The sequence below is a fragment of the Piliocolobus tephrosceles genome, chromosome 6 (assembly GCF_002776525.5).
Source record: "Piliocolobus tephrosceles isolate RC106 chromosome 6, ASM277652v3, whole genome shotgun sequence".
Lineage (NCBI taxonomy): Eukaryota > Metazoa > Chordata > Mammalia > Primates > Cercopithecidae > Piliocolobus > Piliocolobus tephrosceles.
The window spans coordinates 33,565,347-33,635,761 of NC_045439.1; the positions used below are offsets into that span (position 1 = coordinate 33,565,347).

The window sequence follows — 70,415 nt, forward strand, 5'->3', positions numbered from 1 at the left end:
GAGGCAGGAGAATGGCGTAAACCCGGGAGGCGGAGCTTGCAGTGAGCTGAGATGGCTCCACTGCACTCCAGCCTGGACAACAGAGTAAGACTCCATCTCAAAAAAAAAAAAAAAGATAGCTCCCCAGCCCTGGATGTGAGAGGGGTATTTGTATTCAGGATGGCGAGGTGGAGAGGGAGGGAAATCAACCAGTGCATGGCGGGCTGAGGCAAGGCTGGCCAGGCCTGGGGCAGCGTGGCACACGGTAGGGGAGCAAGCAAACGTGGGTAGTGATGAAAATGGCCTGGAGCAGATTTCCTCATTGCGGCTCACAAAGTGAGTAGATGACGTAGGAATTGCTGGATTTGCCCAAGCTTAAATCTCAGGTTGCATCTGTCCTCAGGGGTACCTGGGAGAGGCAAGGACTGTCCTTGGCACAGAAGGCACAGCGTAGCCTGCTGGCTGTCCTTACCAAGTGCTACCATCCTCAGCGCCCACAGGGTGTTGAGTACCAAGCCAGTATGTCAGGCATGTTCGTTCTTCTCATCCTCATCACAGCTCTTGAAGGTGGCTTGTTAAAGATGAGTAAGCCCCTGAGAGGTTAGCTAACCTTTCTTTCTTTCTTTCTTTTTTTTTTTTTTTTGAGACTGACTCTTGTTCTTTTGTCCAGGTTGGAGTGCAGTGACATGATCTTGGCTCACTGCATCCTCTACCTCCCAGGTTTAAGCCATTCTCATGTCTCAGGCTCCCAAGTAGCGGGGGTTACACCACCATGCCTGGCTAAATTTGTAGAGACAGAGTTTCACCATGTTGGCCAGACTGGTCTCGAACTGCTGACCTCGAGTGGTCCGCCTACCTCTGCCTCCCAAAGTGCTGGGATTATAGTTGTGAGCCACCATGCCCAGCCTTAGCTAACCTTTCTTAATCCAGCAGCTGCTGATTAACCTGATCTCAATAGAACTGGAATTTGAGTGTCTGACTCCAGAGCCCAGACTTCCTTATAGTTCTTCCAGGGCTTCTGAGCATGGCTGCCCCTTCAGTTTACAAAGAGGGCTTCAAAGATATATAAATATCAAGGAGCTGGGTATGGGAGTGCATGCCTATTATCCCAGCTACTTGGGAGGCTCAGGCAGGAGGGTCCCTTGAGTCCCAGGAATTTGAGACCAGCCTGGGTAACAGAGTGAGACCCTGTCACAAAAGAGAAAAGAAAGGGCACGGTGGCTCATGCCTATCATCTTAGGCCTACAATCCCAGCACTTTGGGAAGCTGAGATGGTCAGATCACTTGAGGCCAGGAGTTCGAGACCAGCCTGGACAACATGGTGAAACCCTGTCTCTACAAAAATCAGCCAGGTATGGTGGTGCACGCCTACAGTCCCAGCTACCTGGGAGGCTGAGGTGCGAGGATTGTTTGAACCCAGGAGGCAGAGGTTGTGAGCTGAAATCGTGCTACTGCACTCTAACCTGGGCAACAGAATGAGACTCTGATTCCAAAAAACTTTTAAAAATGAGAAAAAAGAAAAAGGAAAAGGGAAAATCAATGCCTGTGCTACAGCCCCAAAGACTCTGATCTGGATATGAGTGGCAGAGCCTGGGCATCTGCATTTTAAAAAATCTCTGTCAGCGGTTCTGTGTGCAGTTGGGATTATAAGCCAGTAAGCATCTGAGGATGCCCTCTTCCTAGCTGGGCCTTGGGGTCTTGGGCTTTGGGTGTCCTGACCATTGTTCCCGCTATAGGTCTGGTCAAGGATGCGGCCAGGCCTGCGTACTGGGTGCCTGACCACGAAATCCTGCACTGCCACAACTGCCGGAAGGAGTTCAGCATCAAGCTCTCCAAGCACCACTGCCGGGCCTGCGGACAGGGCTTCTGTGACGAGTGTTCCCATGACCGCCGGGCTGTCCCTTCTCGTGGCTGGGACCATCCCGTCCGAGTCTGCTTCAACTGCAATAAAAAGCCCGGTGACCTTTAACCCCAGCCCCCTCTCCGAGTCCTTCACAATTCCTTAGGTTCTCAGGGTTAGAAACAGTCTCGCGAGGTAGGCCCTCCTCCCGGTCACCTGCTGTGGTGTGTGTCCTCTCCTGTCTGCATCCCAGGGCCACTTTCCCTTAGTGGAGGTGAGCCTGGCGGCAGGCCCGAAGGCATGGACCCCTCAGGGCAGGGGACTGAGCAACTCGACACAACGGGGAATGAACCTGAATCTGTTGCATTTATTTCAGTTAAAAATAATGAATATATATGTGTATATATCTCTCTCATATATACATATGAAAGGCACTCGGGGCATATCGAGGCTGCTGCTGGCTGCGAAGACTTCACACAGTGGCCCCCGCACAGGGTGAGGTGGCAGTGGCAGCGCGTCTTCCTCACGAGCCGAGCCAGGTCCACGGCCACCGCGTGGCTGGCCCCTTCCTCTGCTGCTGTCGGAGCCTTGGAAGCCTCTCCTGTCCTTGGCTCTTCCCTCCATGCCTGTCAGCTGCCTGGGGAGTGAGCCTCCCACGTCCTTCTTGCCTGAAACGGCCTGAAGGGAATTCTCCCTGGGTCTCCTGGGAGTCGAATCCCAATTCTTGGCTTAAGCCTGTTTTAGTCAGAGACCACCCAACTTAGTGTGCAGGTCACCAGAGTGGGTGGAGGGTCAGAGGTCGAGTCTTCAGCCCTGAGAGGTGGAAATGCAGGTGCTGTGCTGTCACTGGTCCCCCAGGGGATGGCAAGGAAGGAACTGAGCCTTTCCGGGCAGGGCTTCCTGCCCCGGCGCTTTCTCCACTCCGCTTTTCCCGAAAGGCGGCGCCCAGCTCCTCAGTCGAAGCACCCGCCTCCCACCCCTCCGTCCCCTGGAGCCCGCCGTCTGCTTCTGAGTGTCGCACTAGGATTTTCATTGCTTATTTTAAAGTGTCTTAATCCTTTGTTCCCCAACACATAACCCCTCTAGCTCTCGGAGGGGCGATCATGAGAAACCTTCCAGGGAAACAGAGCACAGGATGGACTGTTAGTTGTTTTTAAAAGTCTATATATAATTTCAACAGATCATAAAGAAAAAATTTATCTCTTTGGTCCTTGCAAGAGAAGTCAAAGGAACTTTTGTTTCTCCTCAAGAGCCTGGACATCTGTCTGTCGTGACTGGAAAGAGCCCGTTGTGCTGAAATCTGTCATCATGGTGGGTTTGATCTTCAGTGGCCAAACATGAAGAATTAAAGTGTAATTCTTGACTGAACTGGTGGGTGGGTTGAGCTTTAGGGAAGTATGTGGCGGTCATTCCTGGTGCGCGTATCGGTGTGACATGAGCCCTGGAGTGTGTCGTCCCTCTCAGCCCTGCTCCTCCTGCCTCCTGGGGCCCAGTGACTGGGGCCCTACTCTAGAACCGTGTACCATCCAATTCGCCATCATAAAGGAATCTTCCTGCATCTGGACTGTGCTGGCTCTTTCCTCTCGTTCCATCAGTGCCTCTGGCCACCGTCTCTCTCCAGCTGATGGTGGCTTTCAAAGCAGAGGCCAAGTAAGGGGCATGTTTCTAGGGTGGTAATATTTTACCTGCAAATACTGCAGTCTTTTACTCTGACAAATAAGAACTTTTCCAAAATCACAGCCAGCCAGGCGTGGTGGCTCATGCCTGTAATCTCAGCACTTTGGGAAGCCGAGGTGGGGGGGAATCACTTTAGGTCGGGAGTTCGAGACCAGCCTGACCAACATGTAGAAACCCCATCTCTATTAAAAATATGAAAAATTAGTTGAGTGTGGTGGCGCGTGCCTGTAATCCCAGCTACTCAGGAGGTTGAGGCAGGGGAATTGCTTGAACCCAGGAGGTGGAGGTTGTGCTGAGCTGAGATTGCACCAACTCTAGCCTGGGCAACAAGAGTGAAACTCTGTTAAAACAAAACAAACACCATAGCCAAGTACCCCCAAACCATGATCCTGTGGAGTGGATGTCAGTATCATGACCACAGCCTGTTGTCCCCAGCCCTTTGCTAGATAACATGCCCCACCCGGACCAGAGCTTTGAGCTTGTCATGAATATTCCTTTATGTAGGGAAGGCAACAGCTTACGGTCATGGAATTCTCTGTAGTGACTAGAGGGCCCCCACATTCTCACTCATTACTTATCCTGTACTTAGAGCTGTTCCTCAGACCTTTCTGCAACTGGGGTCACCGGCAGACGCCCTTTCTACAGCCGTGACATTGGCTGAGCAAGGCTCAGCGGTAGCGGTTTCACAGCTTGGGTTCTCCGGGTTACGCTCTGGCAGCTTGTCGTGTCAGGGTCTGTTGAGGAATCCTCTCGCACAGTAGAAGAGATGGGGTATTAGTCCTGATTTTCAGTCCCTCGTTTAAAATACGTAGTCCTGGCTAGGCGCGGTCACTCATGCCTGTAATCCCAGCACTTTGGGAGGCCAGGGTGGGCGGGTCACTTAAACCCAGGAGTTCGAGACCAGCCTGGGCGACGTGGTGAGCGAACCCTGTCCCTACCAAGAAAACCAACCCCTCCCCGCAAAAAAGCTGGGTGTGGCAGTGCAGGCCTGTAATTCCAGCTACTCGGGAGGCTGAGGTAGGAGGATTGCTTGAGCCTCAGAGATGCCCCTGTACTCCAGCCTGGGTGACAGAGTGAGACCCTGTCTCAACAAGATTGAACTATTATACATTTATACTTCAGCTTGATTTTCTCAAACAGAATGCTACATAACCAATCAGCACCCAGATTAAGAAACAGAACCTGGCTGTCCTCCAAGAACTCCTGGCCCCTCCCCCACCAGGAGTAACCACTATCCTGACATGTAGTAACAGAGTTTCGTCCCCTCTCCTTTTCAGGGGAGCCATGTAAAGGCTTTTAATCACTTTCTGGTTTAAAAGACTTGCTCATAGGTAGAGACAGTTGTTGAACATATCCCCGAGGGCCGTGACTGGAGATTGCAACTTGTGGCTGATAATGACGCAGTCTCCCGGTCAGTGAGACTGAGTGGGATCCTTACACATCCCTTGGGTTTAACTGCTGATTTATTTGGGAACCGGAAGAGCACAGGGAACCAGCATTTAGGTGCCTGTTACGTGCCTTGCACTATGCTAGGAGCTTTACCTGGTTAATTCTCACAACCATACTGGAAGGTCCACAGTAGGGTTCTTGTCTTACAGCCTAAGACACTGGCTCCTGAGGATCAGAACCCAGTGTTGCCGGGCACACTCCAAGCTGGCCCGAGACCCCTTCTATCACCATCGCACTGTAGAGCTTCTCCCCGTTTTCCTTCCCTTTCACAGCTTGTGAGTTCTTTTGCATTTCCAGGTAAGGTCAGTATCTTCTCCTTAGGAGGAAAGGTAAGAATCAAGGTACCTGCTAGTGTGGTCAGTAAGCTTAGCATTGATTATTTCCATTGGCCTTGGATATTCTCATGGCCGAGGGCGGTAACACTTTTTCACTCAGAGCAACTTTATCTTTCACTAAAAAGACTCACTGGCTGAGCGATTAAGCAAGTTGATCTAGCCTATAACACGAGCTAAGCTTCCAATTTTTTTTTTTTTTTTTTTTTTTTATAGGGATGGGGTTTTGCCGTGTTGCCCGGGCTGGTCTTCAACTCCTGGCTCAAGCAATCTGCTGCCGTGGCCTCCCAAAGTGCAGGGGATACAGGCATGAGCCACTGCTCCTGGCCAGCTTCCAATTGTTTTAAAAAAAAAAATCTGATTTAGTGTTAATTTTGCAGCTATATTTGCATTTTCCATTTCAGACCCACCACCATTAGGGAGAGACAATGGAACCCACAATCGTAGTCTGTAATTATTCTCATCATGAAAAAGATGTTTTAGTTACTGTACAAAATCTGAGCATATTCTAACTCCTAACTCTTAAATTGCACCTGGTATAATTACTTTTTTTAAATGTACTTTGGAAATCATCACATACTCATGAACACTAAAGCCTATAGGGTATGGGGTTTTCTGGGATTAGATAATCTGTAATTTAGTGATAGGCTCATCTGACCAGAGCCGTCTTTGACACTACCATTTGTAGACAGTGGGACCCGGAGTCCTCCAGTACATGATGCTGTACTGAGGGACTTATCCACTGCCACTTTTTTAATGGCCATCTTAAACTGACCATACCCTGAACTCTAGCCAGAATCTCTCTGACGCTCTGGCATTATCCTTAGATAACTCCGTTTCATGTCCAAAGATACTGGAACTCGGCTGGGCATGGTGGCTCGTGCCTATAATCCCAGCACTTTGGGAGGCTGAGGTGGGAGGTTCACTTGAGGCCAGGAGTTTGAGACCAGCCTGGGCAACATAGCAAGACCCTGTCTCTATGAAAACAAACACAAAAATATTGCAACACAAGCAGAGCCTGAATGGATTTCCCATCCACCACGGCAACTCAGTTCTGACTGCCCTGGACTACCAGGAGCATTTGTGTCTGCACGCCTTTGCTCAGATTATGGCATCTACAGAGAATACCCTTTTCGGTTTTGCAACAGCTGCTTTTATTCACGTGCAGCCAAGAGTGCAAGCAGGCAGGCAGGTCGTAGGAGCAAGCAGGGAGACGTGAGCAAAGATATGATAGCCAGGCCCAGGTCAGAAGGTACCGTGGGAGGCAGAGGCAGTGAGTCTTTAGGAAAGAGGGAGAAAAGGGGAAACTGTTGAACTTAACCCAAAAAGATCTGAAATGTCCAGAGGAACAGTAAGAAGCCCATTCTCCCCAACACAAGGGGCCTAATAGTGTCTTGAACTTCAGGAGGAGCCCCGCTGGCTCTGCTACATGTATCAGCAGAAGACCTTGGGCAAATCACTCTCTTGAGATCCACACTTTTCTTCTGTAAAGTGTGGAAATTTACTTCCTAGGGTTGTAGGAATGAAAACAAAATCATGCTGGCAAAACACAAAATGGTTCATCTATCTTAACAAGTGTCTACTGTGTCAAGTGCTGGGGAAACGAAACTTCCCTGAGGTGTCTTTTATGCTGAGCCTTAAAAGTTGGACTTTTCTGGACGAAAAGGAGTTGGGTGGCTTGAGTAGAGGCCCGGGCGTGTGGGGGACAGGCTTGAAACGTGGTGTCCCGAGAGCACCAGGTGTGAGGCAGAGATGGCGCAAGAGGATGGAGAGGCATATGAAGTCAGATCACAAAAGGCCACACGATCTGAGGCACAGGAAGCATCGAAAGCAAAGATCTAGAAAGATCATTCCTGTGGCAGCACAGTGGATGGACTGGAGAGGACAGACTTAGAGTGGGACCAGAGCCTTTTAGCAACATGTGCAAATGGAGAAATCAATAAGAAATGGAGTTTAGCCTGAAATTGTTTGTGGGGATGGTTAGGTGGAAGATTTAGACCAGGACAGATCTAGGGTTGACAGGTAATAGGGAGGGGCTGACTTGGTCTTAGATGAAGGATGCTGCTGTGTGAGGAACCTCGTTGGGGACACCTAGGAGGCTGGCAGTACCCTCCAAACCATGTTGGGCCAGTTGGAGTGTAGGGTGCCCACAGCAACATGGGACAGGAGGCAGTATTAATTTGTGGGCTTTTTTTTTTTTTTTTTTTTGGAGATGGAGTCTCACTCTGTTGCCCAGGCTGGAGTGCAGTGGTGCCATCTCGGCTCACTGCAACCTCCGCCTCCAGGGCTCAAGGGATTCTCCTGCCTCAGCCCCCTGAGTAGCTGGGATTACAGGCGTGGACCACCACGCCTGGTTAATTTTTATATTTTCAGGAGACACGGGGGTCTCACCATGTTGGTCAGGTTGGTCTTGAACTCCTGACCTCAAGTGATCTGCCCGCCTTGGCCTCCCAAAGTGTTGGGATTACAGGCGTGAGCCACTGCACCCAGCCAGTATTTGTGGGCATTTTTGATAACGAGTGTGAGCGATTCATTGTTGTCACTAGAAGGCTGTAAGTAAGCAAACACTGAGCTAGTTAGCAAGGGGTCTATCACAGCTCCGTGCTGCCGCCACAATCACCTGCTCATTTGCTACCTTTCATTGTCACCTGGGGAGTAGGGCAAAATGGAAAATCCTTCAAGGTCAGGCACGATGGCTCACCCTGTAATCCCAGTGCAAGGATGGCGTGAGGCCAGGAGTTCTAGACCAGCCTGAGCAACATGGCAAAATCCTGTCTCTACAAAAATACCCCAAAACCTCAAAAATCAGCTCGGTGTGGTGGCACACGCCTATAATCCCAGCTACTCAGGAGACTGAGGTGGGAGAACTGCTTGAGCCTGGGAGGTCAAGGCTGCAGTGAGCCACGATCACGCCGGCTGTACTCTAGCCTGGGCGACAGAGTGAGACCTTGTCTAAAAAAAAAAAAAAGAAAAATGCTCAGAGACTGTAGTATCAAGCAAACTGGCCAAAATGCTTATTCAACGTCTTGGCCAAGTTTAACCCCTTTTCATGCAACCTAGACCACATTTTAGGTGCAGTGAGTGTTAACCAAGAATCAACTGCTGTGCTTTACCCGCCGCCACTGAGTCGTGGAGGCAGAGGCTCAGGTGTGTTCAAGAATCAGCTTCCTCCCTAACCCACCGCCGTGGGCCAGGAAGGCATCACTGCTGGAGGTATCATGGACCTTACTACTGCTGTACAAGAGGCCCTGAAGGCCGCCCTCATCCACGATGGTCTAGCACGTGGAATTTGAGAAGCTGCCAAAGCCTTAGACAAGCACTGGGCCCATCCTTGTGTGCTGTCCCCAACTGTGATGAGCCTGCCTGTGTGGCTGGTGAAGGCCCTTGGTGCTGAACACCAGATCACCCAAATTAAGGTTGATGACAGGAAACTAGGGGAAGGGGTGGGCCACTGTAAAACTGACAGGGAAAACCCATAAAGTGGTTGGTTGCAGTTGTGTAGTGTTAAGGACCATGGCAAAGGATGTCATCAAAGAGTTGTTTGAGATGGAGTCTCTCTGTGTCACCCAGGCTGGAGTGCAGTGGCACGATCTCGGCTCACTGTAGCCTCTGCCTCCTGGTTGCAAGCAATTCTCCTGCCTCAGCCTCCCAAGTAGCTGGGATTATAGACACGCACCACCATGCCTGGCTAATTTGTATATTTTTAGTAGAGACGGGGGGTTGGGGGGGGCGGGTTTCGCCATGTGGTTCAGCTGGTCTTGAACTCTTGAACTCAAGTGATCCACCCAATTCGGCCTCCCAAAGTGCTGGGATTATAGGCGTGAGCCACCGTGCCCGGCCCTTCTTTCGTGTTTTAATTCAAGGGAACTTTGCATGTACTGAGTTTTCAAAAATATATGTTGAAGGAACATTTATATATATACTCCGACACACACCCGATGGCCAAATTGTGTTCACAGCTCTCAGACTTACTCATAGATTTAGAATCTCCTCAGGGACTTGGTCTTAATGGAATACAAAGGAGGTCCTAGAGAGGCTTTTTGTCCTAGTGGTCAGCCGGAATGTGGGAGGAACAATTTCAACACAAGAACAAGTTGAAAGTTCCTTTATCTTCTGGTAAGACTGTGGCTGACAGTATTTGCTTTTAAATGGAAGTGAGAAAACATCCGGGAAGGGGGCACCCGGATTTGAACCAGGGACCTCTTGATCTGCAGTCAAATGCTCTACCCCTGAGCTATACCCCCTTCACCTGTTGGGAGCTCTTTCCTTGTCCACTTATGGTGACTCAATACAATCAAGTTCCACCCACACTAGAGTTCTGGCAAGCTTTGTGTTCTAAAGCCCCACCTTCTTAATTATCCATCATCTGCTTTGGCTTTTCCCTTGGCCACCAATAAATTGAAAGGGAATACTTGAAAAATGACATCCTGGGCTGGGCATGGTGGCTCAGACCTATAATCCCAGCACTTTGGGAGGCTGAGGTGAGGTCAGGAGTTTGAGACCAGCCTGACCAACATGGCGAAACCCCATCGCCGCTAAAAATACAAGAAAATTAGGTGGGCGTGGTAGCAGGCACCTGTAATCCCAGCTACTAGGGAGGCTGAGGCAGGAGAATTGCTTGAACTCTGGGAGGCGGAGGTTACAGGGAGCTGAGATCACACCACTGCACTCCAGGCTGGACTAAGAGTGAGACTATATATAAAGTGTGTGCGCATGTGTGTGTGTGTGTTTTGTAAAGATAGGGTTTCTGCATGTTGCCCAGGCTGATTTCAAGTGATCCACCTGCCTGAGCTCAAGCAATCTTCCCGTCTCGGCCTCACTTCAGCCTCCCAAAGTACTGGGATTACAGGCATTAACCACAAAGCTTGGCTTTTGCTCTGTTCTTGATGGAACAATAGCCAGCTCTGACCTGGGGCTCCGCTGATAGCTGGGGGAGTGCTTTATTGAGGTTGAGTAGTGTGGCTCCTCCTTATCCCACTGGCAGGGGAGAACTGAAGCCTCTCCTTTCAAACCTGGCACTCGTTGGTATGGAGTGCAAGGGCGTAGGCCCGAGAAGCCCTTTCTCCCCTCATCGCCTTTCCAGGGGGAAGAGAAGCCAAGAACAGAGCTGGCTCCTTTCTCCAATCTCAGGGAAGAAACAGCACACTTGGAGACACAAAGTTTTTTCATGTAAAGTAACATTGAGAGTTCATCTAAACATCTGTCTTAGAAATTCAGGTTGAGGACTATGAAGGGAAGAGATGCTGTTAGAACAGAGGGAGGTGGGTGACGGCTCCAAAGACAGATGTGCTCCGGCAGAGAGCTGGGGTGTTCCCATGGTAGTCAAACCTTCCACTGAACCCACTGACCGGTTTCAGACCAGCACTGCAGTGGTCATGCCCAGTCACCTGCTGGAGAGGATGCCCTTGGGGGCGAGGAGAGAGGCCTGAGCCTGCATTCAGTCCACCTCTTGGCTTCCCCATTCCCCTGGGTGTGGTATGGGATGCCAACCAGGCGTAGTCACTGCATTCCCCATGCCCGCAGCCGAACATGCAATCCTCAAATGTCCCGAGCCTCTGGGTTGAAAAGCCAAGGGCTGGTAAGGTTGAGGGACAGGCTTCCTAGAAATAAAACCCCGGAACAGGAATAACTGCAGGAAGACTGTGAATGGTTTGTGCTGGGACAGGAGGGGTCAGAAATTCTGGGCTTGGCAGAGCTGGGCTTTCTCTCACGAGAAATGAGAATAATGTCACCCTTGTCTCTAACCCATGTGGAAAAAATGGATGAGCTCAAAATCAATTGGACCAAATGTACAAAGGATCCTGTGACTAGAGGAGTGGCCCAGGATGGTGGAGCGGGGCTGGGAGGAGGGTTTACCCTATTAGAAAAATCTCTCTCAACTCTTTCCCACTGTTGTTAATCTGGGCCCGGAAAATGAGCAGGACACAGCAGTGAGGGAAACGGGCTTCAGAGTTGGGAAGAGTGGAATCTTAATCCCAGCTCAGCCCTTCTTGCCAAACCACTTTAACTCAAGAAACTTGTTTCCCAAACTGTGCTGTGGGGTTAGTGTGAGGGTGAGAAGCGCCTTACAAATGGCTCATGTCTGTAATGCCAGCACTTTGGGAGGCTGAGGCCAGAGGATCACTTGAGCCTAGGAGTCAAGACCAGCCTGGGAAACATAGGGAGACTCCATCTCTACAAAAAATAAAAAATTAACTGAGTGCGGTGGTGCACACCTGTGGGCCTAACTGCTCAGAAGGCTGAGGTGGGAGGATTGCTCAAGCCCAGGAGGTCAAGACTGCAGTGAGTAGTAACTGTGCTACTGCAATTCATGCAGTCCAGCTTGGGCGACAGAGTGAGACCATGTCTCAAAAAATACAGGGCTGGGGGGCTGACATACAGTGGGTGCTTATCAGCTAATATCAGGGAGCATCTGCTTGTGTATGTGAAGAAAAGCTGGAAAGATGCAGTCCCTGGGCCTCTTCCCCTCAACCAGGCTTCGCTATGGCCTAGGAACCATGATGAGGCTGGAAATGGAGGCAGCACTTGCCTGTCCCTGCCCAACTTCTCCTGTTGAGGTATCTCTGTCCTTTCCTGAAGACGTGGATGTAATCTACTATCCAGCCATCCCTTCCTGTACCACCATGATCCTGAAAGTGGGGAAGAGAATACAGAAGACTGCCAGCCACCCACAATGCTAAGAGGGCACAGTACAAACTGCCCTGGGGTTTGCTGGTGGGAGAGGGAAGAGGTCACAGCCTTAGGTAACTCAGGCGGACAGATTCAATATATTTAAGAACCGAGCCAGCTGCGGTGGCTTAAGCCTGCAATCCCAGCACTTTGGGAGGCTGAGACAGGCGGATCACCTGAGGTCAGGAGTTTGAGACCAGTGTGACCAACATGGAGAAACCCCGTCTCTACTAAAAATACAAAAAAAGTAGCTGGGCATGGTGGTACATGCCTGTAATCCCAGCTACTCAGGAAGGCTGAGGCAGGAGAGTCACTTGAACCCGGGAGGCAGAGGATGCAGTGAGCTGAGATGGTGCCACTGCACTCCAGCCTGGGCAACGAGAGTAAAACTCCGTCTCAAAACAAAACAAAAAAACAAACAAACAAAGTAGGCAGGGCACAGTGGCTCACACCTATAATCCCAGCACTTTAGGAGGCTAAGGCAAGAGGGCCACTTGAACCCAGAAGTTTCAGACTAGCCTAGGTAACATGGCCAGACCCATCTCTACAAAAAAAATCAAAAAATTAACCGCCATGCGTGGTGACACACGCCTGTAGTCCCAGTTACTCAGGAGGCTGAGACTGCAGGATTGCTTTAGCCCAGCGGTTTCAGGCTGCAGTGAGCTGTGATCGTGCCACTGCACTTCCAGCCTGGGTGACACAGAGTGGGACTCTTGTCTCAAAAAAGAAAATTAAAAAGCTTTTTCAAAATGTGTACACCACATTATTTTCAAGCCTTTAAACACTCAGGTTCTTCCTTTTTCCCTCCCTAGACTATGGTTCCTTCTGTCGTAAAATTACATGAGTTGATGCCGGGTGTGATGGCTTATGCCTGTAGTCCCAGCACTTTGGGAGGCCGAGATGGGCAGATCACTTGAGCTCAAGAGTTCAAGACCAGCCTGGGCAACACTGTGAAACCCTGTCTCTGTAGTCCCAGCTACTCAAGAGGCTGAAGTGGGAGGATCCCTTGAATACAGAAGGTGGTGGTTGCAGTAAGCCAAAATCGTGCCACCGCATTCCAGCCAGGGTGACAGAATAAGACCCTGCCTCAAAAAAAAAAAAAAAGTTTGGTTCTCTATAGAATACGTTGTATTAGTCAGGGTACTGGCAGGAAATGGATGGAACATTCAAGTGGCTGAGAGTCTACCTAGTGAGGCATCCTGGGCCAGCAGCAGTGAGGTGTGATGACCAGCTGTAGGTCTGAAGGGACAAATGGTGAGTTGTTGGAACCCGGCTCTCTCTGAGCACTTTCCAATAGAAGTGGTGGGTTTTAGTTACAGCCACCCATAGCCCAGTCAGAAGGGAGCCGGGGAACCAGCGATCCCACCTCCCTCTTCTCCTGCCCTCTGTGTTCTGCTGTTGCTTCCCACGGGCTGAACTTACCTGGCTGCTGGGAGCCAGGGAACCCTGACCTATTCCAGAGGTGATTCTCTTGGGCATGCACAGAGCAGGGTGGAGATGGAGAGATGAGGAGGGCAGAGTGGGTCTGGAGGGGCCCAGGGAAGCTCTCCAGGAAGGCTATGAAAGCTGGTCCCAGCAGCCCAAGCTTCATGATCTCCTGAGTCATTCACAGAAGCGCATGTCACACCATGATTCTTTTCTTGGTTTATTGTTTGGTAGAAAAACAGGCTCTTTAACACTGAATAAACATCTCAAAAACCGTCACTCCTAGACTACAAAAAGTCAAAACCAATCACTCTGATGCCAGGCCCTTGAATCTGACATTCAAGTCACTGTAATAGAAACCAGAGCTGCTGTACCTTACATTCTGGAAGGTGCTTCAACAAAGTCATGTTAAGGACTGTTTAAAACTCCTAGCATGTAAGAAGATCCATTTTTCCTTCCAATGCCTTTGGATAATAAAAGGAGAATCCCGGAGATCTGCTGTTGAGTTTGTGAAGGCCAAGTTTAAGGATTCCAAACTCCAGCCTTCAATATTTCTGCAGAGACTTAGAGAAGTAACCTCCCTGTCCTCTCCCGCTGGCTTCCCCAAGTACAGATGCAGGTCTTCCTGCGACCCAGGCACCGAGGGCTCAAACCATCTCACCGTCTCATCGCTGGGCTTCTCCAATGGGCTCTTGGTGGAAGAAGCTTTTAGTTTTTGCCAATCTTCAGTCCTTAGAAAAGTCTTTTTTTGTTAAGAAAAGGTAGGGAGGGTTAAGTAAGTTCTAAGAATTCAGTAAGAAAAGGAAATAGGTACCTTTTATGAAAAGGACTTCCAAGCTCTGAGCCAGCAATTTAACTCAAATAACTTTCCTGAGTGTCTCCACACAGAAGGTTTAGCACTTTTCTCCTAGCAGCCAGAGGATGGGATCTGTGTACACTGTCACTTAAAACGCCCTCATCAGATGCAGTAGGAAGTTACACTTTCCTCCCGTAAGTCAAATCCACATAGCTCTGGGCTGTACCCTGCAGAATTAGCTGTAGGAGTAACAGTAAAGGTCCTGCCCGACAGCCATGAGCAGCCCCGGCGCACCCCGGGAGCCCCCCAGCCGCGACGAGAAGGCCACACTGGGAATGTCGGCCTTGGAGGCAGGGTACGGGGAGGGTATGGTTCTGAGGAGGTGAGCATCGTGGAGGCTCCAGATTCTCGTGTAGCAGTCCTGGCCCACTAGGAAAGAGGAAAGACACATGGCAGGCTAGTGAGAGAATGCAAAGGAAAACTCACCTACATATGGACATGGCTTCTCAAGATTCCCCAGGGCTGTGATTTCACGTGAGCCAAAACACAAACTCATTAACAGAGCATTTCTACAGATAACGCAAGTCGCCCTGTTGTGCTAGAACAATGACAAGACGCCCTGGTTGGCTGTGTGATGCCACGAGTGCCTTGGAGGTATCCTGGCTAATGTCTGGCGATTCTGCTGCTCTTGATGTCACGGAATGTTCAAGTGTGAGCGCAGCCCACCTGGTCTAGGTGACATGCAACTGATTTCTCCCGATTTTTAGGGACAAGGTCTTGTTCTGTCGTCCAGGCTGGGGTGCAATGGTGCAATCTGGGCTCCCTGCAACCTTGAACTCCTGAGTTACCTCAGCTTCCTGAGTTAACTGGGACTACAGGTGTGTGCCACCATGCCTAATTTTTTTGTTTTGAGATAGGGTCTTGCTATGTTGCCCTGGCTGGTCCTAAACTCCCAGACTCAAGCTTCCTAAGTGCTAGTAATTATAGCTGCCACGCCTGGCCTGATTTTTTCATGATATAGTAAAAGTCTGTCAAGGTCATTACATACTGGGGATGGACTAGGTTGACAACTCTCCCCACAGCTCTTTCTGGTTTAATGCTTCAGTTCCTAAGACCAGTTTCAGTCTTTAGGGCTCCAGTTCTGAGGACTGTGACACACAACAGCATGGGTTATAGCAGCCCAGAAACATGATATATACTACTGGAGAACTTCAGCAGAAGAGGACAGGCCTTGGGCAGTCATGGATTTCACATTTGTGATTCTGATCACTTGTGTGACTCTGAGACCAGAAGTGCTACCTTGGCTGAAGCTGAATCCCGGCTGCAGTTTATTACTGCAGCTGGCGACCACCTGCATCTGCCTTTCAGCAAGGCTGAGCTCTCTCTATCATCCAGCTCACAGGAGCTCTTCTGCGATAAAAATAGGTGAAAAATCGATTTAAAAAGGAAGCGAAGTCCTGGTGTTGATGAGAATAGTAAATAAGTCTAAGAACGTCCTAACAAAGTGATGCTTCCTAGCCACGAAAATGTCCCATGGGGAATAAGCCCGTTCCATAGGAATACCAGTAGAGGTGGTTCATGAAGACTGAGAACACATTCTGTAGTGTCAGGGGCCACTATTTCAGTGTGAAAGCACTGAGCCTGCTGTGGCCACTATCATCTGTAATCAACTGGTAACTCCCTTCCCAGGGGCTCAGTGGCCAGACAGCGTTCCTAATCCGCAGACTGTGGAGCCACAGGGATGGTAGTAAAGGGGCCATGAATCTTTTTTATTTATTTATTTATTTTGAGAAGGAGTCTCGCTCTGTCACCAGGCTGGAGTACAGTGGCGCAATCTTGGCTCACTGTAACCTCCGACTTCCTGGTCCAAGCAATTTTCCTGCTTCAGACTCTCGAGTAGCTGGAATTACAGGCAGGTGCCACCACGCCCAGTTAGTTTTTGTATTTTAGTAGTAACGGGTTTCACCATGCTGGCCAGGATGGTCTCAATCTTGTGGCCTCGTGATCCACCCTCCTTGGCCTCCCACCGTGTTGGGATTACGGGCGTCAGCTACCGCGCCGGGCTGGGGCCAATAATCTTTACAATGACCATAACTTCTTTTCTCAGCATCCGCTGGTGGAAATGTGAGGAGAGACAACAGGGAGCCCACGTTTTCGGGTAAGATAGCTGTGTGGTGGGATCATGCTGGCCTGATGAAATCCACGCAAACTCCAAACCCAGGCCCCCCAGCACCTCCCCACCTGCCTGTTTCTGAAGTGACGTTTGCCCACTGACATGGGATGAGGCTGTCCACCTAGTGGACATTTATTTACACTGCTGATTACTAATATATCCAATTCTACTTCCCTCCTAGTCTCCCCACCCAACTGTCCACACTCCCCTCGATTCAGTTCTGTTTCGGGGTAACTTTTCCCTCTGCTGCTGAAGTTGCTGGGATTGCCCTGAGAGACAGTATTGGATGGGGTGGAACTTCCCCTTCCTTCCTCAAGTACCTGCCACCAGGATTCCTTCTTCCTCGTGCACATGCAGGGGCAGGTAGGCATACTCATTCACATGGCCTTCGTACTGCCTTATGCACTTAGTGGTCCTCAGGTCCCACAGCTTGATCTGTGGAAAGAAGCACCAGGAGCCATCAGAGGGGCCAGGAGGTACCATGGTGGTCCCCAAGTGTGAAGCCAGGAAGGCAAGGTGGTCTCCAGTGGCCTGTGCAGGTCATGAAGACCTCCATCTCGAATTCCTGAGCCTTGGAGTCCATCAAAAGCATGTAACCAGGTCAGGCGTGGTGGCTCACGTCTGTAATCCCAGCACTTTGGGAGGTCAAGGTGGGCAGATCATGAGGTCAGGAGTTCGAGATCAGCCTGACCAACATGGTGAAACCCCGTCTCTACTAAAAATACAAAAATTATCCGGGTGCCTGCAATCCCAGCTACTCAGGAGGCTGAGGCAGGAGAATCGCTTGAACCTGAGAGATGGAGGTTGCAGTGAGCCGAGATTGCACCATTGCACTCCAGCCTGGGCAACACAGCAAGATTTCGTCGCAAAAAAAAAAGAAAGGTACATAACCAGAGAATCCTTTTCACTTTTGTTCACATCAGATTAGGCTCATATGGGCAACAAAGCAGTCCCCATGCAGGGCCAACAAATCACTTGGTCTTCAGTGAACTTCCCCTGCCTGGGGTCTCGGTATGAGGACCTCTTCAGCAGAACCCTTTCCCCTGGCAGGTCTCTGGGCCACGAGACCCTGTGGCCTGAGAAAGTTCATGATCCCCTACCTTTCCAGCCATGTCTGATGCCATCAGGTATTGCTCATCTTGGAGGATCCGCACAGAGGTCACTGCTGAGTCATGAAACAGGCGGGTGGCCTTCCACCCCTTGCCTTGATTTCCACAACGCAGATCAATAGCAAAGATTTCCCCAGAGCGGCAGCCATTAAACAGCAGAGGAACCTGCGGAAAGAGGGCCTGCTCGGTCCTGGCTACCATGACCTCCCTCTGAGGCTGGGCAGGGCAGGTCCTCCTGCTATAACCCTCTTCCAGCCTCTGGGTCGGATGGTGTGATCAGACATGTGCTGGTCAGGGTTTGGGTCTCAATGGAGTTGGAAGGGAGGATGATTCCTTGTTAGTGGCCAGAAGAACCAGACCCCACGTGTGTCCTCCTCATGGGCAGCATGGAGGTCCTAGGAGCTGCTTGTTCCCCACCCCCATGCACTGCCCCCTTTGGCCTTTCTTTCTGAAGTCCCAGAGACAGCACCCCATCTCTACTAAAAGCGGGTCAGCACATTCATTCACTTTTAAGGAAAGATGGTATTTTCTAGAGAAAAGTCCTTAAAATATAGTTATGACCACTTTTTTTTTTTTGAGACAGAGCCTTGCCCTGTTGCCCAGGCTAGAGTGCAGTGGTGCCATCTCGGCTCACTGCAACCTCCGCCTCCCAGGTTCACGTGATTCTCCTGCCTCAGCCTCCTGAGCAGCTGGGATTACAGGCGCCCGGCACCACACCCAGCTAATTTTTGTATTTTTAGTAGAGAAGAGGTTTCATTATCTCGGCTACGCTGGTCTCAAACTCCTGACCTCGTGATCTACCCATCTCGGCCTCCCAAAGTGCTCGGATTACAGCCATGAGCCACTGCACCTGGCCTGTTTTTTTTTTTTTTTTTTTTTCTTTGAGGCGGAGTCTCGCTCTGTCGCCCAGACTGGAGTGCAATGGCCGGATCTCAGCTCACTGCAAGCTCCGCCTCCCGGGTTTACGCCATTCTCCTGCCTCAGCCTCCCAAGTAGCTGGGACTACAGGCGCCCGCCACCGCGCCCGGCTAGTTTTTTGTATTTTTTTAGTAGAGACAGGGTTTCACCATGTTAGCCAGGATGGTCTCAATCTCCTGACCTCGTGATCCGCCCGTCTCGGCCTCCCAAAGTGCTGGGATTACAGGCTTGAGCCACCGCGCCTGGCTTTTTTTTTTTTTTTTAAACTGACTTGAATTTATCAAGCTTAAATTCTTTTTTTTTTTTTTTTTTTTGAGACGGAGTCTCGCTCTGTCGCCCAGGCTGGAGTGCAGTGGCGCGATCTCAGCTCATTGCAAGCTCTACCTCCCGGGTTCATGCCATTTTCCTGCCTCAGCCTGCCGTGTAGGTGGGACTAAAGGCGCCTGCCTCCATGCCCGGCTAATTTTTGTATTTTTAGTAGAGATGGGGTTTCCCTGTGTTAGGCAGGAAGGTCTCGATCTCCTGACCTCGTGTTCCGCCCATCTCGGCCTCCCACAGTGCTGGGATTACAGGCGTGAGCTACTGCGCCCGGCCCTGATTTTTCAAATATATAAAATATATAACCTGAGAGCTGTGAAGAATTGGTGTTTAGCTTATACATTTTAAAGATAGTTTGTCCTGCTAGGTAAATCCAAGTACCCAAGAACTGCTCACAATTCCTTTCCATGAGAGGTTGTTTAGAGCAACTGAGGCAAGCCTTTCTGGATCAACCAACTTTCACTCAGTTCAGACACACTTACAAAGGAACCCACTGATCCTTCCTGATGCTCTTTCTCCCCTGTCAAAGAGGACTAGATGGCCCACAGAGGAGGCCAATTTTAATCTGGCCAAATTTCTGCACGGGGCAAACTTTATATTCTGCCTGTCCCAATCCAACCAACCATGAGAGCAAACTGCTGGGCCAAGACATCACTGTTGGTCCCAAAGGACTGCCGGTGTCCCGTCACCACGTTGGTCAACAGGACCCGCCGAGACAAGCCTGGTGGAGACAGAGATAGGCTGATGAGATTATGTCACATGTAGTCTGGGGAGAGGGACAGCTACATGGGGTTTTAAGGTCTGTTAAGGCTTCTTCTCTGGGCACCTGGGGAGCCCAGGCTCACCTGTACTGAAGCAGTTATTTGCTTGGATATTCAGGGACCAGGCACAGGACCAGGCACCAGGGATCCGGAAACTGCAGAGCATGCCAGGCCGGTCTATTCCTGCTAAGGGGATAGGAGAATGTAAATTGTGGCTGCCCTCTAGGCAGGCCAGGGACCACTGGGTTCAGAAAACATCCAAATATGCCCATAGCTGCTCAGAGGGTCTATACCTTTGGCCCCACTCTGGGTTTTGTGGTTGCAAGAGAGAGGCTCAGCTGGGATGCCTGGCTCACAAGTGGTTATTCTGAAAATCCATGTATGTTAACATTCCCAGTAGTCATGTTTATAGTACTAATAGTACTGATATCAAGGAGGTAGTGTACTGTCGGAGGTAAGGTGGCTCCGATCCTCGATCACCTACCAGCTATGTGATCTCAGGCAAGTGTGTGTATATATACATACACACACACACACAGACACACACACACACATTATTAAAGATATATATATATATTTTTAAGACAGGGTCTTGTTCTTTTGCCCAGTCTGGAGTGCAGTGGCATGATCATGGCTCAATGCATCCTCAACTTCCCAGGCTCAAGGAATCCTCCCATCTCAGCCTCCCAAGTAGCTGGGACCACAGGTGTAAGTCACCACACATGGCTAATTATTTATTTTTTGTAGAGACTGGAGTCTTGCTATGTTGCTCAGGCTGGTCTCGAACTCCTGGGCTCAAACGATTATCCTGCCTTGGCCTCCCAAATTGTTGGGATTATAGGCATGAGTCACCATGCTTTGATAAAATATTTTTTAAAATCAACTTTTGCACTGATAGAACGTGCAGATTGTAAGGATACAGTTCAGTGAGTTATTACAAACTAAATATAGCCAGTACCCACCAACCAGGTTGAGAAACAAAACAATCCAGGCCAGGCGCGGTGGCTCACACCTGTAATCCCAGCACTTTGGCAGGCCAAGGCGGGTGGATCACCTGAGGTCAGGAGTTCGAGACCAGCCTGACCAACATGGAGAAATCCCATCTCTACTAAAAATACAAAAATAGCCAGGTGTGGTGGTACATGCCTGTAATCCCCTCTACTTGGGAGGCTGAGGCAGGAGAATCACTTGAACCCCAGAGACGAAGGTTGCGGTGACCTGAGATCACGTCACTGTACTCCAACCTGGGCAACAAAACTCTGTCTCAAAAACAAACAAAGAAAAAAGAAAAGACATAAAACAATCCAGTACCCCAGAGGCCTCCCTCACATACCTTTCCCAATTACTACCTCTCCAAAGGGTACTGTGAGCCTGACCTCTAACACTAAAAATTACTTTTGTAAGGCAAGTTCTGAAACCCTCTGCCTCAGTTTCCTTAACTGTAAAATGGTGGTAAGACACACTCCTGCCTATAAGCTTGCTGTGTGATGAAATATACTAGGCACTGGGCTAAATGTGTGTGATCTCATCTAATTCTCCATGGATGTGCACTGGGAAGGCCTTGTCCACTTTAGAGAGGTTCAACATTCCATTCAAGTTGGCAAGGGGCAGAGCTGGGATTCGTGCCAGGTCTGCCTGAAACCCACACTCTTAAGAGGCCTCTCACTCTTGTCTTATGGATCCTAATTTTCTGACAGACTGAAAATGTAAAAATGCTGTCAGGAAGGAGGAGTCAAATTGCCTTAACCTAGGCAGAATGTTAAGTACCCCTGATAGCGCCTGAGGTGCTCCAGACCTTCGGAGTTGTCTTCTGAATGATGTGCACAGGCATCCAAATCAGTGTTTTAATCTCACGTTGGTTTACATATATGTTAAGTCTGCTCTGGCTGCTGAAATGACTGAAATGGCCCAAGATGGGTAAAAAGGGGCAGATGCTATAAAGAAAAGCACATGCTTCTGGTACTAACGCTGGGACAGGCTTAGGGAATCCTCCCACAGTGCCTCTGCAGTGGCCCCACACTCCTCTCTAAGCCACCCCCACACAGCTCTCGGGAGATGTAGGACAGATTTCTTCAAAGGAAGAGAACGCTGTACCTGGGTGACTATTGACGAACAGTGACGCTGGGAGCAGGGTGGCACAGCCCGGAGTCTCTGCGAGTCCCATGAGGCACAGTCTGGAAAAAGCTGTTAAGGACAGTTAGGCACAAGGCTCCCCTCTGGGAGGAGGCATGGGCATTCACCCTTCAGAAGGTCATACGGCACACAACCTAGGACAGAGTAACCCCACCGTCCAGATTCAACATACGTTTACACTGTCCACATTTAGCTTCGCGTGTTTGTTTTTGAGACGGAGTTTCACTCTTGTTGCCCAGGCTGGGGTTCAATGGCGTGATCTTGGCTTACTGCAACCTCTGCCTCCTGGGTTCAAGCGATTCTCCTGCCTCAGCCTCCTGAGTAGCTGGGATTACAGGCATGTGCCACCACGCCTAATTTTGTATTTTTAGTAGACATGGGGTTTCTCCATCTTGGTCAGGCTGGTCTTGAACACCCGACCTCAGGTGATCTGCCCGCCCTGGCCTCCCAAAGTGCCGGGATTATAGGGGTGAGCCATCGTGCCTGGCCAGCTTCAGATGTTTTTTAAAGGGAAAAATAAATCAGATATAGTTAAAGGCTGGGTGTGGTGGCTCCTGCCTATGTAATCCCAGCACTTTGGGAAGCTGAGGCAGGAGGATCACTCGAGCCCAGGAGTTCGAGACCAGCCTGGGAAACATGGCAAAACCTTTTCTCTACAAAAAATACAAAAACTAGCTGGGCATGGTGGTGTGTGCCTGTAGTACCAGCTCCCTTGGGACGCTGAGGTGGGAGGATTGCTTGAGCCTTGGAAATCGAGGCTGTGGTGAGCTGTGATCATGTGAGTGCATTCCAGCCTGACTGACAGATTAAGACCATGTCTCAAAAATAAAATACTATTAAAAAACCCCAAAAGTCCCCCTCTCTGATCCCTCCCTAGTCCAATTCTCCCTTCTCCCCCACCCAGAAAGAACTGCTCTTCTCAAATTGGTGTAAGTTCTTCTAAGCCATGCTGTATTTCCACTACATGTATTTGTCAATAAATAAAACAAAGCAACTTTTGTTTTAAAAAATACATACAGAAATGGCACTGCACAGAATATCTCACTACCAGCTTTTAACATTTCTGCTTATCTGAATGGGTGCCAGGTGACACCTCACTATTATTTCAATGGCCATTTCCCTGACTACATGTGGGTGTCTCTGTTCACATGAGCGTAGTCACTGGGCAGTCTCTCTGACCTGCCCCTTTACACTCTTCCCTATGTGTGTGTCTTCTGACTGATGTGGTTCCTCTCCTTTTCCCCTCATAGCCAAACTTCACTCCAGAGGAGCCTGTATTTATTCTCACTCCCTTGCCTTTCCTCCACTGAAATCCAGGCCTGACCCTCAGCTTCCCAGAGAAATGTTCTCACCACAGTCTTCAATAAGCTCCTGATTTCTAAATCTGATGGAAATGTTCCAGTTCTGCCCTATGGCCATGTAGCCTAATTTCTACTACACACTCCTTGGCCTCAACCCACCACTCTCCGGGAAGTCTATCCTGGGCCTTCTCCTATCACAAGATGCCCGGGCTAGGACCTGCGCCTGCCCCTTGGTGCCCTTCCCTCCACTCCTGAGGAAGGGCGTGCCTCATTTCACGCCCTCACTGCCGCTCTCAGTCTTGCAGCAGCTTGTCTGAGGACTTGCTCTCACCTGTCTATCCCCCAACAATGCCACCAAAGGAATCATTTTCAAAAATGGCTCCACAATCACAACCCGCTGGGACCTCCCACATCCCTGAGCGAGCATTCAGTCTTGAAAGGTCCTATTCCCTAGCCAGAGACATCATGAATATCAAACTACTGCCAAACACACCAAGCTTTCTCCCAACTCCTCCTCCTTTTAGGAGTCCCTGGCCTCTTCCTGCCCTCATGGGTCTCCCTCCAGGAAGGCGGCTGCAATCCCTCCTGCATGCAGCTTTCCTCCTACACTGAAGACTTGTGGCGCTGCCTGTCTCTATCTCCTTGCAACTGCATATACTCGATAGGTGTTGCCTGAATGACCACACATATTCCTCACTGGAAAACGTAACTATCTGAAAAGCAATCACGTAACCTTTTAAAAATCTTTTAAAACATTTTATTTTTATATATGTATTTTTCGATGGAGTCTTGCTCTGTCGCCCAGGCTGGAGTGCGGTGGCGCAATCTTGGCTCACTGCAACCTCTGTCTCCCGGGTTTTGAAGCAATTCTCCCGCCTCAACTTCCCAAGTAGCTGGGATTACAGGCATGCGCCACCACACCTGGCTAATTTTTGTATTTTTAGTAGAGATGGGGTTTCACCATGGTGGCCAGGCTGGTCTCGAACTCCTGACCTCAAGTGATCCACCTGCCTCGGCCTCCCAAAGTGCTGGGATTATGGGAATGAGCCACTGCGCCCAGTCACTTTTTTTTTTTCTTTTCTTTTTTTTAAGAGACAGGGTCTCTCTCTTTCACCCAGGCTGGAGTGCAGTAGTCTGATCACAGCTCACTGCAGCTTTGAACTCTGGGCTCAAGTGATCCTCCTGCCTCAGCTTCCTGAGTACCCGGAACTACAGGCATGCACCATGATGCTCAGCTCATAGAATTTTTTTTTCTTTTGTAGAGAGAAGGTCTTGCTATATTGCCCAGGCTGGTCTCAAACTCCTGGCCTTAAGCAATCCCTCCACTTTGGCCTCCCAAAGTGCTGAGATTACAGGTGCGAGCCACTGTGCCGGGCCAGGTAACGTTTTTTTTTGAGAGGGAGTCTGGCTCTGTCGCCCAGGCTGGAGTGCAGTGGCCGGATCTCAGCTCATTGCAAGCTCCGCCTCCTGGGTTTACGCCATTCTCCTGCCTCAGCCTCCCAAGTAGCTGGGACTACAGGCGCCCACCACCTCGCCCGGCTAGCTTTTTGTATTTTTTTAGTAGAGACAGGGTTTCACCGTGTTAGCCAGGATGGTCTCGAACTCCTGACCTCGTGATCCGCCCGTCTCAGCCTCCCAAAGTGCTGGGATTACAGGCTTGAGCCACCGCGCCCGGCCACATTCTTGACCATCTGAGTATGTGATATGTATGTGACATACCACTCTGGGTGGTAAGCTCCAAGTTAAGTATATCCAGGATAGAAAGGGTGCCGAAACTGTAAATGGGAACAGCATCACCAAATAAACTTATTTTGCTTCTGGGTTTGGAGGGCACGGAAGTGAAGAAAGTGGGATGTGCATGTTAGTTACTGTTGCTGAATCTCAGCTTATTTATATTCAAACTTTGAGTACTTATGGGGCCAGGCTAAGACTTAATCCTTTGACAGGCCACAGGTTAACTAAGGGCCCAATAAGTGTAGAAAGAATTCCATCTAACCCCCACCACTCTTGCAGGGAAAATGCAGAGTGCAGGTCTGAACAAAGTACCGTTTTTCTAAAGGGAAAAAGTTACCTGAACTTCTGAAGCAGCACAAAAAATCTATAGCACAAAGGCCAGAAGATTACCAGAAACTGCCACCAGAGGGCAAGCCACTGATGAAGCTACAACAGACCATCCATCCCTTAAAGCCCAATTACATGGATTTTTTTTCCCTCCTTAGCCCACAGAAACATGAGAAACCATGCTGTTTTAAAAGACTGGAAATGAGAGCGAGGTTCGTATTTGCTCTCTGCAGAGCTTGGCCTCTTTAGCCCTCTGGTTAGATCATCATAGGAACAGGTGGTCAGTCCCATTAGCCTACAGAACCCCATCAAATGAAAGCCACATACAATTTTCAATTTGGAGAACAACTAGTTTGGTGCCTTATATAAATTTGTAATCAGGTCGCTAATGTATTTAGGCTTTACAAGCCTTTGAAATGTAAGCTGGGTGTGGTGGTGCATAGCTATAGTCCCAGCGACTTGGGAGGCTAAGGCAGGAGAATCACTTGAGCCCAGGAGTTCTAGACTGGAGTGAGCTATGATTGCATCACTGCATTCCAGCCTGGAAGACGAGCAAGACCCCTTTCTTTGAAAAAAATTAAATAAAAACCAAAAAACTCCTTTGAAAGAGAGTGCTGTGAAACAAATAAAATTTTAAAAAAAGACTCTGATTCAGTTATCACTTGTTGAAGACCAGTGATGTGCCAGGAACTGCTAGGTGCGTTCACAGGAGTTAACTAATGCTAATCTCACGACAACTCAAGAAGTAGGTGTTAAGTACAACGAGTAGTCATGTTGTTTCCAGAACACATTTAATATGAGAATGAACCAAGGACAAGAGTCATTAACATGTGGCTTTTGGTGAATCAAGTCTTGTGCCATATCAAGAGCCCCCAAGGGTACCAGAGGCCAGGGACCACAACACTGTACTACTGTGCTCTCAGCAAAGTGGCTCTGCTCACTCAGGAAGGCAGACTGGTGTGATGAGTGCTTTAAAAAGCTGTTGCCAGCAGGGACCTGAGGCCCAGAGCCCACAGATCCAAGTCCACTGTCAAAGGAACCCCCTCTCTGACCCTGCCCTCAGCTTCCCCTAGGAGGACCCTGCCCTCCTGACCACCGTTTTCCTCCCTGGCCTCAGGAGGAGCTGGGCTTCCTCCCCAAGGCTGTGCTGCTCCTTTCCGCTTTGTTCCTCTGCTACCGCACCAGCTCTCCGGCAGGAATACTGGGTCTGTGTCGTGAACTCAGAGCCTCCTGTCACACGCCACAGTGGCAGAGCGGGCTGGCCTTGGAGCCAGACTGCCTGAGTTCCTATCCTGTCTCCACCACATCCATGTGAAGGCCCAGAGAGTGTCTGCCACACAGTGACATCAATGTCATCTTGAGAAACAACCATGATGGGACCTCAGCTACTTCTCTGTGCTCCACAGGCATCCTTGTGGTTCTACCCAGGTACGCTTTTTTCTAAAGCATGAGATTTAAGTGCACAAGGGCCCAGCCCTCTGGTCACTAAGATGCCATGCCATGAAGCCCACAGATACCCAGGTCCACGTCAGGGTGTGGCCTGCCCACCAAACCTCTTCCTCTGCCAAAGGATACAGAATGTGGGAATCCAAGTGATTGAGCGAGGCCCAGCACACCGAATTCACCTGGTGAGGAAGCAAACAGCAAGACGGAAAGTCATTTCACAGTCATATGCTTTCCTGTGGAATAACTTGTGGGGACACAGACATGTGACTTCTTTCTTCAGGTCTTGCTCCTCTTCAAATGGGCTGGAACAAACATTCTGAGGGCAGGGCTTCAGCAGGACAGGAAGTAACCTCAAGTCTGAGTCCTTCAACAGAGCCACAGGGAGACATATGGTATATCTGGCATACCCTCTGGGCAGGGCTGAATGGCAGGAGATAAACCTAACTCTGAAGGTGGATCTTACTTCACCCAGAAGCCATTTTCAACCTGTATCCATTTTGCGGCTTATGTCCCAACTGAATAGCAAGTCTCAGATTCTCATGGATGCCACCATCACCCCACTGCAACTTAAAGGTTACTCCCTAGACAGGAAACTCCTCTTACTTGTTTAAGTCTCAGTGCTGGCTGCGGCCTGGCTGGATGACGTATCACTCCAACACACAGGGCAGGACCCCTCCTATCCAGGCCACAGTCACGTCACCCATGTCCAAGGAACTCCCTGCCCCGGTGTGGGCCCTTTCAGATCAACTCCTGGACCCCTGGAGGGACAGTCCTGAGGACCAGTTAAAGAAGCGCTGTTTCAACCTACCCCAATCATCTCATTTCACTTTCTTTTCCAAGACAAGAAACTCCTGGGACCCTTTCTTTCCCTACGGGTTCTGAGCAACTACAAATCCATTTTTTGAGATAGGGTCTCGCTCTGTTACCAAGGTTGGAGTACAGTGGCACGATCATGGCTCACTGCAGCCTCGATCTCCCGGGCTCAGGTGATCTTCCCACCTCACCTCCCCCCGAACCCCCAAGTAGCTGGGACTACAGGTGCACGCCACCACACTCAGAAAATTATTATTTTTTTTTTGTAGAGACGAGGTTTCACCATGCATGTTCCGCTGTCCAGGTTGGTCTGAAACTCCTAGGCTGAAGTAAAAATCAAGTCTTATGGAAAAATGAGGTAACCATGCTCTGCCCTCTTCCCCAATTGCTCTCCTCTATCCTGAATTTGGCCAACTACCCCCAGGGCCAAGTGTGCAGCAAGGCTACAGGGATGGGCAACGTACCTTCCGGTTGGTGAAGTAGAGGTTTTCGTGCATGAACACCTTAAGCGTAGGGGTCTTCAGACTTTGCAGGTTGATGATGCCATACTTGGAGCCTCCGACTTTGACATCGTTCACTGTGAAGAGTCGGTCACTGTTGGTATCTGCCTGGAGAAGAGAAGGGGGCAGTGGGTGACATCCCAGGCTGCGCCTGGTGGGTAACATAAGAGGGACCTGCCTGTCTCTCCTGGTCCCCATGCTCCGTGCCTTTTCACTAGGTGAGAGCTCCTCTCCATGAGCGAGTGTGGAGATGACCTCACTTCCCCTAACTCAGTGCAGCCATCTCTGGGCAAAGTCAGTACATGTCTGATCTAACAATTCAAGAGGAAGGATGAGAATGGCAGTGAGGGGACATGGCCAGAAAGTCTGAGATCTGCATGAGGACCTCACTCAGAAGTGGGTTTGGCAGAGTCCTAGCACGCACCCAGAGGAATGTGCCACGTGCCATCATGAAGGCTGTGCAGCAATAGGAAAAATGCTAGTTCCTATTACATAGGCACTAATTTTCTTTTACCACCATGAAAACAAACAAAAAACCCATGGAACAAAATGTGCAACAGAAAAAGACTGCATTCAAATATAGGCTTTTTTGGCTAGGCGCAGTGGCTCAAGCCTGTAATCCCAGCACTTTGGGAGGCCGAGACGGGCGGATCACGAGGTCAGGAGATCGAGACCATCCTGGCTAACACGGTGAAACCCCGTCTCCACTAAAAAATACAAAAAACTAGCCGGGCGAGGTGTCGGGCGCCTGTAGTCCCAGCTACCCGGGAGGCTGGGGCAAGAGAATGGTGTAAACCCGGGAGGCGGAGCTTGCAGTGAGCTGAGATCTGGCCACTGCACTCCAGGCTGGGCGACAGAGTGAGACTCCGTCTCAAAACAAACAAACAAACAAACAACAACAAAAAAAATAGGCTTTTTTTTTTGAGATGGAGTCTTGCTCTGTAGCCTAGGTTGGAGTGCAGTGGCACGATCTCGGCTCACTGCAAGCTCCGCCTCCTGGGTTCACGCCATTCTCCTGCCTCAGCCTCCTGAGTAGCTGGGACTACAGGCGCCCGCCACCTAGTTTTTTTGTATTTTTAGGAGAGACGGGGTTTCACCGTATTAGCCAGGATGGTCTTGATCTCCTGACCTCGTGAGCCACCCGCCTCAGGCTCCCAAAGTGCTGGGATTACAAGCTTGAGCAAAGGTAAGCTATTTTTTTTTTTAAAGAGGTGGGGTCTCACTGTTGTCACCCAGGCTGGAGTGCAGTGGCATGGTCATGGCTCATGATAACCCTGAACTCCTGGGTTCAAGTGATCGTCTCTCCTCAGCCTCCTGAGCAGCTAGGACTACAGGCATGAACCACTGTGCCTGGCCAGTTTTATTTATTTTTTTTTTGTGAGGCAGAGTCTCGCTCTTTTGCCTGGGCTGGAGTGCAGTGGCCGGATCTCAGCTCACTGCAAGCTCCGCCTCCCGAGTTTACGCCATTCTCCTGCCTCAGCCTCCCGAGTAGCTAGGACTACAGGCGCCCGCCAACTCACCCGGCTAGTTTTTTGTATTTTTAGTAGAGACGGGGGTTTCACCGTGTTAGCCAGGATGATCTTGATCTCCTGACCTCGTGATCCACCCATCTCGGCCTCCCAAAGTGCTGGGATTACAGGCTTGAGCCAACGCGCCCGGCCCGACCTGGCCTCTTTTATATTTTTTTTTGTAGAGATAGTGTCTCACTATGTTGTCCAGGCTGGTCTTGAACTTCTGGCTTCAAGTGATCCTCCTGCCTCAGCCACCCAAAGAGCTGGGATTACAGGTGTGAGGCACCATGCCTGGCTCAGGATGTGGGCTAATGTTTTTTTTTTTGAGAGGGAGTCTCACTCTGTCGCCCAGGCTGAAGTGCAGTGGCACGATCTCAGCTTGCTGAAGCCTCCGCCTCCCAGGTTCAAGCTATTCTCTCACCTCAGCCTTCTGAGTAGCTAGGACTACAGGTGTGAACCACCACACCCAGCTAATTTTGGTATTTTCAGTACAGACGGGGTTTCACAATGTTGGTCAGGTCAGTCTCGAACTCCTGACCTCAAGTGATCCTCCCACCTCGGTCTCCCAAAGTGCTGGGACTACAGGTGTGAGCCACTGCACTTGGCCCTATTTTCGTTTTTTCTTTTAAGACAGAGTCTTGATCTGGTTGCCCAGGCTGGAGTGCAGTGGCACAATCATGGCTCACTGCAGTCTTGACTTCCTGGGATCAAGTGATCCTCCCACCTCAGCCTCCCGAGTAGCTGGGACTACATGCACACACCACCATGCCCAGCTAATTTATATTTTTTGTAGAGACAGGGTTTACCCATGTTGCCTAGGCTGGTCTCGAACTTCTGGGCTCAAGTGAACTGCCTGCTGAGGCCTCCCAAAATGCTGAGATTACAGGCATGAACCACTGTGCCAGATGTGGGCTATTTTAAGTTTTTCTTTTCTCATTTTAAAACATGATGTGGTTAATCGCTATTTCAAAGCAAAAACTCTACATATTTATGTGTTTTGTATATATTAATAAATATAGACCCATACACAGGTTTGGATGCTGGTTTAACTGTATCAACTTTGTAAAGTTTACCCAGGAAGAAGTCATGTTCCCAGAAGAATCACTGAGACTAGACTCAGATCTGAAAAACTGCTCCAGGTGGCAAGCCACTTTCCGGCCCTGCGGTCACACTGGCCAGCCAGAGTCACTGTAACTTTGGGTGATGGAGACGACCTACCACACGTAAAGCCTGGGTCAGGAGAGATGAAGCATGAGGGTCGGGGTGTCCAGGCTTGTGAACAGTGGCCTGTGTATCACCAGACCCCATACACCAATGACCCCCACTGTTCCCACCCGCTTTACCCCAGGGAAGGGACTGCTGAGGGGAACCCACCACAACAGAAGATTCTACTCATTCAGTCAAACCATATCCCCAAGCACACAGAGAGAGAAGCCACACGGGAGAGTGTGGGCCCGGCCCCCAACACCCCTCACATGGAAGGACCCCGCTGTGGTGGTCCCCTGGGGCAGGAGGATGCAGTGTCGACCTCCAGGGTCAATCTCTAGCATCGGCCTCCAGTCCGGCCGGCAGACGGCCGAGTCCAGATGCTCCTGCCTCTGTATCCTCGTCTCACTCTCCCTGGCTTCCCTCAGCCTCTAGGAAGGACAGGGCTTGCCGGGCACACCCTGCTCTGACGTGGTCCATCGAGAGGTCACGGACCTTTGTTTGCAGTGGACCCTGCATTTCCTTGGCCCCTGGGTTTAAGCGGCGGACCTTGGCCTCCAGCTTGGGTCCATCCCGAACCAGAGAAGGCCTTTCACCCCCTGCAAATGATGTGATGGAGGTGTGTTGATGGGAGGTGCCCCTGAGGCCAGGGTGGCAAGCAGGGAGTCCTACCCTCTAGTGACCAAAGGCATACTGGGCTGCAGGTTTAGCCACCAAGTCCTGCCCCAGTTCAGGAAGAATTAGATGTCCCCTGGTCCACTGTGAACCTTTTTAATTGCATATACAACACAGCCAAGGAGAAGTTACTGTGTCAAGTTTCTTAGTCAAGGTGTGGCTGGGTCCAGACTCTGATGTCAAAAGATGGAACTGATGTGGGGGTGATGATGGTCACCGCACAGCCTGCCTCCCAGCTTAGCATCTCCCAGGCGGTAGCCAGCAGGCAGGTTAAAATCGTACAACCAAGAAGATGCCACCTGCTTTCATTGCAGTTGGCTTCTCCAGAGCTAGGCTTGATGACTGGCAACGCTAAGCCACAAAGTGTCCAGAGGGGTGGTACTCACATCCTAGGCGTCCACAGGTGTCCCCCTCCGACTCACCAGTATGAGGTTAAATCGGTCGCTTGCCAAGGCGGAGGGATCCAAGCTCCGAATCTGGACCTTTTTCCTCTCCATGCAGCTGAGACGCAGCTCGTGGGCTAAACTGCAGAAACAGAGGGTAGGGGCATGGATGCTGTAGCTGACATGCATGGAGAAGATTCGGGGGTCTCTGGCCTTCCCTCCCCCGAGGCCCATCTCTCCTCGTTAGCCTGCTCCATAGTACTTCTCAGCAATGGAGCTGAGCAAGATCCCAGATTATCTGAATTTGAGTTTCCCCACAGAACACTCAGGAAGATGAAAATGAAGAAGTGGGTGGCCCATTTACAGAGTCAAAGAGTGGGAGTTAGAGGGACTTGTGCCTGCATCATCCAGTACAGCTCCTTCTCCTGAGACTACGAAAGTGCTGGAGATGGAACAATGGTCTGGAGGGCACTCCAGATGAAACAATGGCCTGGAGGGCACTCCACTACTGGGAAGAGCCCCAGGATACGCTGCCTCTTGTCTCGCAGGGTGAGGAACAGATCTAACTAGAGTTTTAACTCTTTCTGTCTCAGAAGGAGGAAAACAGAGGTGGGGCCTACCCCGCCTGATACCCACGGTGTTTCTGGCCTTCCCTGAGGGGGTCCTGCTCCAAGGTGTGAGGGCTGTGCCCCAGGAAGCTGCCTTAAATGCAGGGTTCCTCACTTACGCATGTACAGTGGGAGCAGGAGACGCAGGTTGGGCGCTCAGGTGTTGGAGTCAGACAGTTTCCCACTTCTAGCTTTACCTTGAGCAAATCACTCCACTCTGAGCCCCAGTCTCTTCCTCAGGAAATGGGGGAAAGTATCGGCCTATCTCACAGGGTTTTAGTTAGAACTGTATCAGACATCTTAAGTACTTTGATAAAGTTTAGTACACACACATCCATTTAATGCCCCATTTTTGGTGACAACTCATTAGAAGGGAAAGAAGCATGCAGAAATGTCATGGGAATGAAGTTGTAGGATCTTCTACTAGAATGACTTATGAGTACCACAGAATAGACAACTCTGCCTACGTCGCCATCCTCTCTCCCTAGCCTCCTACAAGAGTCCCTCTCCTTCAGTCTAGAGAGAACAGCTTTCTCAGGGTGGGTTTAAGCAGCAGAAGGCAGGCGCTGAACTGGAGCCCCTCAACTGTGCAGGTGCCTCAAAGGGTAGCCACATGCTCTGTCCAGATTGGATTCTTGTACCACGAAAATAAGAAACAGGAAAAGAACATTCATGAAGAAAACATAACAAAGAGGCATTGTCTTACTGGCAATAATTGGTGACGTTGAGAAAACCCAGTTGGCTCTTTCGGAGCATGGAAGATGCATTAAATCCCATCCTGGCAATCTAGATTTATTACAAAAAAGAGAACAATTCAATGAAGATTTATTTGTTATGGGATAATGGAGAATGTTTTTCGCTCCACAGGACGCAATAAAGAAAATAGGCACTAAATTGGCAGAAATTTTATGCATAAAAATCCAACAGTATCCTTTCCAAGTCTTCTGTCCTTGGCAAGAGGAAAGGCCCAGCACAAGAAAGTGTGAGCGAAGGCCGGGCGCAGTGGCTCACGCCTGTAATCCCAGCACTTTGGGAGGCTGAGGCGGGCGGATCACAAGGTCAGGAGATGGAGACCATCCTGGCTAACACGGTGAAACCCCGTCTCTACTGAAAATACAAAAAGAAATTAGCTGGGCGTGGTGGCAGGTGCCTGTAGTCCCAGCTACTCGGGAGGCTGAGGCAGGAGAATGGCTTGAACCCGGGAGGCGGAGCTTGCAGTGAGCCGAGATCACACCACTGCACTCCAGCCTGGACAATAGAGCGAGACTCCGTCTCAAAAAAAAAATGTGAGCAGGAAAGTTTGCTCAACTCTGCCATGCTCTCCATCCACATACACCCAGGGGGACGAAGCCACCAGGTGCAAGAGTGCAGCAATGGGACTGAAAACAGGCCTGCACTGCTTTCCATTCCACCTGTGATGACCCAAGGCTGGAACTATAAGTTCCATTGCCTACCTTGACAACAAAATATGCTAGCATCTAGACCTGTGTCAAGATGGCCTGTATTCCAAACCATGCATCCTGGTCTTCTATTTAAAATAGAAAGCTGGGTCGGGCATGGTGGCCCACACCTCTAATCCTACACTTTGGGAGGCCAAGGTGGGCGGATTATTTGAGGCCAGGAGTTCAAGACCAGCCTGGCCAACATGGTGGAACTCCATCTCTACAAAAAAATACAAAAATTAGCTAGGCATGGTGGCAGGCACCTGTAATCCCAGCTACTTGGGAGGCTGAGGCAGGAGGCTCACTTGAACCTGGGAGGCAGAGGCTGCAGTGAGCCGAGATGGTGTCACTGCACTCCAGCCTGGGCCACAGAGTGAGACCCTGTCTCAAAAAAAACCCCAAAAAACAAAAAACAGTTACTAAAATTATATCACACTGCCTCCCAAGATTCCTTCAGGAATGACAAAACAGAACTGCTGAAGAAGGCTGGGCACGGTGGCTCGCACCTATAATCCCAGCACTTTGGGAGGCCGAGGCGGGCAGATCACTTGAAGTCAGGAGTTCAAGACCAACCTGGACAACATGGTGAAACCCTGTCTCTACTAAAAATAAAAAAATTAGCTGGGCATGGTGGGACGTGCCTGGAGTCCCAGCTACTCAGGATGCTGAGGCAGGAGAACTGCTTGAACCCTGGAGGCAGAGGTTGCGCTGAGCCGAGATCATGCCACTGCACTCCAGCCTGGGCAACAAAGTGAGACTCCATCTCAAAAAGATAAATAAATAAATAAATAACTGCTGAAAAAACTTAGCAAACAAGAAAATGGGGATGGAAGGAGGGGGCTCTTGGCTGTTCTTATTCTTGTCTTGTCTTCTTTCTGTCAGGGAAAAGCTGGGGCCACACCCCCTGAAGTGCCTCTGCTAAGTGTTGCAAGGGCATCTAATTGGCACCTTTTTCAACAGTGGATGGACAGGTGCTGGCAGGAGCGGAGGACGGGGGGCGAAGGGGTGAGGAGCCCACCTTTTTCTGCTTGTCCTCTTCCTCAAGCAGCCGCAGTCTCTTGCTTTCCATCTCCTTCTGCCGGATGCTCTCTTTTGTCAGGGGGTTGCAGTTGTTATGTCCAGGGAGCAAGCGGAAGTAGCGTTTCTTTTCAGGGTCAAAGTAAAACCCAGGTAGCTCTTTACACAAAAAAATTAAATGCATCAATTTCAACCACTGTGAACTGACCACCTGAGTTGGGTGCCCAGTGGCCTGTCCCCCCACCTCATGGCTGCCTGTCTTTTCTAAGAGTGGGGATGAGCTGCCTTGTCAAGCAACATCCCGGACTGTGCTCAGTCCTGGGGGAGGCGGTTTGCCTCAGGACCACCATTCCTGATGCACCCAGCTCCCTCCCTGAGTGTTTCAATTTGCTCCTGGAACTCCTTCCGAGCCAGGAATGGGTCTCAGCCTTCCCTGTGTGCAGGGGCCAGGAGTCCCACCCAGCAAGTGGCCTTACCTGGCACAGAGGAGGCCCCAGCTGTGCCAGACGAGGTCGACGGAGACTCATCATCACCGTGGCTGGAATCCTGAGCCGACTGTGCTGTCTGGGAGTCAGACCTGTTGACACACAGTTGTGTTAACTTGGAGCCCAGGGCTTGAGTTCCAGCCATTCTGACTGGGGGTCTACTCGGGCAGTTCTGTAGCCTTCACCTCTGATCTCTGACCTTTCTGATTACTTGAGAAGCACTGACCTCCTCTTGCAAATACAACAAAATAGGGCAAGGTTTTGGTTTTTCACTCTTTTTTCTTTCTTTAAAAGAGAACAGATGTCAGTGATTCCCTCTTCTTATTTTCTCACTTAAGCATTTTGTGAGGTCTTGTGGAATTTTCCAGATTAAAAGAAAAAATGGAAATCTTTGCCAATAAGAATTTTACCAGCTGGGCTCATTTGTCAGCACAACGGCAGTTACAAGGCTAGGTGAATTTCATTCTTTATTGGATTCAGTAGCATGACGAGTTTAAATTTTACTTGACTACACAATCTTACAGACAGAAAAATTGGGCTTTGGGGGACAGAGTTGAGTTCAGTAACACTGGGATAGAGCCATGGCTAAAACACTTGATGTGTAAATAAAGCCACAAGTAGCTTCTGTGGGACTTATAGGCTGAAGGATGTAGTAGAGGCGTGTGCCACACCACCCAGATAATTTTTGTATTTTTAGTAGAGAGGGGGTTTCGCCATGTTGGCCAGACTGGTCTCAAACTCCTGACCTCAAGTGATCCGCCTGCCTTGGCCTCCCAAAGCGTTGGGATTACAGGTGTCAGCCACCACGCCTGGCCCAGCCAACTTTATTTTAAAAATACATTTAATGTTGCCTTGGTCTGGTGTGGTGGTTCATGTCTGTAATCCTAGCACTTTGGGAGGCTGAGGCAGAAGGATCACTTGAGCTCAGGACTTTGAGACCAGCCTGAGAAACAGAGTGAGACCTCATCTGTTAAGGAAATAAATAAGTGTAATGTATGGTGTATAGTGTTTTAAAGTCTACACTAGTATAATGTCCTAAGCCTTTGTGTTCACTCATCACTCACTCACTGACTTCTAGTCCTGCAAGCTTTATTCATAGGAAGTGTCATATATAGGTATACCATTTAAAAAAAAATCTTATATACCCTATCTTTACTGTATCTTTTCTATGTTGAGATCCACAAATACCACTGTGTCGTGCCTGCCTCTCGCATTCAGCAGTCAGATGCTGCACAGGTTTGCAGCCTAGGAGCAATGGGCTACACCCATATAGCTTAGGTGTGTGGCTGGCTGTACCATGTAGGTTTGTGTTAAGTATGTGCTATGATGTTTGCGTGACATGACAGCCTAATAACATATTCCTCAGAATGCATTCCCCCTTGTTAAGTGAAGTATGAGTGTATATCCTTGTCCAAGACTTAGGCTGAATAAAATTTTCCACAAAGGTATTTTCATAAAAAGTCTACAAAATGGAGAAACGGTTTTCCAGCTGTATCAGATAACGTCTACCTCCAGCCTTATGGCGAATGCCCTGGCCAGAGGTGGTGGTCGCTTAGGAAAGAACAGAGAGTGGTCCTCTCTCCTCATTACTCAGTGTGGTGGGCTGGCCCGCCACAGCCACATGCCCTGGGAGCACGTTAGGAAGGCAGGCTCTCCTTAAGACCCCTCAGACCCACGGAATCAGAACCTGCATTGGGATGAGCCCCGTGGTGATCTCCATGCCTGTGAGCGTGTGACATGCCCTGCGTACAATGCCAGAAGCACACCGGGCAAAAGTGGCTCCCCAGAGCGGCACACTTGCCTGTCTTCAGGATCATGGAGTCTGTACCAAGGGTTCTGCTGGTGGCTTCTTCTCCCATGTCTTCTTCTACTCTGCCAGCTACTTTTATTCATATCTGTTCCTAAAAGAGAAAAACAAAAATTCCATGGATCTCCGTGCGTGGGCGTGGGCTTTTCTGTTTGCTTCTTGACAGCTGCTTCATGTTCAGCACCAGCAAAAGGCTGGCCCACCCTGGGTTATCATCAGATTTGCCACACCAAGCCTTACCCGGAAAGGGCTGCCTCCAGCACTCTCCCAACATCCTTCCCACTTCCTTCCTGTCACCCCTAGTTGACCACATAGCTCCCTACTCCACAGAAATAGGGACGGCTGGGCACGGTGGCTTATGCCTGTAATTCCAGCACTTTGGGAGGCTGAGGTGGGCGGATCATGAGATCAGTTCGAGACCAGCCTAACCAACATGGTGACACCCCGTCTTTACTAAAAATACAAAACTTAGCCAGGAGTGGTAGTGTGCACCTGTAATCCCAGCTACTCAGGAGGCTGAGGCAGGAGAATCGCTTGAACCTGGGAGGCGGAGTTTACAGTGAGCCGAGATCGCGCCACTGCACTCCAGCCTGGGCGACAGAGTGAGACTCCATCTCAGACAAAAAAAAAAAAAAAGAAACGTTGCTAGGCATGAATCCCCTAACTTCACTCCCTTCTGCTCCACAAATACCTGCCTTTACTAATTGTCTTCTTCCTTGTCTTGGACAACAGGTATCACTGCTCCTTTTCAAAGCAGACCCATCCCACCTGGCTATTGATCTCATTCCTCCCCAGGAACTGCAGACATCTGTTTCTACATATGTTCATGTCTCCTTCTCCTTATCTCAGCTTAAAAACATGCCCAGGTTTTTCATTTGTTAGTGTTCCATTTCTAATCCAAAAAGAATGGGCATATTCTGAAAGAATGGTCTATATCCACGAACTCAGTGTCTCATCTCCCAATATTCCTCAACCCACTGCAGCCAAGCTTCCTCTCTCCTCGCCTTTCTGCTAAAATGCTCTTGCTTGTGATCACCTACTTGCCAAAGTCAGTGGTCTCTTTTTAGCCCTTATTCCTGCAACATGCGGCACCAGGAGGCTACATTCTTCCTTTGGCTTCTGTAATATCTTTCTCTTGGTTTTCTTCTTGCTAAATGAATCCTTTGCTCATTTCTCCTGGGTCAAACACCCTGTGTGTGCTTCCCATTGTTCTGTCCCGGATCCTCTTCTTTTCAGACTTAACAACATCTCATCTACCAATGCAGATGCAGCTCCAACCCTAATATCCCTACTGAGCATCAAGTTCCTATATGCTGCTTCCTGTCTATTTCCGCAGATCCAACAGGTTCAAAAGTGAGTTCATGATTTCTCCCTAACTCCCGATCTGCTCTTTTGCCTGTCTAAATTTCTCTTCTCTGAGAGTAACATCCCTGCCCCTGCAGCCCAAATGCGTGTGTGTGGTTTTTTTTGTTTGTTTGTTTGTTTTGAGATGGAATCTTGCTCTGTTGCCCAGGCTGGAATGTAGTGGCACCATCTCAGCTCACTGCAACCTCTGCCTCTCGGGTTCAAGCGGTTCTCCTGCCTCAGCCTCCAGAGTAGGTGGTACTACAGGCATCCGCCACCACACCTGGCTAATTTTTGTATTTTTAGTGGAGACGGGGTTTCACCATGTTGGCCAGGCTGTTCAAGAACTCCTGGCCTCAAGTGATCTACCTGCCTCATCCTCCCAAAGTGCTGGGATTACAGGTGTGGGCCACCAAGCCTGGCCCCCAAATTTTTATCTTATTAATTGTCCTAAACAATGGCTCCTGAACGCCATGTGTGGGTTTCCCTATGGATCAGTTATCTTATACCCCAGCTAAAGAATACAGTTGTATTTATTAATAGTTAAGTTACAAGCTGAAAGGCACTGTGCACAGGAAGGGAAGCATGTGTGGCCAGTGTTAAGAGTGGTAGGAAAATGGCTGCATGCGGTAGCTCATGCCTATAATTCCAGCACTTTTGGGAGGCTGAAGTGGGAGGATCGCTTGAGCCCAGAGTTTGAGACCAGCCTGGGCAACATAGTGAGACCTCATCTCAAAAAAAGAAAAAGACTGATATGAGAAATAAGCCCTACTGACATAAAGCTTATTATTATTACCAATTCTATAAAAAGGTCAAAATTCCATCAGAGTGCATGTTCTGTATATGAAAGGATTCTAATTTGTTTAATTATGTAACAGTGCATGAATACAGCAAGGAACACACGAACTGGTGAGTCAGACTTCAGATCACCCACAGGAGGCAGGACCGTGACCCACTCACACCATTATCCTCAACAGGCGGCTGCACAATCAGCAGGACACAGCCGATAAGAAAAGCACTGACAAGTGCCAATTTGGGCCAGGGAGAGCATGTGTTCACCCCTAACTCATATAGGCCCCGGTACAGGCATTTCAATCCGGTAAGGGGGCCTGCCAACATCAAGTAATATAGTTAGCGAGGTTGGGCAAAAATCCTTTTAAAGGCCGGGTGTGGTGGCTCACACTTGTAATCCCAGCACTTTGGGAGGCTGATGCGAGTGGATTACCTGAGGTCAGGAGTTCGAGATCAGCCTGGCCAACGTGGTGAAACCCCGTCTCTACTAAAAGTACAACAATTCACCGGGCGTGGTGGCGGGTGCCTGTAATCCCAGTTACTTGGGAGGCTGAGGCAGGAGAATCGCTTGAACCTGGGAGGCGGAGGCTATGGTGAGCCAAGATTGCACCATTGCACTCCAGCCTGGGCAAAAGGGTAAAATTCCACCTCAAAAAAAAAAAAGAAAAAAAAAAAGAAAAAAGTCATTTAAAAAGTCACACTAATAAAGCCTTCCAAATACAGAAAGAGTTTAAAGGCTAGTACGAACACGTACCTTTCTAGTACTTTTAAGAAGCCTGTTCAGGGGTGGGGAGTGTGTCTTCCCTAAACACAAACACAGTTCATTCTCTACGGCCGCTTTACAGTCCATGCTTGCACTCATCACTCTGCATGACTCTTTGTTCATACTCCCATCTTATACTGGATGTGAGGTGAATTCTGTAAGGCAAACATCTTTGTTCTTTTTTCTATTCCTAGCATCCATGACCTAGTTGGTGCTTAGTAAATTTTTGCTGAACTGAAGCAAAGCAAAACAAAACCTGTGGCTACTTTAAGTCCCAAGTAGCTTCTTTCTGCTCTAGGTTATTTCCATTTACTACTCTGCACACATTTACAGAGCGCCCGCTCCATGTGAGGCGCTGGGGAGTGGGCAGAGATAATAAGCTGTGCTCCCTGGTCTCGAGGCACTGATTGTTTAATATGGGAGACAGATGCACAGACCAACCCCTGCAGCGCAGGATAAGGGTACAGACCCAGGTCTCTCCAGGTGTGGTGGGAGAGAAGGGAGTGACTGCTCCACGTGCCTGGGCTGGAGGTGGGGGAGGGAGGTAAGTGCAGTCTGAAGAATGAAAATGTCAGGGAAGCCTGGCGCGGTGGCTCACGCCTGTGATCCCGGCACTCTGGGAGGCGGAGGTGGGCGATCACCTGAGGTCAGGAGTTTGAGACCAGCCTGACCAACATGGCGAAACCCCATCTCTACTAAAAATATAAAAATTAGGCCGGGCGCGGTGGCTCACGCCTATAATCCCAGCACTTTGGGAGGCTGAGGCAGGCGGATCACCTGAGGTCAGGAGTTCGAGACCAGCCTGACCAACATGATGAAACCCCGTCTCTACTAAAAATACAAAAATTAGCCGGGCATGGTGGTGGGCGCCTGCAATCCCCACTACTTGGGAGGCTGAGGCAGAAGAATCGCTTGAACCCGGGAGGTGGAGGTTGCTGTGAGCTGAGATAGTGCCACTGCACTCCAGCCTGGGCGACAGAGCAAGACTCTGTCACACACACACAAAAAAGGCAGCGGGGGCGGCGGGCCTGCAGGCCATCTGGTATGGCCAGAGCCTGAAGTTCAAGAAACTGGGGGGATGAACCTGCAGAGGCAGACAGGGCATGGTCACAAGGACTCTGGGTGGGCGAGGAGTGACGTGATTAGAGCTGCTAAGAAAGGGCACCTGAAAGGCAGCGGCATGGGGAAGAAGGTGACAATAAGAACTGCAGCAGCAACCCAGGTGAGATGAACTCACACATTATGGACATGGTATGTGGGATAGCAGAGCCTGGATTTAGATTTAGGCAGCGAATTTCATGGGAGAGGTGGAGAGAGGAGTTGAGAAAGGTTAAGTGAATAACTGGAAAAGTCATGAGCAGGGAGACTAAGAATAAAGGAAGAACACTTTGGGGAGAGGAGAATAAGTCTGATTTTGAACAAATCAATCTCAAGATGCAGGCAATGGGAAATACCGGTCTGATAATACAGAGAGAAACTGAGCCTAAACAGACATATTTGAAAGTAACAAGGATAGGGTGACACGATCTCGGCTCACTGCTACCTCTGCCTCCTGGGTTCAAGCGATTCTTCTGTCTCAGCCTCGCGAGTAGCTAGGGCTACAGGAGTGCGCCACTATGCCTGGCTAATTTTTGTATTTTTAGTAGAGATGGGTTTCACCATATTGGCCAGGCTAGTCTCGAACTCCTGACCTCGTAATCTGCCCACCTCGGCCTCCCAAAGTGCTGGGATTACACACTGTGCCTGGCCATTAGAGACAATTTTATCTAGTAATAATATAAAACCCAATATGCATCACAGTTTGTAGATCAGTGCTTCTTAAGGACTATTTTGCCCACCAAGGGACATGTGGCAACATCTAGAGACATTTTTGTTTGTCAAAACTTGGGAGAAGGAGGGGTAGGCTGCTACTAGCGCCTAGTGGGTGAAAGCCAGGGATGCTGCCAACCACCCTACAATGCACAGGGCAGCTTCCATACATTCTTCAGTAAGAATTATCCAGGGCTGGGTGCAGTGGCTGATGCCTGTAATCCCAGCTGCTCGGGAAGTTGAGGCAGGAGGACTGCTTGAGCCTAGGAGTTCAAGACCAGCCTGCGAAACATAGCAAGATCCTGTCTCAAACAAATATTTAAAAAAAAAAAAAAGAGAGAAAAAAGAAAAAATTATTCAGCTGGTTGTGATGGCTTATACCTGCAGTTCCAACTACTTGGGAGGCTGAGGCGGGATGGCTTGAGTCCAGAGTTTGAGACCAGTGTGGGCAACATAGCAAGACTCCATCTGACAAACAACAAGAGTTGTTGTGCTAAAGCTGAGAAACCCTGTTCTATGTAGGAAGCACTCAAAAACAATTTGCTGGTAACATGATGCATCTAGTACCTTTGGAGCTGCTCTAGATGTTAAAATCAGGTGTGTTTCAGAAGGTTGGGCTTGTCTTTGTCTTTCAGAGAAACTTTTAAGTACCTCAAGGCATAAAGAATCATAATTTCTAAGAGACTACTATTCTGCCAAGACAGTGTTAATCTCAAACAATAAATAAACACAATTTGGTTTTTTGGAAAATGATTGGGACAATATTTATCAAGTAACTTATAAATGTACATGCCTTCCTTCCGGGAACTGATCCTCCAAAAATAATTCCAAGATATTTACTACATTGTTCCGAATCATTTGATAAGGCCAGTATTACCCTGTTACCAAAACCAGACAAAGATATAGGAAGAAAAATACAGGTCAAGGCTGGGTGCAATGGCTCACGCCTGTAAGCCCACTACTTTGGGAGGCCGAGGCGGGCAGATCGCCTGAGGTCAGGAGTTTAAGACCAGCCCGGCCAACATAGAGTGAAACCTCGTCTCTACTAAAATACAAAAAATTATTTAGGTATGGTGGTGCACGACCTGTAGCCTCAGCTACTTGGGAAGCTGAGGCAGGAGAATCCCTTGAACCCGGGAGGCAGAGGTTGCAGTGAGCTGAGATCATGCCACTGTACTCCAGCCTGGGCAATAGAGCAAGACTCCATCTCTCAAAAAAAAAAAAAAAAAAAAGAAAGAAAAATATAGGTCAATATGTGTTATGAATATAGAGACACAAAAATCCTCAACAAAACGCTAGCAAGTGAAATCCAGGAGCATATAAAAAGGATTATATACCATGACCAAGTGGGATGTATCTCAGAAATACAAGGTTGGTTCAACATATGAAAATCAATCAATATAATATACTGTATTAATTGATGGGGAAAACCTCACATGATTTTCTCAATTGATACACAGAAAAAGCACTGGACAAAATGCAACATCCTTTCATGATTAAAAAAACACTCAAACTAGAAACAGAAGGTAGTTTCCTCAACCTGATAAGGGGCAACTACAAAATACCCACACTTAACATCATACTTACTGGCCAAAGACAAAGTTTTCCCTCTACGGTCAGGAACAAGACAAAGATGTTGGTTTTCACTACATCTATTCAACATTGTAGTGGAAGTTTTAGATAGGCAATTAGGCAAGACAAAGAAATAAAAGGTGACCAAACATGATCTTACATACAGAAAATCCTAAAGAATCCATCGAAAAGCTACTGGTCCTAATAAATGAGTTCAGCAAGGTTGCAGGATACAAGATCAATATAGAAAAACCAGTTGTATTTCTATACACTAGCAATGAACAACCTGAATATTAAAGAAAAGTTACATTTACAATGGCATCAAAAAGAATAAAGTACTCCTCTGGTCCTGCTCAGGCTCAGTAACAAAAAAAAAAAAAAAAAGAGGAGGCCCGGCGCGGTGGCTCAAGCCTGTAATCCCAGCACTTTGGGAGGCCGAGACGGGCGGATCACGAGGTCAGGAGATCGAGACCATCTTGGCTAATACGGTGAAACCCCGTCTCTACTAAAAAATACAAACAAAACTAGCCAGGCGAGGTGGCAGGCGCCTGTAGTCCCAGCTACTCGGGAGGCTGAGGCAGGAGAATGGCGTGAACCCGTGAGGCAGAGCTTGCAGTGAGCCGAGATCCGGCCACTGCACTCCAGCCTGGGCGACAGAGCGAGACTCCGTCTCAAAAAAAAAAAGAAAAAAAAAAGAGGAGAAAAAGTACTTAGGAATATATTTAACAAAATTAATGTATGGCAGGTACATAGAAAACTATAAAACACTGTTGACAGAAATTACAGATCTAATGTAAGCCATATCAAAATTCCAAATGCCCTTTTTTTAGCAATGGATAAGCAGATCCTAAATTCATACTATGCAAGGGACCCAGAATACTCAAAATAATTTTGAAAAAGAACAAAGTTGGGAGGACTCACACCTCCCAATTTCAAAATTCACTACAAAGCTACAGTAATCAAGACACCATGTTACTGGCATATGGATAGAAATATAGATCAATGGAGTAGAATTGAGACCAGAAATAAACCCATATGCCTATCTATGGTCAATTGGTTTTCATCGAGGTGCCAAGACCATTCAACTAAAGAAAGAAGTGTCTTTTCAACTGCTGGGACATTTGAATATCAAACTGCAAAAGAATGTATTTGGATCCCTACTTCATATCATATGGGACAAAAACGAACCCAAATGGATCTAGATCTAAAACTATAAAACTCTTTGAAGGAAACAAAGGTATAAATCATCATGATCTTGATTAGGCAATGAATTCTCAAATATGACATTCAAAGCGCGCGCGCACACACACACACACATTGGGCTTCATCAAAATTGAAAACTTCCGTTCATCAAAAGACACTAGTTAGGGCCGGACACAGTGGCTCACGCCTGTAATCCCAGCACTTTGGGAGGCTGGGACGGGTGGATCACTCGCAGACAGGAGTTCAAGACCAGCCTGACCAATATGGTGAAATAGCATGTTTCAAAATACAAAATACAAAAATTAGCTCGGTTTGGTGGCGGGAGCCTGTGGTCCCAGGTATTTGGGAGGCTGAGCCAGAAGAATCGCTTGAACCCGGGGGGTGGAGGCTGCAGTGAGCCGAGATGGTGCCACTGCATTGCAGCCTGGGCGACAAGAGCTAAACTCCGTCTGAAAATAAAAAAAGAACCTACACAAATAGCCAACTGGCACATGAACGGCTACCCAACATCATTAGTCCTTAGGTAAATGTAAATCAAAACCACAGTGAGATACCACTTTAATTTTATTTACTTATTCCCTCCTACCCTCCTTTTGGCTGAAGTGCAGTGGCGCAATCTCTGCTAACCGCAACCTCCATCTCCCCAGCTCAAGCCGTCTCCTGCCTCAACCTCGGAGTAGACGGAATTACAGGCGAGTGCCACCACACCAGGCTAATTTAAAAAACATTTTTGGCCTTCCGCCACGGTCGCCATTGGAGAGTAGCAGCCATGGCTCTGCGCTACCCTATGGCCGTGGGCCTCAACAAGGGCCACAAGGTGACCAAGAACGTGAGCAAGCCCAGGCACAGCCGCCGCCGCGGGCGTCAGAGCAAACACACCAAGTTTGTGCGGGACATATCCGGGAGGTGTGTGGCTTCACCCCGTACGAGCTGCGCGCCATGGGGTTACTGAAGGTCTCCAAGGAGAAACGGGCCCTCAAGTTCATCAAGAAAAGGGTGGGGACGCACATCCGTGCCAAGAGAAAGCAGGAGAAGCTCAACAAGGTACTGGCCGCCATGAGGAAAGCCGCCGCCAAGAAAGACTGAGACCCCTCCACTGTTCTCTCCTTGAAATAAAAAACAGCTTGACAGAAAAATAAAATAAAATAAAAATAAAAAATATTTTTGTAGAGACGCGGTCTCGCTTTGTAGCCGCCCAGGCTGGTCTTGAATTTCTGACCTCCAGCGATCCTCCCGCCTTGGCGCAGTGTTGGGATGCCAGGCGTGAGCCACCACGCGCGGCAGCAATTCTGAGATTTAACACAGCGAGCCAGTATGTGCCCACAGTATGTGTATGTAGTGTGCAGAATATGTGAACCACCTTCTATAAAGGTTCATGCACGAGAAGGTCGGCTCTCTCTCACAGTCTCGCAGTTTTCCACACACAAGCGGCAAATAGTTTTGCACCGGTCTCCAAAATGGTGTCTGGTTTGGGAGCCCGCGGCTTCCGGAATTACAGGCTCTTACCTGCTTCCAGGGCACCATTCCAGGCCTGGCCTCAACAGGCCCAAGGCGCATGCCCAGAGGAGGCGAGGGGCGGCTGGTGCGCTACACCCAGTAGGGGGCAGCCCTGGGCTTCCGCGCCACCGGCAGTGCTGGGCCCTCCGCCCCCCAACACGGGCCAGCTGGGGAGCCAAGTGTGGGGGATGGCAGCCCGCTGGCCTCGCCTCCCCGGGAGGTAGGCTTGACAGCACAGGGGGTAGGTCCAGCCTTAGCACTAGGCCAAAGCTCAGAATGGGGGAGGGGCTCCATCTCCCCACGGGGCTCTCTGGTTTGGAGGCCTCAGGGCTGTTCTGATTTCCAGGCTGGGCTGAGCTCACCATCTTGTTTAGCACATGGGTTAGGGGCCCTAGACTAGAGCCCAACAACCGGGGCTCAGAGACTGGGGTATCCTGGGGCTGCGGGGTTGATTCTTGGGCGGATGAGAATGTTCTGGAATTAGACAGCGATGATGGTTGCACAATCTTGCCAATTAAAAAGCCACCGGATTGAACCCTTTTAAAAAAAGTGAATTTTTGGGTATGTGAAATATCACAGCATGGTGTAGTATACATCATATATATACATCATATATATATATTTATATATAAACTACATATGTATATGATGTTTACTACACCATGCTGTGATAGTTAAAGTGAGAAACATCCTAGATATCCAACAACAGGGGAATTTTGTTAAAAGTCTGTAGACTAGCTGGGCGCGGTGGTTCATGCCTGTAATCCCAGCACTTTGGGAGGTGGGCGGATCACAAGGTCAGGAGATAGATGAGACCATCCTGGCCAACATGGTGAAAACCTGTTTCTACTAAAATACAAAAAATTAGCCAGGCTTGGTGGCGCGCGCCTGTAGTCCCAGCTACTCGGGAGGCTCAAGTAGGAGAATCGCTTGAACCCGGGAGGCGGAGGTTGCGGTGAGCCGAGATGGCGCCATTGCACTCCAGCCTGGGCAACATGGGCGAAGCTCCGTATCAAAAACGAAAAAAAAAAAAGTCCCCATACCAGCGGGCTGTAGTGTGCAAAACGCTAACTCCACTGGTTTGTAAAGCTGAATACAAAGTAGCTTCTACAGGCCAGGGCGGTGGCTCACGCCTCTAAAGCCTCAGCACTTTGGGAGGCCGAGGTGGGAGGATTGCTTGAGCCCAGGAGTTCAAGACCAGCCTGGGCAACATAGTGAGACACCACTCCCTCCCCCGGCCCCGTCTCTACAAATAATTTAAAAAGTAGCTGGGTCTAGTGGTGCGTGCCTGTAGTCCCAGCAGTTAAGAGTTGTTCATTGTAAAACAACAACATTTTGGATGGCCGACTTAAAAACAACAAAGTTTTCTGTTAACATTTATTTAAGAAATAATTCAGGCAGCAGGCTTTGTACTAATGCCCACCCTGAGTTGGTATTTTCAATCCTATTTTACAAATGAGGAAACAGGCTTAGAGGGCTAGGTATTAACCAGGGTAAGCTAAATGGTGGAACCACCTCTGTTGGTAGGACCCCCAGGCCTGGTTACCCACAAAACATCACCTCAACTCTAATTTCCATCCTTATTTAAAAATCAGAGTTTGGGACTTTGGAACTGTTTCCTCTAGGAAGCTGTCCCCTCAGTTTTCTTTGCTTCTGGCCGCGCCGCTGGAGTCACAAGACAATGCCTGTAGAACACCATGGTGAAAGGTGTCATGGTTTCTGAAGCCCCCGGGGAACCCACAAGGCGTGGAAGAGCTAGCTTTCTCGTTAACACACAACTCAGAGTGAAGGCAAGGGCCAAACCCAGGCCCCACCACTTGCTAGTTCGTTCGCTACCCCTCACGGACAACCAGACTGCACCCCTTTCTGCGTCTGACAAGCACATCATAGCGCTGGTGCTGGGAAAACTTAGTGCCTGTGAAGCAGCCAGCATAGTGCCGGCCACTTCGTAAGCGTCAGCCACGCCTTACCTGTTATGCTGACCTGAACATTCACGGGGACACCGCCCCAAGGCCCGCAGCCCAGCCCCCGCCAGGTGTCTGGTGGGGCCTTCAGCAGCAGGGCTTAGAGAAGCGCCCTCAGCGGCGACACTCGGAGTGCCCTCCCTGCGTGTTTACGGTTGTAGCGCTGATCCGCCCGGAGGGCCCCACGCGTCCCCAAACGGGCTGAGCGCACCGCCCCAGCTGCCACCTAGGCCCAGTGGCACCGGCGTTCCACGTGCTCGCTCCTCCCCGCCCCTCCCCGCCCCTTTCCCTGGCCTTCCTCGCCGCGCCCGTCTCCCACCCCGAGGTCTGCAGCGGGCGCGCGGCAGCCCTCGAACCGACGCCAGTAGGCACCCCAGGCAGCACAGACTTACTAGTTCAGCAGGTCCCTTCCGGATTCCCCTCCGGCTCAGTTGTGCAGAAGTTGGGCCGGAGCGTGCAAGGACCCGGAAAGACCAAGGTGTAGCGTCAGCCAGTTAGGTGGATACGTTTTGGTGTTGTAGCAGCCGATAGGGCTATAGCGGCCGTCCTTTCCTTCTCACTGGACGCGGCTTCTGTCTGTCGACGTCAATAGGGGCGATCCTACGCAGAAGGCGGGGAGTGGGGCTTCGGCTCCTCCCAGGCTTGGCCTGTCTGGGCCGGATGCACGTGGAGGCTGGTCCGGGAGCGCTTGGGGGGTGGGGCCAGGCGCACGTTGGGGCGGGGCCGAGGGGCTGCTCCCGGAGCAGCGAAACTGGAACCCCTTTCCTGAGAGACGGTGTCCTCCACCCTCCGCAGGCTGATCCGGCCCTGGAGAAGTCCTCTCCCTATAGTGGAAAGAGCGGAGTCTGTGAGGCGAGGGACAGAAGTAACGTGATGTTATGACAGGCGGCGATACCTTGGGCAGTGGCCTCAGGCGGCCGAGGCCGCTGCCCTGGGTCTGCGTTCAGGGTGTAGCGTAGCGAGCCCTGACCGTGGAACTGGGGGGCCTCCGTGCTGGCTCCAGTACTGCTGCTTGCTGTGGGACCTAGGGCGAGTCTCTTCCCTTCTCTAAGCCTTGATTTCTTCTGTTGAGAGAAGGGATCGGATCTATCATTCTCGTGTCGTCTCCAGCTTGGAGTTTGCTCAGACCACCAATATTTCTAGAATGACCTGTGTGTGCTGTGCCTGTCAGCTGACGGTTTTGAGATCTATTGAAAGGAAAACGGAAGCGTCTAATGTGCTTGTGGCCTGAAGAGACAGTTTGTGAGGATAGCTGGGTTCACAGAGGCCAGGCTTGTTGGGGTCCAGCAGCAGGCCTGGTGCGTCATGCGGCTCCATAACCCAGGCCCCTGCCCGCGGCTAGACCCGTTAGAAAGCAGGCAGTGGGGTTCATCCATTGCACCCCGTGCGAAGGCATTTTAGCTCTTAAAGAGGAAGCTAGGATTTCAGGCTAAACTCCTGGCTGTTAGGAGTTTATAGATAAGTGCAGAGTGTGGAGCGGGGCCGGGTGATGAGGGAAATGAGAGAAGTGGGCATAGTCAGAATAAAGAACCGCTTCATGAAGCTTGAGCGGCCTTGAAGAGAAGGCAAAGAAAAATTCTATCTGAACAAACAACGTGGCTGGAGGCCGGTTCAAATCGGCTGGATGGGAGAGGAGTATGGAAGCAAAACTCGGCAGGGTGGGTTGGGGCTTGGTGACGCAGGAATTGCCAGGGAAAGAATAGTCAGGCCGGGCGCAGTGGCTCACGCCTGAAATCCCAGCACTTTGGGAGGTTGAGGCAGGTGGATCACTTGAGGTATGAGTTCCATACCAGCCTGGCCAACATGGCGAAACGCCCGTCTCTACTAAAAATACAAAAAATTAGCCGGGCTTGGTGGTGGGCGCCTGTAATCCCAGCTACTGGAGAGGCTGAGGCAGGAAAATTGCTTGCATCCAGGAGGCGGGGGTTGCAGTGAGCCAAGATAGGGCCGTTGCACTCCAGCCTGGGCGACAGAGTGAGACCCTGTCTCAAAAAAAAAAAAAAAAAAAAAAAAAAAAGATAGACAATGGGAGGCTCTGAGGGTTCTAGAGTTGGGAAGTGACAGGACTGGAACTGTGCTTCTGAGAAATCACCGTGTTGGGGGTTGGGGAGAAAAGATTGTGGAAGGCAGCTGGGAGACCTCTAAGGAACTTACTGCAGCAACAGTCCTTGTGAAAGGCAGTGAGGGCCAAACCAGGGTGGGGATAGCCAGGATGGAATGGCAGGGTGCAGATGGGAGGCAGGATTCAGAGGGAGAACAGGCCAGACTTAACTCTCGGGGAAGAGTCGAGCTGGATTTTCCACTGAAGAGCCGGGGTCACTGAAGGAAGGTGGCAGGAGAAGTTGGCTTGGGCTTGCTGAGTGAATGAGTGGCTGGCAGCCGGCCAGCAGGCTCTGCTGAATGTCCACGGAGGGGACAGTGAGGTGGGCATGAGATATACCTTGGGGACCTGCAACACACACAGAGAAAAGATTAAAGAATGTTTGTAAATCAGTGAACAAATGAAGTTTGCTGGGCCTTGGGCACGAGGCAGTGGGCCTTGGGCACTGGGCCTTGGGCATGAGGCATTCCGACCTCAGTTTCTTCACAGGTTAGAATGAGGATAAGACACCTACTGAGACAGGTTGTAAGGAGTAAGCTCTGATGATGGAGTACCTCACCCAGGACTTGGTGCACAGCGCCCATTGGTTAAGCTTCCTAAATTGTGAAGGTAGCTTAGTATCTAGATGATGTATATTACCTTCAAAAGTAAAAATTATTTTTTCATTTCATCTCCAGAATTTGAAGCCAAGGCAAATGTTGTAATGAAAAGGAATGAATCTATAGAAAGAGGTTGGAAAATATATTGCACGTGACAAAGGCTAAAAAAAAGTGTGTTTTTTTGTTTGTCTGTTTGTTTTGAGATGGAGTCTCGCTCTGTTGCCAGGCTGGAGTGCAGTGGTGCGATCTTGGCTCACTGCAACCTCTGCCTCCCAGGTTCAAGCTATTCTCCTGCCTCAGCCTCCCAAGTAGCTGAGATTATAGGCACCTGCCACCATGCCTGTCTAATTTTTTGTATTTTTAGTAGAGATGGGCTTTTGCCATATTGGCCAGGCTGGTCTCAAACTCCTGACCTCAGGTGATCTGCCCACCTTGGCCCCCCAAAGTTCTGGGATTACAGGTGTGAACCACCTCACCCAGCCTTCAAATACTAGATCTTATTCATTCCTTCAAACTATGTTTTTGTACCCATTAGCCATCTCCACATCCCCCCATCTCCCAAAATATAAAATTTAAATATTAATTTAAACAAATCAACATTTATTTAAATCAACTGCAGGAGTTGTCCTTTTTTAAAAAACAAAAAACAAAATAGGCCAGGCACAGTGACTCACGCCTGTAATCCCAGCACTTCGGGAGGCCCAGGTGGGCGGATCACCAGGTCAGGAGATTGAGACCATCCTGGCTAACACGGTGAAACCCCATCTCTACTGAAAATACAAAAAATTAGCCAGGCGTGGTGGCAGGCGCCTGTAGTCCCAGCTGCTTGGGAAGCTGAGGCAGGAGAATGGCATGAACCCGGGAGGCGGAGCTTGCAGTGAGAGGAGATTGTGCCACTGCACTCCAGCCTGGGTGACTGAGCAAGACTCCATCTCAAAAAAAAAAAAAAAAAAAAATATATATATATATATATATATAAATTAAAAAAAACCCTTTTTTTCTTATCGAGATAGGGTCTTACTATATTGCCCACACTGGTCTCAAACTCCTGGGCTCGAATGATCCTCCTGCCTCAGCCTCCTGAAGTGTTGGGATTACAGGTGTGAACCACTGCACCCGGCAGGAGTTGGCCATTTTAAAAGGTGATGTGTATGTAAGTTGCCACAGGAACTAGGATGCCTGTCAAATCCCATCATGGAGATTAATCCAAAATAAAATCAATGCAAGAGAAATGTAATTAAATTAACATGCCTGTTGTGGGGTAACAGTCCATCCAGGGCCTAAAAAAAGGATCATTTTCATCAGAATTTCTCAGTGTTTTTTCAGTAGTATCCAAGTGAGTCTCTTGGTCACTGAAAATCTTAATTTTTTTTTTTTTTTAGATGGAGTTTTGCTCTTGTCCAAGCTGGAGTGCAATGGCATGATCTTGGCTAACTGCAACCTTCGCCTCCTGAGTTCAAGTGATTCTCCTGCCTCAGCCTCCCAAGTAACTGGGATTACAGGCATGCGCCACCACACCCAGCTGATTTTGTGTTTTTAGTAGAGATGGAGTTTCTCCATGTTGGTCAGGTTGGTCTTGGACTCCCAACCTCAGGTGATCTGCCTGCCTCAGCCTCCCAAAGTGTTAGGATTACAGGCGTGAGCCACCTCATCTGGCCGGTCAGTGAAAATCTTGATCTAGAACAATTCCCTAGTTCCTTTCCGTTTTTTTTTTTTTTTTTGAGACAGAGTCTTGCTCTGTTGCCCAGGCTGGAGTGCAATGGCACCATCTCGGTTCACTGCAACCTCTGCCTGCTGGGTTCAAGCAATTCTCCTACCTCAGCCTCCCGAGTAGCTGGGATTACAGGTGCCTGCCACCATGCCCAGCTAATTTTGTATTTTTAGTAGAGATGAGGTTTCACCATGTTAGTCAGTCTGGTCTTGAACTCCTGACCTCAGGTGATCCATCCACCTTGGCCTCCCAAAGTGCTGGAATTACAGGACCCGGCCTCTACTTCCTTTGCTAACCTAATGAAATACCCAACAAAATTCTCTACACCTCTTTGTATGATTACATGTTCACCAAACTGCTGATGACTGACACTATTATCATGATTTTGGAAAAGAGGGAGCCCTGGGTAATGGGCAAGAATATTCTAGACATCAGGAAGTTATATATCTCAATAATTAACTGATCATATTCGTATTCTGTGTACTTGGGTAGATAAGCAATTTCCAAGGATCTGGTCCCAATAACTTAATACATAAAATATTGGAACCCATAAACTTGCTGACAAGATTTTGCCTCTAAAATATTAGTCTTAGCTGGTTAGCAGCCTGACCAATATAACAGTTAATAATGCATAATAATCTAAGAAAACTTGAGGAGCAGAAAAGCACAAAGTGAAAAAAATACCCAGATTACCTGGAGGGATAAATCCATTCCTCAGAAAAAACCACTGTTAATATTTGGATGTGTTTTTTCTAAGCATGTGTTGTAACTGTTTTTATCCTTCAGTTATTAACTCAACAAATATTTACTGAACACTTGGAATGTCAGGTCTGTTCTAGGTGCTGGGGATGTAAGTGCTTTTTTTTAATAAAGAAAATTGTTTTTGAAAACAATCACAAACTAATAGAAAACTTTCAACTACAGAATTTTTGTTTTTCTGAGGGCAACCACTGACTTGATGTGTCATCAGTCTGGAATACTTTTAGTTTGTATTTCTTACAGATGTGGGCCTTCTATGTATCCAAAGCAAACCATCAAAATTGAAAAATTGACATTGATACACCACTGTCACCTAATCTTCAGCTCCATTCAATTTAATTCAATTGAATTTAATCTCCATTTCATGGAAATTGGTATTTAGAAGCCAAGACCTGAGTGCTAAGTGTGCTTATTGCTATTAGGGTATCCCTGTTCCAAGGCCCTCTCCATGGTTACGGTTGGGAACACACACCCACACACTCCCACACACACAGTTACATCTACATTTATTTGTACATCTATCAATCTACCCACCTATCTTGAAAACCATGAGTTTACACCAATATCTCCAATTCTAATCCATCACGATAGGGCTGATTCTAATTTTCTCCCTTTCTTTATTTGTAGCTTCCTTCTCCAGCAGTGAGGTTCTCATTATTTTTATTTACTTGTTTGATCATTCCCCTTGTATGTAACCATCTCCTCTCTCTGCCCCCACCCCCTACCCAATACAGATGTCTTCCTTCCCCACTCAGGTTCTGCAAACCTGTGCTGGGAAACCCTGTACCCTTCACACATGAGGAAGCCTTCCTCAGTCTTCTTGGGCTCCAACATTCCATGTGTGGACACAATTTTGAATAAGACAGACAAATTCCTTCCTTTCAAAGAGCTTACATTCCAATAAGGAGGGGGACAGATAAATAAAAATAAAAAGGCAGGGCATGGTGGCTCACACCTGTAATCCCAGCACTTTGGGAGGCCGAGGCGGGTGGATCACCTGAGGTCGGGAGTTTGAGACCAGCCAGACCAACATGGAGAAACCCCATCTCTACTAAAAATACAAAATTAGCCAGGTGTGGTGGCACATGCCTGTAATCCCAGCTATTTGGGAGGCTGAGGCAGGAGAATCACTTGAACCCGGGAGGTGGAGGTTGTAGTGAGCCAAGATCGCGCTATTGCACTCCAGCCTGGGCAACAAGAGCGAAACTCTGTCTCAAAAAAAAAAAAGAAAAAGAAAAAGAAAATAAAGTAAAAATAATGGTAAGTGCAATGACAAGACAAGATGATGTGATAAGAAGTGACTGGGGTGCTATTTTGGGTCAGGTGACTATTCTCTTTTTGCTCCCCTGTCCCCCATCTACTCTTCATCCTTCTTTGGGCTGCTCTGTGCATATTTACAAAATGCATTACCAAGACTCCTTTGCTGCCAGCCTTCTAGTTGAGTTCAACCAGTGAGAGACACCAGTAGTAGATAGGTGGGTGGGTGGAGAGAGAAATGAAGATTTTGCTTGCTCCTTCCTTGCTTGGGAATGTTTTCTGGCTCCTCGTCCAGGCGCCAGAAAATTTCATTTCCTCTGCTTGCTCCTTTGAACCTCTTGGTGGTCATAGCTTCCCACTCTTACTGGCCCCTGGGTGTCCCAGTGATCTTATTTCTCTTCATCTTGCCTAAACTGTTAATAATTATTTTGAATCATCTCAGTCAGATTCTGTTTCAGAAAAGGGCTCTTTAAGGTAACACTTTTTTTGTGTTGTTGAAACAGTATATTGTGAATAATGTGTTTTTGAGGTCAATAAATATGCTTATACAATGTGATTTTCAAAAGTGCAGTCTCATTAGTCAAGACAGATCACTATTTAGCCAGGCTTATCTTTCTGGATCTGAGTACAGAATGGATTACCTTCTCATCCTGTCTTGGCCTTATAGCTAAGTATCTTAAATTGTGCATTAAAGAGAGAGCATGGGGCCAGGCATGGTGGCTCACGCCTGTAACTCCAGCACTTTGGGAGGCCGAAGTGGGCAGATCACTTGAGACCAGCAGTTCGAGACCAGCCTGGCCAACATGGTGAAACTCTATCTCTACTAAAAATACAAAAAATTAAGTGGGCATGGTGGCACACGCCTGTAGTCCCAGCTACCTGGGAGGCCGAGGCAGGAAAATTGCTTGAACCCGGGAGGCAGTGGTTTCAGTGAGCTGAGATCGTACCACAGCACTCCAGCCTGGGCAACAGTGCGAGACTCCGTCTCAAAAAAATAAAAAAGAGAGAGAGCATGTTGTGGTGACTACCTAGGCATCTAGATTACCCAAGTAATACAGCTTGTGGCTTATGTATGGTACAGAACTGTATTTCCTTCAGCAGGATTCATCCTTAGCTGTTAATTTCCATTCCTTGCCATAGAGAGGGGGTCAGGGTCTTAGAAATCAGTGAAGCCTTTTCTTGGACATACAGACAAGCCGTTACAGGAGGTGGTGCCAAGAATGGTGCTTTCATTTGGAGGATTCCTAAAATAATTTTTACAGCTTTTTCCCCCCCGCTCTCTGTTAAACATTTGCAAATTGGGGGGTCTTCTTCCAAGGAGAATCTAGACTAGAGAATGAGGAGGGGCTCACAGGAAGAGTACCTTGCTAGAACTTCCATGAGCATCATTCATGACCTCAGCGAGATAAAAGAACATAAAAGAATGTGCATTGTTTATGGTGTCAACAGCTTTATAAACATGGAAAGCTATAGATTGAGAGAAGGGGGAAAATCCAGCAGAAAGAGAGCAGGAAAAATAAAAAAAAACTTGAGGCAAGCAATTGTTCAAAACCTTACTGCCTCCCTGGTTTCTTCTGCATTTGAATTTCTGTTGAACACTGATAGGAGGATTGCCTTTAGGGGACATGAGGAAGGGAGTTGGGAAGTATTCAGTTTCCATTTAGCCCTAGGAAACTACAGGAGGACTCGAAGCCAAACTGAATTAATTAAGGAACGGTATGGGTATGTGCGTGTGCCTTGGGAGACTTTTTGAAAATGGAATGAGAATGTTGTTCTTGGCCCCAGGAGAGGGGCATAGGGACTTTGAGGGCGTGAATCTTTCTGTTGTGTTTTCTGGGGTCACATCTGTACAAAATCAGGTAGGCCAAGAAGGCTAACGTAAGCAACCTCTTCAGCCCCAACTGTGTCCCCGTTCCATCTGTCAGGTGAGTTAACACACTTGGGGCCACACGCTTTCATAAATTAATTTATTCCTTGTTCTGTCCCAAATTCGATGACATAGTCCCCTGTTATGCATTAAAGGAGATAATTTGAAGCACTGTGACCTCATCCTTCCAGATTAGAAAAGTGTTGTACCATGGGTAAACAAGACAACCTCTTTGGAAGTGTTTTGCATATTGGAAGGAAGACACTTTATACAACTGTAATTATTGTTACCCATTACCCAAAATACAGCCTGGGGGTCCATACTGCATGCTGTGGAGGCACTTGGCCTGTGTTTGAATTCCTGTTCCTTTGCAGTTTAACTGTGTGACGTTGGGCGTGTTACTTGACCTCTCTGGATCTGAATGCAGAATGGATTTCCTTCTTATCCTGTCCTGGGTTTCTCCAGGACAGCCTCAGTTTTCCCATCTGAAAAGTGAGGAACCCACCTCCGTGTGAGGATTAAATGTACTGGGATTATACTAAGATGTAGAACAATGCCTGGCCCACAGTGAGCCCTTGAGGACACAGTGAATTGGAACCCAGAAGGATGCATGAAAACCGTCTTCCACAGACATAGTGAGAATCCCAGCAGCTTGGCTGTAAAAGCTGGGAAAGTAAAGGAGAATGCAGAGGGGGGTTTTCCAGGCATCTGTTTTCCCATTCTCAGGCGTGGGTATGATTTCTCTGCTCCCCTGAGGAAGGAACTCTTTGAGACAAGGGTAAGATTCAGCCACGGTGCATTGCTGTTGCAGAAGCTGTAACCACCTCAGCTTACAGCAGAGGTGTCAGCAATATAAGCTTCTCTTTCTGCAAATGGCTTCTTCTCACCGCACCTCTGTGGACAGTGTTTAATGGTGGGATTGGCTCATTTTCTGGAACCAAATAAACATTTGTTCCCACTAGCCCCATAGTGCTAGCATCACTATTAATGAGCAGCAGTGTTGTCCATTGCAGCAGGAGTCATTAGGGAAGCCCTGGTAGAGCTCTGTTTATTACCAGGGGAGGTGTCAGAGGCAGAGAAAGCGCAGCTGGGGCTTCCAGGCCCCAGCAGATCACGCAGCACAGGCAGCCAGAGCAATCATTCTTAGACTTGTGAAGTCGGGACATAAATTCCAAGAGGAATAAGAATGGGTGAGATAAAGGAGTTGGAGTCCATGATTCAGAGTCATTTTTCAGATTTCTGAAATTTCGAATAAGTTAAGGTTAGATGGTGGTGCAATTTAAAGCACACTTCCTAAGGGGGTCGCAATTTGAGCAATGCCTTATTAAGGAACAAGCTAGCTCTGAGCTGGTTTCTTTGTCAGTGATTGTACTGTCTGGTGCTCAGTAAATATGCATTGTAGGTGCTGTGGATTGGCCGGGCCATCAGGGAGATCTTCAGAATGAATAGGGTCCATCAGAGTGCAACAAGCACAGAATATATATTGTGGCAAAATCCACTGGCCCCTTAACTCTGAGACTAAACCAGTCCCTGCAAACACACTGAGATTGTGCACAGCTAGTTGCTTGGCAGAGAATACTGAATTTACTTATTTATTTTAATTTTTTCTTTTTTGGGACACAGTCTTGCTCTGTCACCCAGGCTGGAGTGCAGTGAAGTGCAATCATGGTTCATTGCAGCCTCAACCTTGCAGGCTCCAGCGATCCTCCCACCTCAGCCTTTTGAGTAGCTGAGACTCCAGGTATGTGCCACCATGCCCAGCTAATTTTTTTTTTTACTTTTCAGAGAGATGAGGGTCTCACTATAAGTTGCCTAGGCTGATTTTGAACTCCTGGGCCCAAGTGATCCTTCTGCCTCAGCCTCCCAAAGCACTAGGATTACAGATGTGAGCCACCGTGTCGGGCTGAATTTATACAGATAACGAGATTGCTACAGAAAGAGGTGCTTCTCAGAACTTGCTTAAGGCAGCCTGATGATCACAAAATATTTGTTGGTGCTGGTTTTAGACGAGGTTGCTTTTGGCTGGATGGATCAGTATTAGTTTGAAAGGACTGCCGTAATAAAACACCACAGACTGGGTGGCTTTACGCAACAGAAATTTACTTTCTCAGAGTCTGGGAAGCTAGAAGTCCAAGATCTAGGTGATGGCAGGTTTGGTTTCTTCTGAGGCCTCTCACCTTGGCTTGTAGATGGCCTTTCCTCTGTGTGTGAGCATCCCTGGTATTTCTCTGTGCCCACATTTCCTCTTCCTTATAAGGACACCAGTCAAATTGGATTAGGGCCCAGCCTAATGCCCTCCTTTAAACCGAATCACATCTTTATTTATTTACTTTTTGAGACAGAGTCTCTCTCTGTTGTCCAGGCTGGAGTGCGGTGGCATGATCTCGGTTCGTTGAAGCTGCTCCAGTTCAAGCAATTCTCATGCCTCAGCCTCCTGAGTATCTGGGACTACAGAGGTGTGCCACCATGCCCAGCTAATTTTTATATTTTTACTAGACACAGGGTTTTGCATGTAGGCCAAGCTGGTCTCGAACTCCTGGCCTCAAGTGATCTGCCTGCCTCGGCCTCCCAAAGTGCTTGGATTATAGGTGTGAACAACCATGCCCGACCCGAATCACCCCTTTAAAGGCCCTATCTCCAAACATATTCATATTCTGAAATAGTGGGGATTAGGGCTTCCCTGAATTTTGGAGGGGTTCATGATCCAGCCCATAACATACATGATCCAGTGTAAATGTTTTGAGAACAATGGGAGATGGGATTCTCACTATTGGAGAAGAGAGCTGTAAATGTGGAAAGATTGAAAACCAGATTGGGATTGAAGTACTACAGTGCAATCATAGACATACATGCATACACACACACACACACACACATAAATATGTACATATGTATATGCATATGTTCCTTGCCTCTGGCTAGCAAGAGGGCTCAGGAGCAGCAGCACCCTGACAGCAATAAGTACAACCAGTGTTCAAATGTTGGTTCCTAAAAATTATTTTTTACCAACAGGAACCAGGTTTGTTGTTGTTTGAGAAATGGCTGTTTCCAGGGATAGAGCAGCGAAGGTCTAAAATGAGACCAGGCTATTTAATTTGAAGGGGCGCCTACTGGCCAAATCTGGCACTATTTAAATGAATGATGATAGTAATGAATTATAACGCACTGAACTAGTAGGAATCATTGAATCCACACTGATATAATTAACTAAATGAACAAATAGGTCTGGCAAGGTGGCTCACGCCTGTAATCCCAGCACTTTGGAGGCCAAGGCGGGTGGATCACTTGAGGTCGGGAGTTTGAGACCAGCCTGGCCAACATGGTGAAGCCCCATCTCTACTAAATATATAAAAAATTAGCCGGGCATGATGGCATGTGCCTGTAATCCCAGCTACTTGGGAGGCTGAGGCAAGAGAATTGCTTGAACCTGGGAGGTGGAGGTTGCGGTTGCAGTGGGCCGAGATTGCACCACTGCACTCCAGCCTGGGCAACAGAGCAAGAATCTGTCTAAAAAAAAAGAGAATAAATGAGGAGAGGAGAAAACATTTTCTTGCAGTAGAGTGTCAATGAATAAATGGAGAAGGAATGATGGAGTCAGAAAATCACAATTCAGGCTGGGCGCAGTAGCTCATGCCTGTAATCCCACCACTTTGGAGGCTGAGGTGGGAGGATTACTTGAGGGAGATCAAGACCAGCTTGGGCAACGTAGTGAGGCCCCATTTCTCCAAAAAAAAAAAAAAAAAAAAAAAAGAATAAATTAGCCAGGTGTGGCACATGCCTGTAGTCCCAGCTACTTGGGAGGCTGAGGCTGAAGTGGGAGGATTGCTTGAGTCTGGGAGGTCAAGGCTGCAGTGAGCCCTGATTGTACCAGTGCACTCCAACCTGAGTGACAGAGTAAGACCTTGTCTCGAAAATAAATAAATAAATAAATAAAATCATGATTTGGCAATCCTTATCATCATCATTAATTCAGAAAAGAAACATCAATGGACGCTGAGGCTAGAGATCAAAAGTTTGACAAGGTAAGGTTATCTACATAATTTCAAAATATCTCCTAAAATTACTTATTAATTACAAAGGGGAAAAGAGTAACATACAGTGGAGAAAGCTGGCAGATACCACCTTGATCAGGTGATCAAAGTCAATATCACCAGTAATGACACAAATCTAGATTGCATACCATCTGATGGGAGGCAGTGAGAAGAACACAGCATAATTTTTTGTGGTATTTCTGCCAAACGCACATATCTTGAATCTAACCATGAGGAAACTTCAGACACACACAGAAAACTGTCCTGTAATCTTCAAAAATGTGAAGGTCACGGAGACGAAGTAAAGGACTATTCCAGATTGAAGGAGACAAAAGAGATGTGACAATGCAACAGTTCATCTGAACTGGTTTATTTTGTTTTCTAGAGGATATTATTGGAACAATTTGCAAAACTTGATTGAGTCTCTAGATTAGATGGTCATGATGCATAGTGTTAATTTCCTGATTTTGGTGTTTTCATTTTGGTTATGTAGGAGGATGTCCTTGTTTAAAAGAATTATAGACTAAAGTGTTTAAGTATGATGGGGCATCATGGTGGCAATTTATTTCCAAATGGTTCAGGAAATCAAGGGGTTCTTTGTTCTAGTCTTGAAAATTAATGTTTAAAATTATTTCAAATTTATAAAATTATCTAGAGAAAAAGAAGGTAAAATAAAGGTATTTTACAAAACAAAATGGACAAACAAAAACTGAGTGTTCGTTACCAGCAAACCCACTGAAAGAAATTCTAAGGCACATTTTTTTTTTTTTCAGGCAGAATGAAAATAATCTCAGATGGAAGGTTGGAGAGAAATGAAGGAACAAATAAACAAACAAATGGAGAACAAAGAAAAGGGTAAATGAATGGGTAATGTACAAGAACATCAACTGTGGAGTTTTAAAATACATGACAAAATAAGTTGGGAAGGAGATATGTAAAGTTACATATTCTTTTTTATTTTTGAGATGGAGTTTTGCTCTGTCGCCCAGGCTGGAATGTAATGGTGTGATCTCCACTTACTGCAACCTCCATCTCCCGGGTTCAAGCGATTTTTCTCCCTCAGCCTCCTGAGTAGCTGGGATTATAAGCATCCGCCACCATGCCTGGCTAATTTTTGTATTTTTAGTAGAGATGGGGTTTCACCATGTTGGCCAGTCTAGTCTCGAATTCCTGACCTCATGTGATCCGCCCGCCTGGGCCTCCCAAAGTGCTGGGATTACAGCCATGAGCCACCACACCCGGCCTAAAGTTAAATACTCTAAAAATTGTTTGCATTTTCTGGGAGGAAGGTAGATGTACTGATTACATTATATTTTGATAAGCCAAAGATGTATATTACAATGGAGTTTTGTTCTTGTTGCTCAGGCATGAGGAACATCATACCATGAGTTGCATGGTAGGATCTGAACTCACTCCATCTCAAAAAAAAAAAAAAAGAAAATACAGGTAGTCTCCTAAATTATCTTATTAAATATATATGTACACACACACACACACATATATATATTTTTTCTTTTGAGACAGAGTCTCGCTCTGTCCCCCAGGCTACAGTGAAGTGGCACAATCTCGGCTCACTGCAACCTTTACCTCCTGGGTTCAGGCGATTGTCATTTCTCAGCCTCCTGAGTAGCTGGGACTACAGGTACCTGCCACCATGCCCAGCTAATTTTTGTATTTTTAGTAGAGACGGGGTTTCACCATGTTGGCTAGGCTGGTCTCAAACTCCTGACCTCAGGCAATCTACGCACCTCAGCCTCCCAAAGTGCTGGGATTATTACAAGGGTGAGCCATTACGCCCAGACTGTATTTTCTAGAGATCAAGGAGGTAGTTTTAACCAAGACTGGATGCCAAAAGTTATAAAAGAAAAGATAAACATATTTGACTAAAACATTAAAAATATTTTGTAAGTGATACCATAAAAAAGTTATTGGGCAAATTATAGTAACTGTAATGCAGATGGTAGTCAGATTTAATTTCTATAAAGTTAATCTTGAAAATTTCAGCTCCTATAAATTGACAAGATTAATATTAAATGATACAAGTAGATATTTTCTTTCTTTTTTTTTTTTTTTGAGACAGAGTCTCGCTGTGTAGCCCAGGCTGGAGTGCAGTGGCTGGATCTCAGCTCATTGCAAGCTCCGCCTCCTGGGTTTACGCCATTCTCCTGCCTCAGCCTCCCGAGTAGCTGGGACTACAGGCGCCCGCCACCTCGCCCGGCTAGTTTTTTTGCATTTTTTAGTAGAGACGTGGTTTCACCGTGTTAGCCAGGATGGTCTCGATCTCCTGACCTCGTGATCCACCCGTCTCGGCCTCCCAAAGTGCTGGGATTACAGGCTTGAGCCACCGCGCCCGGCCACAAGTAGATATTTTCTATTGCTTCCCAACAGAAAAATGGGCAACAGATACGGAGAGAAAATTCACAGAAGTCCAAATATATCCAACAGCCATATAAAAAGGTATTCAAATTTCTTGGTGGTCAGAATGGGGCCACTGGCATTACCTTCATATAAACAAGAAAAGGTTGGGGCCCCTTCCTCTGATTGAACGCCATCAGGATGCCTGTTTTTGCAAACCATTTATGGGCCAGATTTCCGCCCCATCATCCCTCATAAGCACAAACTGCACAGTGTATGCAGCGGCCCAGATTCAGAGAAATGCAAATGCACAAGTGAAATATTCCTTTTTATCCATTAAACTGGCAAAAAATTAAGAAGAGTCATGATACCTGTTGCCAGCAGGACTGTGGGGTGACATCCATTGCTAGTGTTGTTGTAGAGCATTCTGGCCTTTTTTTTTTTTTGGAAGGCAGTCTGGCAATATCTATTAAAATTAAAAATACATATTTCCCTTGACCCCAGAATCCTACTCCTAGGAATCTATTCCATAAAATAAAAGTGCTAAATTGTACAAACATGTGTGCAAGAATGTTTATTGCAGCCTTGTTTGTAGCTGCCAAGAACCAGAAACCTAGTGAATGGCCATTAATCAGGGAATGGCTGAAAAATTAAAATATATTACTCCATAGAATATTATATGGCCATTCAATGGGATGAATGATAGCCTTACCAGATGTCTGAGAGAGATTTCCAAGAGATACCGGTGAGTGAGAAAAGTAAGATGCAGAATGAGTATAATATGATTCCATCATTGTGAAAAAAGAACAGAAAACCTCCCTATATGTGTCGGTGTATATGAAAATGTATACTGGTGTGTGTGTATGGTTACAAAGGAAAATATATACGGACACACCCTATTGTTGTTGTTAATGTTGGAGGAGGAGAGAAAAACAGAACAGTTGTTCGTAATAAAAACAGCAAGTATGATTTTATCCCACCCATGTAAAACTGGGGCGTCTGTGTGTACATAAATGCACTGCAAGAAGTCTACCTCATTTTTACTGGTTAGGATGGTGCGATTTTAAGAGACTTTCTTTTTTCTTGATTGTATCTTTATGTATTTTTCCAATTTTTTTTTTTTTTTTTGAGACAGAGTCTCACTCTGTCACCCAGGCTGGAGTGCAGTGGCGCTATTTTGGCTCACCACAACCTCCGCCTCCTGGGTTCAAGCAATTCTCGTGCCTCAGACTCCCAAGGAGCTGGGACTACAGGCTTATGGCACCCCACCCGGCTAAGTTTTTATATTTTTAGTAGAGATGGGGTTTTGCCATGTTGGCCAGGCTGGTCTTGAACTCCTGGTGTCAAGTGATCTGCCCACCTCAGCCTCCCAAAGTGCTGGGATTACAGGTGTGAGCCACCACGCCTGGCTATATTGTTCCAATTCTTTTTTTTTCTGTTTTTTTTTTTTTGAGATGGAGTCTCACTCTGTCGCCCAGGCTGGAGTGCAGTGGCATGATCTCCGCTCACTGCAAGCTCCGGCCCCCGGGTTCATGCCATTCTCCTGCCTCAGCCTCCTGAGTAGCTGGGATTACAAGCGTGCACCACCACGCCAGGCTAATTTTTTATTTTTTTGTAGAGATGGGGTTTCACCATGTTGGTCAGGTTGGTCTCGAACTCCTGACCTCGAGTGACCCACCCACCTCGGCCTCCCAAAGTGCTGGGATTACAGGCGTGAGCCATCGTGCCTGGCCTTAGGTAAACTTTTAAAAACTTTTAGTAGAAGTTTGAAATTTTGGTGTTTGTTTTTTTCCTTGAGGAGTATACACCATGGCAAACTGGTTTTGAAATTCCCCACCTTCCCCAGAGGGGAATGTCAAGGTGACAGGCCAAGAGAGGAAAAAGAACAGTATAAAGGAAAAGGAGGAGCCGGGAGGGGTGGCTCACACCTGTAATACCAGCAAGTTCGGAGGCTGAGGTGGGAGGATCCCTTGAGTCCAGGAGTTTGAGACCAGCCTAGGCAATAGTGAGACCTTGTCTCTACAAAAAATGAACAAAATTAGCCAGGTGTGGTGTCATGTGCCTGTAGTTCCAGCTATGGCAGATCACTTGAACCTGGGAGAATGAGGCAGCCTGGGTGACAGAGTGAGACCCTCTGTCTCAAAAAAAAAAAAAAAAAAAAAAAAAAAAATCAAATAAAAGGAGTAGAGGCTTCTCCAACAGTAGGGGCACTGACGGTTGCCTATTGCTTCAAAGGTGTGTGGTTTTATTCGTCTGAGAAAAAGGTTTCTTCCCTGCTTTTCAGATAGCTAATGAAAATAGCATCGTGTGATATGACAAACCTGGTGTTGCAAATTTTAGATTTGAGAATAAAATTCATTTTTGTGTTTTGAACTTGAAAGAAGAGCTATTTGAATCCTTTTGTAGTTCATAAGCGTGATGATTGGGTTTTCACGCGCATGCGTGAGCTGTGCCTCCCTCAAATCTTGTTATGATGTTGGCATATTACCCGTCTGACGTGAACAAAAAAGTTATTTGGACTGGCAAACTTGTTGACCTAGTTTTAAGTGGAGACTGCTAGTTACTCAAAATTTGCTTCTACAGTCATTCTTTTATTTCCTGCCAGTAAAATGAGGATCCTGAGAGTATGTCTAAGGAGCTGTTGAGAGGCTTACACAGGCTTGTTCGGATAAAGCGATTTAGAACAGTGCCTGCACTTGGAAAGCACTATTCAGTGTGACTCTTATTATTATGATGAATCCTTTCTCATTGGTTGGTCTCAGCTGTCTGCTTGAACAGGAAGCACTTTACAAAAAGTTTTTTGGAAATGGTTTATAATGTAATAAAGGGTATTGATACCACTTGAGATTCTGAGATATTGTCTGAATTACTTTGTGTATAATACTTCAGCCAATGCTGTGAACTTGAGGGCACTAAATTCTATTTGATGGCAAAATTCAGTCAATGGTTACTTATAGTCAACTTATAATGAGATTTAGGGATTTAATAGGATGTGGAAAAAACTTTTGATTTCTTTAAATAAATGTGTTTTACAATAAAACCAGGCACTATGGATTTTCTATTTGGGATAGGACAAGTAGAAAGTTTAGCTCCATGGATGTCTAGCAGGTTTCTTTTTCATTTCTTTCTCTTTTTTTGAGATGAGGTCTCACTGTGTTGCCCAGGCTGGAGTGCATGTCATGATCATGGCTCACTGCAGCCTTGACCTCCTGGGCTCAAATGATCCTCTCACCTCAGCCCACCAAGTAACTGGGATTACAGGGGCACTCCACCACACCTGGCTAATTTTTGTATTTTTTGTAGAGACACAGTTTTGCCACGTTATCCAGGATGGTCTCAAACTTCTGAGTTCAAGTGGTTATCCTGCCTCGGCCTCCCAAAGTGCTGGGATTACAGATGTGTGCCACCATTCCTGGCCAAGAATGTCTTTTTCTAAGAGTTAATAAAAGGGCCTTTTATGATATCATGTTATGAGGATGAATTAAGAGGTTTTGCTATTGGATTTGATGTATTGTTTCATGTTACGATGTCCCACCACCTATTTAACCTCTTCAGTTCTGCCATCAGAATGTTGGAGTGCCATTACCAACTCTCTGCACCTCCTCCTGTCTTCCTCCTGGAGTTCTGGGTAAGCTATTTTGTCCCACCCACTGGGAGAGCACTCTGGGTGTTGGAAGGTTAGGAGCCCTGAAAAGAAGGCAGGAGAAGAGAAGCTCTCATTCTTCTACATTAGCTGTGAGCCTGCAAAGGAAACCCCCTGCAGGGCTCCCAGATTTTAAAAGCGCCCTGGTGAGTAATGACCTGGTGAGTAACGCTCCTGCAGAGCACATGCGGGACTCTGCCCTGTCTCCCACCTCTTTCCTTGTAGTCCTTACTTAAAATAGAAACCAGTTAAATATGGTAGCCAGCTGGGAGCCTGACTTTCTACTCCTAATGCTCGCCTACCTGCCTCACATTTGGAATTTTTTTTTTTTTTTTAGCAAAGTGAAAGCAAGTTTATTAAGGAAGTAGAAGAATAAAAGAATGGCTACTCCTTAGAGCAGCCCTGAGGGCCGCTGGTTGCCCGTTTTTATGGTTATTTCTTGATGATATGCTAAACAAGGGGTGGGTTATTCATGCTTCCCCTTTTTAGACTATATAGGGTAACTTCCTGATGTTGCCATGGCATTTGTAAACTGTCATGGGGCTGGTGGGAGTGTAGCAGTGAGGACGACCAGAGGTCATTCTTATCGCCATTTTGGTTTTGGCCGACTCCTTGACTGCATCCTGTTTTGTCAGCAAGGTCTTTATGACCTGTATTTCACGCTGACCTCCTGTCTCATCCTGTGACTTAGAATACCTTAGCTTACCAGGAATGCAGCCCAGTAGGTTTCAGCTTCGTTTTACCCAGCTCCTATTTAAGATGGAGTTGCACGCCTCTAGTTCACACGCCTCTGACAGCAGGAGTTCAAGACCAGCCTGGGCAACAGAGCGAGACCCTTTCTCTTTTGGGAGACCAGATCCTGCTCTAGTGACTGTTTCGCATGCAAAAGCACCCCCAGGCTCGGCCCGGCCCTTCGGGATTCACCCCACTTTTAGAAATGCTGAGTAAGTTGCAGAGTGCTCAGACATCCTCTCCTAAAGGGCTTTGTGTGGGGGACAGATTTACACCCCTTTTCCAGCAGCACCATGTGCCCTCGATACATTTAAGGCATCTGCTCTCCATTTGTTCTCCTGATCCCAGAAAGAAGATTGGGAATAATTATTTGAGTTTTCAGTCTGTGCTCTGGGTACCTCTTTGCAGAGTGTCTGAGGCATAAATCTGTCTGACTTCCGGGACAAATGAATAGTCATTTAAAACATCCGCCATGGCTAGGTGTGGCCTCTGGGGCTTTTCCATAAGGCAGAGCAGGGCTAGTCTGTAAAATAACATTTGAGGCCATTCTGCCGGATGTTCAAGTTCAGGTACTTGACCATTCAGGGGACATAGATATAGGCTACAGGCACAATATGGCATTCACAAAGGAAGAAGCAGAAGGTATTGTAGGTTTCATGAGCAAAGAAAGTAGTGTGGTTTGCAGTTTTGTTACAGGTGTAAGCAACAAAAAGAAAAAAAGATAAAAGAAAAAATAAACAAAACGAAAGTGGCATGGTGCATGTCTTATGTTTGTGCAGGGGTTGCACGGGGCCTGTCGTCCAAGTTCTTGCAGCCGGGAGAAGGCAGATTCCAAAGCATTGCTGGCTACCCCAGCAATCGGGGCACTGTGAGCAAAGTGGATCACTGCATACTAAGTCTGCTAAGGCTGTTTTTTTTTTTTTTTTTTTTTTTTTTTAATTTCTTTCTTCTCAAGACTTGCAGTCCTCTTTCCAGGCAAAACTGGACTGGCTCGGGAATTCTTGTTTCATGTGCTGTTGAGTCCACTGAATCTAAGTTTCTGGCAACAAAAGAATTAGACGGGCAAACAATTTGAGGCAAGTGTGTGAGGTTAATTTTTTCTTCGGCTCTCAATGAATAACAGATCTGATGCAAAAACAGCTCTGGCTATGGAAGTGGGCCATGTTGGCCAGGCTGGTCTCGAACTCCTGACCTCAGGTGATGTGCCTGCCTTGGCCTCCTGAAGTGCCAGGATTATAGACGTGAGCCACTGCACCTGGCCAACAGGATTTACTTTTGTTACAGCATGTATATTTTGGTTGATTCAGTGGAGTAATTTCTTTAATTTCAGCTAGGTGATCTAGCCGTGGTTCTTACTCAACTATATCACTCAGAAAGTATCCTAAGATCTGGCTGGGCATGGTGGCTCACGCCTGTAATCCCAGCAGTTTGGGAGGCTGAGGCAGCAGACCACGTGAGGCCAGGAGTTGGAGAGCAGTCTGGGCAAATGGCGAAACCCTGTCTCTACTAAAAATAAGAAAATAAGCTGGGCGTGGTGGCCCCCCTGTAGTCCCAGCTACTCGGGAGGCTGAGACAGGAGAATCACTTGAACCTGGGAGGCGGAGGTTGCAGTGAGCTGAGATCGCACCACTACACTCCAACCTGGGTGACTGAGTGAGATTCCGTCTCAGAAAAAAAAATGTATCCTAAGATCTGAGCAGTCAAGTTTTGGTGTATTCTTTACATGTCAATATCGTAATGGGGCATTAATGCAGGACTGTCTGTCATGGACCTAATTGCCATTCACTTTCAACAAATATCTCACGAATTCTTACTATGTTCCAGAACTTCTCGACAGAAGGACTCGTTTGTGTCATAGTGGTGCTCCTTCAACCTTTTCCTGCCTTCCAGGTATCCATGTAAATATTGCTGTTTGGCAGTTTCTTCTACAGCTGGAACCCAACAGGGTTTCCCAACTTTACGACTTTCAAAGGGTGGCATCCTTGCCAACTGACACTAGAGGGCGCCCAATGGCCAGTAACAAATTTGGGCGCTGGGATTTAGGGCACTGTTTGAAAACTGGTTTTAACTCTTTTCAGTAAAAAACGGTTGCACAACTCCATCCTCCTCCCAAAGGGGCATCAAAGGAGGAGACATTCTAAGGTGGAGTAGACGTTGGTTTGTTTCCATTAAGGCTTGCTTTCTTAAAACCCAGGCTTTCGGAATATCCCTGAGAACAGCGAGTAACTTGTTAGTAACTGCATATCCTGGTTGTTACATTTAATCCCATCTTGCTCTCATCCACCACATCCCTATCTAATTCCATAATATCTCAGCATGAAGCTCTCAAAAGGACTGGCTCCTTTCTAAACCTCAAAGGGCTTACAGACAGACCAATCCTGCTCTCATTTTGCTCCCTGTTTTGTCTAATGCCCCTTTTCCTTGAACACAGGCAAGCCTTATCTCCCATTTTGGTCCAGGACTATCTGGCTACAATGAATTTGTTTGGTCTCATTCTGTTAATTCAGACTCCCTCTAACTCCACCATTCCTTGTTGTCTGTTCTTTCCCTTCTTTGTTCCTGTTCAGTATCAACGAGTTCTTACTCTTGCATTTTCTATCCAGGAAGAAGGGAGAAGTATTTCTCAAGTGGTGACTATGTGTCAGTTACTTTTCTTTCTGTCACTTACACCATCGCATGCAGAAGCTGGTATGAATAGCCCCATTTTACAGATGAGTACACTGAGGTTCAGGGTCAAGTCACCTGCCAGAGGTTGTGTACCTTGGAAGCAGTCAAGCTGGGATTCAGTTCTAGGGTTTTTAGATTTTCCTTTTTCTGCTACCACCCTCCTCCCTTAGGGTTTTTTTTTTTTTTTTTTTTTTGAGACGGAGTCTTGCTCAGACGCCCAGGCTGGAGTGCGGTGGCGCGATCTCGGCTTATTGCAAGCTCTGCCTCCCGGATTCACGCCATTCTCCTGCCTCAGTCTCCCGAGTAGGTGGGACTAAAAGCGCCCACCACTATGCCCGGCTAATTTTTTTGTATTTTTAGTAGAGACGGGGTTTCACCATGTGAGCCAGGATGGTCTTGATCTCCTGACCTCGTGATCCGCCCGTCTCAGCCTCCCAAAGTGCTGGGACCTTAGATTTTTATACTATTTAATATTGTCATCAGTGCTTCCAGTCATATTCCTTGTTTTTGTTCCTTGGTTTTGTCACATGAAAATTTATCCAAAATTCATAATTCATGATCAAACTAGCTAAAGACATTATAAAACTGAAAAAGGACCTCAATTCGGATGGAATTGTCCCTCCTACCCTCATTATATCTCAGAACTTAAAAGAAACCCAGATTTGAGATAGGAGTAGCTTTGGTCATTAAGTAAAACCGGTTCTCAGTTCAGCCCGCATTATGAGACTTCACTTGAGGAATCACTCCAGAGTAGCTAATATACAAGATTTTTTTTTTTTTTTTTTTCCTGTCTTGCTTTGTAGCTCAGTCTGGAGTACAGTGGTGTAATCACGGTTCACTGCAGCCTTGACCTCTGGACTTAAGCAATCCTTCCACCTCAGCCTTCAGGCTTCGTATAAATGTAGAAGCACCAAA

General features: G+C 47.9%; 2 protein-coding genes, 2 non-coding genes and 1 pseudogene across 11 annotated transcripts in view; 3 read left to right on the plus strand and 2 right to left on the minus strand.

The window, feature by feature from the left end:
• Window positions 1-3,380, plus strand: part of ZFYVE1 (zinc finger FYVE-type containing 1) — a 60,801-nt gene extending 57,421 nt beyond the window's left edge. For 2 of the 3 annotated variants that reach the window (XM_023183118.1, XM_023183128.1), the window contains exon 12: window positions 1,716-3,380. In XM_023183118.1, the coding sequence (XP_023038886.1) occupies window positions 1,716-1,948 (233 nt within the window). In that variant the 3' untranslated portion in view covers window positions 1,949-3,380. The remainder of the gene's footprint in view (window positions 1-1,715) is intronic. The other variant, XM_023183139.1, reaches the window with a different exon arrangement.
• A 6,069-nt stretch (window positions 3,381-9,449) lies between these two features.
• On the minus strand, window positions 9,450-9,521 carry TRNAC-GCA. Its single transcript has one exon. It is a non-coding gene; the product is annotated as a tRNA-Cys (tRNA).
• A 4,057-nt stretch (window positions 9,522-13,578) lies between these two features.
• Window positions 13,579-48,344, minus strand: DCAF4 (DDB1 and CUL4 associated factor 4). 6 transcript variants are annotated; one of them, XM_023183088.3, is made up of 15 exons: window positions 48,171-48,344; window positions 39,725-39,888; window positions 36,829-36,928; window positions 35,019-35,119; window positions 34,544-34,701; window positions 32,790-32,869; window positions 31,515-31,617; window positions 27,665-27,808; window positions 26,517-26,566; window positions 21,541-21,620; window positions 19,531-19,632; window positions 19,309-19,406; window positions 17,441-17,614; window positions 16,661-16,775; window positions 13,794-14,596 (listed from the first exon to the last, which is right to left on the minus strand). In XM_023183088.3, the coding sequence occupies exons 3-15, from the start codon at window positions 36,918-36,920 to the stop codon at window positions 14,403-14,405; spliced, it is 1,491 nt and encodes a 496-aa protein (XP_023038856.1). In that variant the 5' UTR covers window positions 36,921-36,928; window positions 39,725-39,888; window positions 48,171-48,344; the 3' UTR covers window positions 13,794-14,402. The 6 variants fall into 6 exon arrangements, with proteins under 6 accessions (XP_023038846.1, XP_023038879.1, XP_023038856.1 ...); XM_023183078.3 differs by lacking the exon at window positions 39,725-39,888 and having other exon boundaries at window positions 13,579-14,596; XM_023183095.3 differs by lacking the exon at window positions 39,725-39,888 and having other exon boundaries at window positions 19,531-19,629.
• LOC111520413 lies at window positions 45,087-45,403 on the plus strand (annotated as a pseudogene).
• A 16,508-nt stretch (window positions 48,345-64,852) lies between the features above and the next one.
• On the plus strand, window positions 64,853-64,956 carry LOC111521786. Its single transcript, XR_002725064.1, has one exon. It is a non-coding gene; the product is annotated as a small nucleolar RNA U13 (small nucleolar RNA).
• The last annotated feature ends 5,459 nt before the right edge of the window (window positions 64,957-70,415 follow it).

Coding starts and splice junctions, on each gene's coding strand:
- DCAF4 (XM_023183078.3), bottom strand. CDS start 36,920: ATGAATAAAAGTAGCTGGCAGAGTAGAAGAAGACATGGGAGAAGAAGC. Junction 26,567..27,664: donor TCTACTTCACCAACCGGAAG/GTACGTTGCCCA, acceptor CTTCCTCACCAG/GTGAATTCGGTGTGCTGGGC. Junction 21,621..26,516: donor CACTTGGATTCCCACATTCT/GTATCCTTTGGC, acceptor AGCTTTTTCCAG/ACTGTGCCTCATGGGACTCG.